Below are 72,089 nucleotides of genomic sequence, written 5' to 3' on the forward strand. Positions count from 1 at the left end.
GTTCTTTTTAAGTTTTGAGCATCTTCAGAGATATCTCTACTTTAGATTGCTGTTATAGGAAACTTTCTCAAAACAAATCAACTCTTCAAATAAATCTCGAATCACACCATAGAACTTCAGTAGCATATCGAACTTTCGAACTCCACTTTGTAATCAGAATATGAAATTACTCTAGAGTCTCTTCTTTTCAGGGATCAACCGGGCTAAACGCAAGAATATGGTGTGCGACAAAGAGAAAACCGAGGGGAGAAAAGAAGAAGAAAATTACTATCTTAATCCCGAGGCTAAAAGCAAGAATACGGTATGGACATAATTAGCTTAATCCCGAGGATTTTTCAGATGATCTTCAGTTGTTCCGCAATGACTGTCTTGGTCTCTGCGCAAGATGTTGACAAATACGTGGCTTTCAGGTTACCATCATAGCCTCTTCTTCTGTTTTCTTAAACAAGAAAATTACTTCAATTGAATGATATGTCTGATTGAATAGAGTCTGCATGCCTTTGTGAATTCTTAGTATACCAATCTTTATTTCAGTTCAATCCTACATATTGTTTGGTTATAAGACATGAGCTGTATTGTTAGTATTTCCAATTTCCATGATTCAATTCAAGCAAATAACTGTTATGTCCTATGAGATTATTGTGAATCCACAAAGTAATTTTCACTTGCAATATCAGCTATATTTACAATCTCTTCTTTCAATTTGTACAATCTCAAAAATTAGTGAGCATATAGCTTTTCATATGTGCCGAAATCCAATAGCTATAATTTTAGTGTGTTCATGTTTGCATTATGTAACCATGAAATTCAATGTGACAGCTTTTTGATGGTAATAATGAGCTTATTGACCCCCTGGAGTCTTATGTTGGCGATTGCACAAGTGTATGATCTTGCTGGATTCCAGCTTCTTCAACCTAGAATAATCAAGATAGGCATCATTATTGGAGACGCGGTGAGAAACTGAATTCTGTAAAATGGAAAAACTAATTGCACTAAGAATCGTTTACTTACTAAACTAATTGCAGGTTCTCTCTTTTCTCGCTCTAGCAGCCGCCTCCTCAGCTGCGGCCGTGATCAGCTTCTTACCAGACTTGAAGGGATCCAGCAGATATCAGCTCGCAGCCACATTGGCGTTTTTCACCTGGATCATGACGGCTTCTTCAGCTCTCCTAAACTTCTGGCTATATCACTCAGTTTGAATCATTCCTTGAAGCATGGTTGGGGAACAAACTTAAAACCAGAAAATAAAAAAAGATATCTTGAAGCATATCTTGAAACTCAATTTGAATCATATGTTGAAGCATGTTTAAAAATTTCTTGTCAGATGGTATGAGTCACCTCATGCGGTGATAACCATTGCTTAACTCATGTGCTGTGCTGTGACAGATGACATGAATTACCTCGAACAGTAATTATTATCTCTTGTCTCACAGGTTGTAGAGTTATCAGATGGTATGAATTACTTTAAAGGGGCAACAGTCATCTCTATCTCATATTTTGCACAGTTAATCAGATAATAGGAGCTGAAAAACAGTAATTGTCTCTTCACTAGGTAGTATGCATGAACACCCAGTACTGGAACTACCTCTTACCCACGATGTACTTCCACGGTTGCAATCATCTCTGAACAGATGGTATGAACTGCCACGCAGTAACCAACTCTTTTCCGACGATATGAACAACCTCGCACAGTTGAGCCGGCACGACCGCAGTTCATCGCGTCATGCACCACAAAAACAGCAATTAAGTTCACGCATACCAGCCGTGAGCCGTACCTCAAATCTTAAACACACACACATGATTGTGGAGTCAAGAGCAAACTACTGTGTAACTAAAATTATTCCACCAAACGTATCATGCTTATGAGCGCGCGTATGTGTAACTGAAAGTTTAGAAGCGGTGTACAAGTAGAGCAAGGTATCATTAAAGTACCAGAAAGAATAGAAGTGGTGTACAAGTAGTGCAAGGTATCAAATGGAGCAAGTGTACACAGTACTTAAATGTTGTAGCTGTACAACTGGTTAAACCAAAATACAAGGAGAGTTAAGCAGAAAAACTACTACAGCTAAGCAAAGCAAGAACACATTTGTACGAAAATGCTGATGAGTGTAAAGATCTTGATGGGGAGCTCAAGAGATTGAGAAAAGATGCTAAAGAAATGAACCAGAGAGATCTTACAGAATAATTTTCATAAAAAGAACTTCACATGTTATATATTTTTATTGCTTCTGCAGTCCTATATTTCGATACACAGCTACCATGGACATCTTATATGATCTTGTACAATAACTTTAAAGTTGAAAGGAACTATACAGGCACTTACTCCAACAAAAGTCATTGCAGATAATATCATTTTGCACCTATTACCACTAGTACAAACAACAGTTCCCAAGCAGACATTAAAACATCTTGCTACCACTATAGCTCACAACAACTCAAGTACATATATACTTCGATCAAACAACAGTAATTTGGATTAAACAGACTTCTCCCGTTGCACATAGCTAATTAATCAGCCAGACTTCTCGACAGACATCATAAATAAATTTCAGGATCCGCCAAAAGCAATTTAGAAGCCGTATTACCACAGTTACAAATGTAGATAACCGACGTATAGGCTAAATAGAAATGCTGTGTCAAGTCAACACTACACATAAAAATGAAACGCAGTATGGATATACGTACTGGCAGCAAGGCATTAGTATTATCCTACTATAATACTGTTATACCGTTCAAGCACATCACAGGCTAACCAAACGAAACCAACAACACCTCATGCTACAGCATTACATGAATTAAATGAGTAATACCAGACTACCGGTTATATTAGCACATAATTCCCAACTACACTAGTCCTTACAACAACCACCAAAAAATTGTCACACACATCAACCACTAAAGATCGCTAGTATACAGAAATCTACAATGTACTCTTTTACCATCAGTTTCGCAGTAAAAATAAAATTAGGCGAGAGTCTGTGTGACATGAATCTCAAACAAACTACTTTAAAAAGGAGCACGACATGGTAGAGAGGTTTCCACATGTTCAAGGCCATCTTATAGGGGGCACACAAAAATGCATTTATGCTTCACAACACCAACTAGAAATATACAATTTTCCATTGGGAAGTTTCCTATGGTAACCCAAAACCACAAATGAATTAAGCTAGATCCCAACCATCGCTTTACATGGTTAGCTGGCTATAACATAAAGCTAAGTCTTAATAATTAATTCCAAAAGAATCACTACATACAATCTACAGAGTGGAAAAAGAATAATTGAGAGAACCAAACCTGGTGTCAAGAAATTAGTTAAAACAATCCATATGAATGATAAGTTCATCCTCCCATTGTTGAAGAAGACCTGACAATGGAATCCAAAACTAGCATAAGAAATCAAAGGCCAAAAATCTAGTTCTCTTTTCAATTTTACTAATACCTAGAATAATTTGGATTGAATCAAAGATTGATACGACATCCAAGACACAAAAGTGGCACTAACTATCAAGCCAACAGTATACTTGAAAGTCTTTTAGCTTACCTTTCAAAACAGTTAATCAAACCAAGGTATATTTTTTAAGGACATTTAAAACAGTCCCCTATTAATACCCACACCATTACTAAGATATATAAAGACAACAATAAGAGATTTTACCCATTTTACTTTTCTTTCAGGCTTTTCATTAAACACTTAAGATGCAGAAACTTGTGCTGGAGAAGATCACCTTGTTTTGTAGATTTGGATCCATAGCTTTCTTGACCTGACCTGTCATGCACAATCCCAGATACTCACTGATTCAATTAGGCATCCATACCCATCATGCATCGACATAAAAACAACGGCAGTAATCCTTACATATCCTCACTGTTTTCTTCGCAGTTAAACCCTTGTCTCCATTTAAATGCGAACCCATCTAACCATACCTTAACCTCACTTTGAATCAAACAGAATTTCATTTTCCTTCTCTCTTATTTCACTGAAATTTATCTAGGAAGCAAACTCTTCTTCGAGTTCTTCCGTCAATTCTATGTTTAGTAAATAAGATTCCCAACCCTTGGTACGACGAGCCAATTGTCTAATTCAGTGTTGAAAACAGAAAAATCTTTTGGCAGAGAATTGAGAGCTTCAAATATCAGTAGTGGAGTTTCCTCTTCTTCTTTTTTGCGAACTAGAATTTTTTTTGTTGGTCGATGTTGACGAGCAACAGAGTTTTCGATGCGCTACAGAATTTTTATTTTGCTAGACTTTTTATTCTCATGTTGCGTACTTATTTTTCTTGCACCCCTCCGTTGAGATCTTCGCTCTGCCCCTAGTTCTTGTATGTCATTTGGTGCAATATCTCCAGATACAACACAATATGTTATTCAAAGCCAGCATGCGCCAAAGAGTAAGGAATTTTCCTTAACATGGCTATATGAACGAACACTTCCATGAGCTTCTCTTACGAAGCTCCCGCTTTTTAGTTCTCTCAAATTGTGTGCATGGACTGTTGGTCATATATAACGAATATATATGTAAGTTGAACAAATCAAATACGGAAGCGGGTTATTAGTTCGTACCTTGTAATCGCTCCAAATGAGGATGACGTCGAACCAACGGATCACTTGCGTTTCACGTTCTTGAACCTCCAAACTCGGCGGTGAGTAGGTGCCACAAAAATGAGCACAAATTATATTTCCACAAACTAAATACCGTATAGAACTTCTACTTCTTCTCCAAAGGACACAAAGGAATTTTAGGTGTTCTTCAACTAATGTTTGAATACTAGAAGACTTTGCTAGCTAACTTGAATGCTCACTTAGAACTATCTAGATAAACTCACTACTACTTCTAATTGTTGTTTCAACAAATGAAACTAGAAGCCTATTTATACTCAAACTTTAAGCATCCTCTCTTGGAAAGTGTCAAGGAAGAACCAACCAATTGGAGCAAGTACTAACAATTGTTAGCATGGAGATAAACACATGGAGTAAGTGATTAAACACTTGTTATCATCATGCAAACACATGGTGGCAAGAAACAAGACACATGTTTCACCATGGCTTGGTTAGTTGGAGAAGGATTTTTCCTTTGATAAAGTCAAGCATATGAATTTACTCATCCACCCAAGATGGACTTTGGGCATGCACATACACAATGGGTGCCCATATTTCCAACATCTCCCACTCACACATAGTGTGTGTAACGCCAGCATGCTTCCCAATCCAAGTCCTAAGAAAAAAATGTTCATAGTAAATAGTTTGTGTGACCGCCGAAATACCTTCGTTTTGGGAGCTCCATACTAGAACCTCATTACGAGTCAGCATGGAGACATCAACCCTTCACAAAGAATGTCCGTATCTCATTACCTCAGATAATTTGACTACACCTGACACAATACTCTTAATCCCTCTTGCAAGCAGTATTGCACCCATGTACATTTTATCAATTGTACTCATGATTTTCGACAGATGAAAAACGCTGGCCAGCTATGAGTCACAATTCATGGTGTATCATCGAATTTTCTTCCAATAAATTCATATCGTTCCAATTCAATTTAACAACTTTCCTAAACATGTATCATCATACGAGAAGTTGCATCGTATTAGAAAACATGCTAAAGTAGCATCATTAAGTATCCTCTTCATGACATAAACTCAAGTCAAAGGGGTAAATGAATTGGATATTAATCCAGTGGCTCACACAACAATGAAGCAGGGAATCATTCATCGCTCTCACAATCGGTCGACTTAGCACATACATCACAAAAATGTAAGCTATGGCGTTTCTCCCACTGAAATGGGCATGTCCAGCATAAAAAGCATACGCCATACAGATCTTAGTCTAGTCGCCATTTAAGCGCCTAACTTGACTTTCTGTTCCAACAGTCATTCACATAGCAAGTGTTCATAAAATCACCTCTGGCTGTATATCAGGCTTCATTAAATGGCGGTTACATTTAATGATCGATCTCTTTGTAAGATCTCATCTTAAACATATTAAGGCGACTTCTAGTTGTATAGAAAAGTTTGTCATTAAAAGCACGTGGTTTTCCGAAAAACATATATTCCGGAAAACGTCTCTTCTTCGTCTCATCTTGCTCGCTATTCTAAGCGCCAAGGCGAATCACCTGCGTGAATAGGCCGATTCTTGCCTGCTGACAACTTTAATATCCATGTACACATCAAAAGTATATGATTTCTATAAAAACATATTCATTTAAGAAAGCATTAATACTTATAATAATAATGTCATTATCACATGTTCTACATATCAAATCCTGTTTAATCCCATGTTCTCTATGTGAGATTGAAAAGCAATTTTCGGAATGGGCATAGTCAAAGGGTCAGCCAACATTCTATTTGTGGAGATATGTCTAAGAACAACTTTTCTTCGTGCAACCATATCGCGTATAAAGTGGAATCTCCTACCAATTTGTTTGGTTTTTCCATTGTATTTAGGAACTTTCACATATGCTAGAGATGATGTGCTATCACTGTGAAGCAACACCGCTTCTTTTGCGTGTTCCGAGACACCGAGTCTCTTAAGAAATCTCCTCAACCAGACAGCTTCTTGGACGGCTGCCGCAAGTGCAACATACTCTGATTCCATTGTAGATAGAGCAATACACTTTTGTTTCTGACTACACCAAGTGATTGCACCACCTCCAAGTTTAAAAACGTATCCTGAAGTGGATTTAAACTCATCTCTATCGTTGCTCCAATCGGCATCGCCAAATCCTCTGAGTCTAATGTCTTCACCATGGTAACAAATAGGGAGATTAGCAGTCCCTTTAAGATAACGAAATATCCTTTTAACTGCTTTCCAATGATCTGGTCCAAGGTTACTTTGGTAACGACTTACCATCCCTATTGCAAAACTGATGTCGGGTCTAGTACACAACATAGCGTACATAAGACTCCAAACCGCAGATGCATATGGTACATTTGACATGTATTTCTTTTCTTCTTCATTCTTAGGGCATTGGTCGTTACTTAGGACACATGCTTTGTCCATAGGAGTGTCAATGGGTTTGCAATCATGCATTCGAAAGCGCTCAAGTATCTTTTTTATATAACTCTCTTGAGACAAACTAAGAGTCTTTCTTGAGCGGTCTCGCGTGATCTGAACACCTAATACATAATTAGCTTCACCCATGTCCGTCATTTCAAAATTAGAGGACATACACTTCTTAGTGGCGACAATTCCTTCTAGATCATTACCCGCTAATAGAATGTCATCGACATATAAGGCTAGGATAAGAATGCTTTCCTGTGATCGTTTTATGTACACACAATGGTCTTCCTCAATCATTTCATGACCAGCAGAGGTGATAGATTGATGGAAACGCATATACCATTGTCTAGACGATTGTTTAAGGCCATAAATGGAACGTCTGAGACGGAAAACTTTGCGCTCTTGTCCTTTGACCTCAAAACACGTTGGTTGAGACATGTAAATCTCTTCGTCTAGTTCCCTGTTAAGGAATGCAGTTTTAACATCCATCTGGAACAATTCTAAATCCAAATATGCAACAATAGCAAGGACGAGGCGAATTGAGGCAAACCTTACCACAGGAGAGAAGGCTTCCTCATAGTCAATACACTCTTGTTGAGTATATACTTTTTCCACTAGAAGAGCTTTGTATTTTTCGATTGAACCATCCGCCTTGCGTTTAATTTTAAAGACCCATTTGTTTCCAATGGCCTTTCGCTCAGGTGGAAGATCAACCAACTCCAAAACGTCATTCTTATCCATTGATTTAATTTCCTCTTGCATTGCAAAAATCCATTTATTGCAATCAACTGAAGAGATGGCTTCCCTAAAAGAAGTAGGCTCATCTTCAATACTTGCAGCATACATTAATATTCCCCCTTCAATCTCAAAGTGACGACGGGGTACTTTTCCACGCTCACTTCTGTGTGGTTCCAAAACTCGTGTCTCTAGCGGTTCACTCCCACTAAGATGTAGACCACTCCCACTATCTTCAGCGATTATAGGTTGAGACACTAATTCTCTACCTTCGCTCGAAGATGGTAAGATATCTTCACTTTCTTCTATTTCAAAGAGTTCCAAGTTTTTGTTAATGTCACTGATTCGAGGAATATCATTTTCAATGAAAACAATATCTCTGGACTTTATCTCAGTCATCCCTCCACTTAGATGTTCACCATACATCACATATCCTTTTGAGAAATCAGAATATCTTATAAAGACAAGCTTTCTTTCTCTAGGACCTAGCTTTCCATAAACATGAGAAGCGTTGTAAACATAACCAGCTGAACCCCATGGGCGCAAATTACCTAAATTAGGTTTTTCGCCTTTCCAAAATTCATATGGCGTTGAAGAAACCAATTGAGTTGGGACACGGTTCAAAATGTAGGCCGCAGTCATAATAGCATCCCCCCAAAAAGATATTGGGAGGTTGGCTTGCGCCATCTGATAGGATCCGGAGATACCTATTTATATACACCGCAATTGCACGATGTTTAACTAGTAGAACAATGGCAAGTACAGGTCGTTACCACGTGGAGCGGTGGAAATACGTAATCAATATCTCTAATGGACTAACAAATAAAGATGTTTTTGGATTTTTGAAAGAAAAAGACAATGAGAAGAATAAACTCAAGTAACAAAACGAATCAAATGGGAGAGTGGGTAACCAGGGTTTAATGTATCCACCACTATTTCTATTCAAATACTGAAATGAAACATAATTCATGAATTATTTATTGTTCGTTTTATTGACATCACCTATTATATATATTAGAGTCGCAAATATCACTGGGACGCCCTAAGCATGGCACATCAAAAGACTAAACCAAAGCATGCACCATCAAATTGCATTAGTGAGAAATTTATACGAAACTAAATACAGGTTCCCAAATAATACCTGGCTATTCTAAGCATACCCCATCAAAGGGTTTAACCCAAGCATGAAATATCAAATAAGTAGACAAATATATTTTCGATCCTAACAATTATGCACAAAGGTTATACGAAACCGGTGAAGCAACAACTCATATTATCATTAAATCAATATATAAAATCATGGAATTATTTATTCAATTCAAAATGGTCTATTGCTATATAATCCAATCAATCAAAAATTGCCTAATACCCATGTAGTTTCAACCATAAAAACCCTAGTTACAAAATAATTAGCAAGCCATCGCTTTCTCAAAATCCATAAATAAGTATATTAGATATTCACTAGCTAATCGAAATGGAATTGGAAAAACGGAAGAACGCAAACCCTTCTCCGTCTCTCCTTCACGGCTCTGTAGACGCCTCCCTTCTATTCGTCTCCCAAAACCGGCCTCAGAACCCCCCCCCCCTTTTTCTTCTTCACAATACAAAAAATATATACCAAATAAAGGTGTATCGTCATTCTCTTAATTAGCCTTAATTGAAACTTGCATGGTGGTCATCAATGTGATCTCCGCATATATATATTCTTCTTCATTTTGCTTGCATGCATATTTGGTAGACTTAAAAAGAATCTCACTGGTGGGAAAGCAAAATCTTTTTAATTCATTTTTCTCCCTCCAACAAGATATTCACATGGATCCATTTATTTGTTCCAATATTCCACTACCTAACAGGCTTTCCTTTCCAACTTCCCAAAACTATGCATATATGCAACGACACATGGCATAGTAACCCCTATAATGTTTTCTGTTTGGATGAAAATCACACGACTATTCTTCTAGGCCCCACAAAACGATGATTCAGGGGAAAGCATGTGTGCGTGCTTGACCTCCTTGTTTTCAATTAGACCGTCCCCCTTGTGTATCATCCCTTCTCTGTCTGGCTTTGGTGTCTCGAGTAACCTTGCTGGATTTTTTTTTATGGCAAGCACTGCTTTAGCTTCACATTTCGCCATTTATTCTTGGATGATTGGATTTACTTCTACTTTCTACAAAAGCATTAAAATAGTATATTAGAAACAATATCGAATCCTAGCTAATATAAATATGGGTACAAAATGTAGCACATACGTGCTTATCACCATCATTGATCTAACCATATCTAATAATGTCCTATTCCTTCTCTCTGCAACACCATTTTGTTTGCGGAGTATTTGGAATAGTAAGCTGTCTAGTTATTCCCTTAGTCTCACAAAATTCCTTGAACATATCAGATAAATATTCGCGTCCACGGTCAGTACGGAGAGTCTTCAAACTCTTCCCAGTTTGATTCTCAACTTGTGCAACAAAGCGCTTGAAACAATCCAAGGCTTCGTAGCGGTGAGCAATCAATTATACATAACCAAATCGCGTATAATCATCAATAAATGTGAGAAAATAAGAATAACCATGTCTAGCTTTGACATTCATAGGTCCACAAATATCAGAATGTACCAGCTCAAGAGGTTGAGCAGCACGTTTGGCCTTACCAAAAGGTTTTCTACAAGATTTTCCTTCTAGACAAGGTTCACATATGGGTAAGGAAACTTTGGCGAGTGAGCCAAGATGGCCTTATCAAGCTAACCGAGTCATCCGATCTTGCCCGATATGTCCTAGTCTAGCATGCCAAGTCACACAATCAATAACACTACTACTACTAGCATCAGACACTAAAGTCTCAGAAGAAATAGAATTAAACAAGTCTAATTTAAATAAATTATTACATAAATAACCATGTCCAAACAAAGTACCATAAAAGAAGATGTCCAACCTACCGTCTTCTATTTTAAAAGAGTACCCTAAACTAAGAAGTGAAATAACTGAAAGTAGATTATGATGAATTCCAGGTACGTATAACACATCATGAAGTGTTAAAATGCGTCCAGAGCGCATAGAGAGATGGTACGTTCCAATTACCATAGCATCCTCACATGTGACATTGCCCATATAGACTCTATATGTACCACGTGAAATACGTCGATAATCTACGAACCCCGCTTGATCTCGAGCTACATGTTTTGTTGCTCCCGTATCTACAATCCATTCAGGGAGATAGTGAGCAATCATTATATGTGAACACACAGATGTGTAAACAGGGTTAAATGAACAAAGTACCTTTTTCGGCTCAGTTCACTCACGGCCAAAATGTCCTTTGTTTCCATAGTTATAGCATTTCATCTTAGATTTGTCTCTTTTACCAGCACGCTTGCCACGAAGGCGCTTAGCTGGTTTTTCTGCCTTTCCAACATCTCTTTGGATATTGTTATTTCCCTTCCCTTGTGGTTTGCGCTCACCTTGAGCATACAAGGTAGCCACACGTGTCTCTTCTTGGCGCTCAGCTTCAAGCTCAACGTGTCGAGAGATGTCAGAAAAATTCTTGATGCTTTCATTATGAGTAAGAATTTGCTTCATATGCACCCAAGAATCAGACAATGACCTTATCACAACTAAAACTTGTTGTTCATCACTTAGAACATTCCCAACAGATTTCAACTCACGAATCATTGACAACATCCTTCTTAGATGTTCTGTCATTGAATGCTTGGGATCCTTTCGGTAGACCTCAAATTTCAGCACTAAGCCGCGAAGTCTAGTGGTGGACGTACCACCAAAGTCAAATTTTAGTTGGTCCCACATTTGCTTGGCAGTAGGAAAATCCTCATATTCTCCAATAAGATCATTGTGCATGCTACTCAACATAGTGTGGCGTGCACTACGATCTTTCTTAACCCAAGTTTCATAGGCTTCAAGTTCCGATACTTGTTGCCTCCTTCATCCAACAAGTATCGGTTTTTCTATGCCACACATCATAGTTCTTCCCATCAAGTTTGTCACCCTTATTGAGATCAGCAATCACATTGTTTCTAGCCATTTCTACACGTTTGTTGCACAAAGTTGGACATTATTATTATGTGTACACTCACTATATTGTCTCAAAATCTAATTGATAAAATCATATCTACACACAAATTCGAGATCGAAAATTTCGCTAGGCTCATAATCATCACCCAAATATGCATTTTAATATAACCTCTATCAATTAATTTGGACTAATAAATATTGGTAAAGCACATAACTTAAGCCAATAAAACCACTTAAAATCAACCAACATATGATGATTAGTTATCTATCAACAGAGATAAATAAGCTACAAAGTACATCATGTGGAAAACGGACGCGAAATCAGGAGTTTCTTGCTGCTAATTTTCAAAATATCTCGCTCACGAATTATTTTCAACTAACGAAAATAAAGCAAAAATATACACTGTTTCGGAAACATATATTATTGAAATTATTTTCAACTAATGAAAATAAATCAAGTAAATTCTTTTTCAACTAATGAAAAATAAAATAAAAATATGCCCCATTTCAGAAGGAAAAAAAAATCCACTTTTAGATTTTTCTAAAATTCTGAAAATACACAGAGTAATATATATTTTCGCAAACACATACACTAAGTATTTTTGTTGAGCAAGACACTAATGATATTAAATTAAACAACATGATTCAACAAATTAATCATATTTAAAAAAAAAATAATATCATGCATGTTGTATTTATATGAAATTAATTAAATCAACCACAAAGGTGATGATTCCACGTAATTAATTTAAGGTCGTAGTCCTTTCGGGCAGAGGCCGTTTAGTCTATGATCCAATGGATGGTCGGTGTGAGGCCAGAAATTGGAACACATTGAACCACAAAGGTGATGGCTTCATATAATTAATTTTAGGTCATAGTCCTTTCAGGGAATGGCCGTTTAGTCCATGGTTCAAAAAATAACGAAAACGCATAAAAGGCTCTGATGCCAATGTTGGTCATATATAACGAATATATATGTAAGTTGAACAAATCAAATGTGGAAGCGGGTTATTAGTTCGTACCTTGTAATCGCTCTAAATGAGGATGACGTCGAACCAACAGATCACTTGCGTTTCACGTTCTTGAACCTCCAAACTCGGCGGTGAGTAGGTGCCACAAAAATGAGCACAAACTATATTTCCACAAACTAAATACCGTATAGAACTTATACTTCTTCTCCAAAGGACACAAAGGAATTTTAGGTGTTCTTCAACTAATGTTTGAATACTAGAAGACTTTGCTAGCTAACTTGAATGCTCACTTAGAACTATCTAAATAAATCTCCATACTTGGTTTATCTCTTGCTAAACTCACTACTACTTCTAATTGTTGTTTTAACAAATGAAACTAGAAGCCTATTTATACTTAAACTTCAAGCATCCTCTCTTGGCAAGTGTCAAGGAAGAACCAAACACTTGGAGCAAGTACTAACACTTGTTAGCATGGAGATAAACACATAGAGTAAGTGATTAAACACTTGTTATCATCATACAAACACATGGTGGCAAGAAACAAGACACATATTTCACCATGACTTGGTTAGTTGGAGAAGGATTTTTCCTTTGATAAAGTCAAGCATATGACTTTACTCATCCATCCAAGATGGACTTTGGGCATGCACATACACAATGGGTGCCCATATTTCCAAGATGGACAATCGGTATTTTCCCCCACAAACTTTAGACTAAAATACACACGCAGAAGACCCAACAACGCATCAAGAGAGGAAATTAACTATTCCATATATTTCCCATGACAAGTGAAGTATATGGTGTAAAATGTAAATCATTAAAACGATCTTTTTGGCATAAACCTTTGGCATGATCTTTTTTTTTATCGGAAAAGAGAAATACTATTAGAAAAAAGAAGAATGTACAGAGGTACTAGTTGTAGCAATTACAAAGAAGAAAAAAAAGCAATCAATAAAAAACAGTTTCCCAGTTGATCACTGTATGAGAGAAATTAGTATGTGCTCTTTTCCCCGCTGCAGCTGTCCAAAAAAGGGCTAGGACTTTGGCATTGTCACACAGTTCCGAATCAGTCTTGATTCTATATTTAGCATTGAATGTACGATTGTTTCAATGTTTCTACGACTTTCATGATCCGAATAGCAAAATATTTAGTCATAATCCGGATAGCAAAATAATTTTTGTTACCAAGACGACCATATTTTGCTATCGTTTTGGTGTGGATCTTACGGATGGATTTTGAATCAGCAAAGTGTCTTTACAAATACAAACTTTAAAAGGATGGAAAAGAGCAATCAACAAAAGTTGAATGAAAACAGGATCAACGAACCCAGTGCGTAGCCCAAATACTGTCTCGTCCACTTTCTAGGTATGCCTTAGTGTTTGGGTCGCAAGTTTGTCCAAATTAGTGTTTGGGTTGTTGATCCGCTAGTCAACAAGGTCAACTAGCGGTTTTGGTCAAACTGTTAGTTACAGTAACCATCTACGGTTAAGCCTCTCTTGAGCATTTCTCCGAACACTCAGCAAGCAAGTCAATTCTTCCCTCATACTAATCATATCCATTCTTTCCTGATAATCATAAATTATAAACACATCTAAACATTATATATCATGACTCATGAGTTCTGGAATGTGAGCAACAAATCTTCTCCATATAAAGACAACATCGACATGTAAGCTCATCGAGAAAAACGTCCATAGTATTCTCATCAAATATTGGTATTCTCAGTTTGTGTTAAAAGCCAGACACAAAGATGCCTGCTAGTGCTAATTAAGTTAACTAAATTAATACAGTTTATCAAATGCCTTCAAAACAAATTGAAATAAACTACTTATTGGCCATGCCTCCTTTGATGATTCCAGCAGAAGAATCATGGTATTTAACTGCTGTCTTCTGACATTAAACCAGTCTGATTAAAGACCTGTAAGCCATCCAACTGCTTGAGCACAAACGAAACAACAACTTTGGGCGTAATTGAGAAAATGACATGAAACTTGTGGGAGCTAAAGAGTACCGATGATGTACTACCTGCACCAAAAGGATTTGAGTGGCCATCGCTATCATCGATCAACTCCTAGTGAAAGAACTCTGATCCGCTTAATTGGAAATTGGGTGAATATAAAGACTTCAACTGACGTGAAATTCTTAACTGTATGACCAGAAAACGTGGTTGACTAACGAGTCAACGACCCAAACACTAATTTGGACAAACTTAGGACCCAAACACTAAGGCATACCAAAATCTAGGACCCAAACACTAATTAACTTCTTTTTTTTTGATACGCGAAAGCCGGACCCAGGTCCTTACCCGAACCCAGCCAGTTGGACTGGCCCCATTGCCAAACCCAACACCGTTCAACCCACTAATCTATTACAAACCTTTATGACGGCGGGGATTGAACCCAAGTACTTTTTTATTGTCCCGAGACATTGAAAGGCAATCTAGGGGTACCGTTACCTATGACGAGCAAAAAAAATAAAGAGAGAATTTTCCCCTGACATAAAAGTCAAAGAAAGTTTAACATGGATACAATTAATATTACGGCTAACAAACAGGCACGGGTTAAGCCCTAGTAAGTGTACATAAGTTAGTTTAATTTAAGCAAATACTTTTTAAAAAAAAACGTTTACCTAGCCAATAAAGTGTGAAAGTTTTACTCGATGTTCAATTTACTGTTGATACAACTATTGATTCTTTACCAACCTTTTTTTTTCCTGATGTTCAAAACTAATATATTTCGTCTTCAGTTCATCCGAACGAGAAAGTCATGTGTAACTCTAGTAATATTTGAACCCGTGATGTTCGAATTTGATATATTTCATCTTCAGTTCATCCGAACGAGAAACTCATGTCTAACTCTAGTAATCTTTGGACCTGTGATATTCAAAACTGATATATTTCATTTTCAGTTAATCCGAACGAGAAACCCAGGTGTAACTCTAGTAATCTTTGAACTTGTGATATTAGAAACTGATATATTTCGTTTTCAGTTCATCTAAACGAGAAACTCAGATGTAACTCTAGTAATCTTTGAACCTGTGATGTTCAAAACTGATATATTTCGTCTTCAGTTCATCCGAACGAGAAACTCAGGTCTAACTCTAGTAATCTTTGAACCTGTGATGTTCGAAACTGATATATTTCGTCTTCAGTTTATCTGAATGAGAAACCCACGTCTAACTCTAGTAATCTTTGAACTTGTGATATTCAGAACTGATATATTTCGTCTTCAGTTTATCCGTACGAGAAACCCAGGTGTAACTCCAGTAATCTTTGAACCTGTGTTGTTCGAAACTTATATATTTCGTTTTCAGTTCATCCGAACGAGAAACCCAGGTGTAACTCTAGGAATCTTTGAACCTGTGATATTCAAAACTGATATATTTCGTCTCCGGTTCATCCGAACGAGAAACCCAGGTGTAACTCTAGTAATATTTGAACCTGTGATGTTCGAATTTGATATATTTCATCTTCAGTTCATCCGAACGACAAACTAAGGTCTAACTCTAGTAATCTCTGAACCTGTGATATTCAAAACTGATATATTTCGCTTCAGTTAATCCGAACGAGAAACCTAGGTGTAAATCTAGTAATCTTTGAACCTGTGATGTTCGAAACTGATATATGTCGTTTTCAGTTCATCTAAACGAGAAATTCAGGTGTAACTCTAGTAATATTTGAACTTGTGATGTTCAAAACTGATATATTTCGTCTTCAGTTCATCCGAACGAGAAACTCAGGTATAACTCTAGTAATATTTGAACCTGTGATGTTCGAAACTGATATATTTCGTCTCCGGTTTATCCGAACGAGAAACCTACGTCTAACTCTAGTAATCTTTGAACTTGTGATATTCAGAACTGATATATTTCGTCTTCAGTTTATCCGAACGAGAAACCCAGGTGTAACTCTAGTATCTTTGAACCTGTGATGTTAGAAACTTATATATTTCGTTTTCAGTTCATCCAAACAAGAAACCCAGGTGTAACTCTAGTAATCTTTGAACCTGTGATATTCAAAACTGATATATTTCGTCTTCAGTTAATCTGAACGAGAAACCCAGGTGTAACTCTAGTAATCTTTGAACCCGTGATGTACGAATTTGATATATTTCGTCTTCAGTTCATCCGAACGAGAAACTCAGGTCTCACTCTAGTAATCTTTGTACCTTGGATGTTCAAACCTGATAAATTTTATCTTCTGTTCACCCGAATGAGAAACTTAGGTCTAAGTCTAGTAATCTTTGAACCTTAGATGTTCGAATCTGATATATTTCGTCTCCAGTTCATCCGAACGAGAAACTAAGGTCTAACTCTCGTAATCTGATATATTTCGTCTTTAGTTCATCCGAACGAGAAACTTAGGTCTAACTCTAGCAATCTTTGAACCTGTGATGTTCGAATATAATATATTTCGTTTTTAGTTCATCCGAACGAGAAACTCAGGTCAAACTATAAAAATCTTTGAACCTGTGATGTTCGTAATATTTCGTCTTCAGTTCATCCAAACGAGAAACTCAGATCTAACTCTAGCAATCTTTGAACCCGTGGTGTTCAAATATGATATATTTCGTTTTCAGTTCACTCGAACGAGAAACTCAGGACTAACTCTAGCAATCTTTGAACCTGTGAGTTCGGCAATACCCCTTTTTGTTGTTGGATCTTCCTTATTGTTGTTTGGTTTAGGAGTTGTGCACTCCTTTTGTTGTGTTTGCTTATCTCTGTTTAGGATTTAACCTTCCATCTCGTCCCTTTAGGATAGGGATGTCACTGGGTCTGGGTCCTCTCGGGTGTCACTAGACCCGGACCCAGACCCGTATATATTCGGGTCCAATCGGGTAATTACCCGCCGGATCCTAAGTTGTTAATGGGTCCAATTTTAGGACCGAAAACCGTACCCAAATCTAACAGGTCCATTTACGGTTCCGAGTAATGGGTACCCATTGACAACCCTAGTTTCACGTTTCCTACCTTTTATATATATATATATATATATTTTCCTTTTTGGATAAATGAAATTAACCTTTACCTTAAAAAAAAAAAGGAAAAAAGAAAGAAAAAGGATAAAAAAAAATGTAGTAGTGAATTTGTTGTAAGTTTGAGCTTCCAGGCTAACCCACTCATCTTGAGGGGGCGTATGGTAATGGAAGTAGCACTCCGGCTCCAAAACATGAGCGCCATAGAAAGCATGCCCCTTAATGGGGTTTTTAAGGTCACACAAACCGAACTTTAAACCCACAACGAGTATATAAAGAAGAAACCCTAACCTAATTCTCTTCATTCTCACTTTTCTTCTTCCTCAGCGGCCGCACCAAAGAAGCGAAAATATTGTCTCTCTCTTCAATCTCCCTTCTTCCTCTTCCTTTCTGGTTTGTTTCAGCGATAATCTTCCTTTAGTATGCTGTTGCAGTGATGATTTCACTACTAATTTGATTTTGATTTTTGATTTACGTTTTTACAGCGTTTCCACAAGTCATTTATGATCAAGAAGAAGCTAGAAGATGAGACAAAACTGACCTATCCCTAATTGGATCCGTATGAGAACTGATAACATCATCAGGTTTGTGTTTCTTTCATCTTTTTCTTCAGATCTCTTCTTCTGTGAATCTGTTCTTCTTCTATAGCTCTGTTATTCTTCTTCAGATGATTGGTATTTTTCTGATTTGTTTGTTTATTTTTGTAGGTAAAATGCTAAGCGCAGGCACTGGCGCAGAACCAAGCTAGGATTTTAAGGTAGAAGCAGTTCTATACTTGGCCTCGTGTGGTGGGGTTATAGATGATGTTTTATTTTACTTTAAGATTCAGGTTTTTTTTTTTTTGATGGAAGATGGATTAAATTATTGTACTTGGGGTTCTTTTTTTTTAGGATTAAGTTTACTTTATTTTGAATCTGTGTTCCATAAAAAGATGGATTTTTAGTTGCAAATTTATGTTTTGGTACATGGGGTTTATCTTTAATCTAAGACTTTGAGATGTTATTTCTAAAATTTTCCTTTATTATGCATTTAAAATGCCATTTTATATAATGTATGCTCAGTATCTTAGTTTTATATCTTGCAAGTGGTTTTCTAGGCTTGTGAACTTATTTTTTCAGATTTGTAAATTGTCTTATATGTTTAAGGTGCAGTATGGTTTTGGTCGGGAGTAGGGCTTGTGATACAAGGTAATTTTTGATATATTTATGGGGATTACTGTACAAGCAATCCAAGAACGAATGGTTGTGTACAGGTATAATATGAACTACTCAGGTATAATACATATAGTAAGGTTGACTTGGGTGTTTGAGTTGATACCAAAAGCACTATCTAATTTGTTGCAGATGACACAAGTAATATACCTGGCCAAATGCCACTGCGCAACCTGATCCCGCAGCTGTGGATGACATATCAATTTTCAGTATATTCAATGGCGTAGGCATGGAGTTGCTGCTAAGTGCAGGTATATCTGTTATGTTTCTATCATTCTAATTTTTTTGTTTTTTTTTTGGTAATCCGTACTGCACTTTATATTATTGTTCTAAGTTTATTGTCTTATTGTTCAGGTGGAAGTGGAAGTCCTGGTTCAACCGATATAGAGGTATCAAAATCTCTATTCACACATGGTTGAATTGCTTAAGTTCAAATGTTGTGTTGTTATTGTTTTGAATTCACTTTTTGTTTATTTTTGCAGGTGGATTCAAGGTGAGCATAGAACTGGCAATGGACGTAGCTATGGACCTCCATCCAAATGAAAACCAACGAGTTTGATCAAGGATTGTAATTGATGAAGTTTGGGGATTATCTGCTAAGGCTTTTATAGATTCACTGTAGTAAGTTTTGGGTCCTTACAGTGAAGTTACAGTTGTTCTTCCAAATGAAGTCAAATAATTCTTTGTTTTTATTCTGTTTTCCCTGAATTGTAAATTGTGCATCTAAAAGAACAAATTGCAATTATGTTTCAGGTTTAAATTTATTGTATGGCAAGCCTGTAAGTCCAGTCCAGATCCATGATGGCAGGCCTGTAAACTGAGATTCCAGGTCCATGACAATGACCTGGGCTGTCAAAAAAAATTTATTTGTAGTTTGAAGTTTTTTCACGGTTTTAACTGTAATAACAATAGTGAGTAAAAGCAACACGTGTCTTCATCCCAGAGTTGTTGCAAATAAGCGTAACAATTTAACCGTTACAGTAGTCGTAACCGGAGAACAGCACGTGTCACACGTTTATTTTTTTGCTAATATTGAGTAACAATTATAATTGTTAGAATAACTGTGGCAAGTTTAACACGTGTCACATCCATAAAATTAGTTCAATTGTGACAATTACTCGCAATCTGCTCAGGGGCATGCCCATGACCTAACCTATCAGGTCGAACACAACTGGTGGGTCCCCCACCGCCGAAACCCCCTTCCTCAGCGGCAAACATTTATGAAAATACCCAACAATTTTGAAGTCCAAAAGAGGTGAGTATGTTGATCGTGGATCTCGAGGTAGACATGATTTTCCATCAAAAGAGGTGGGAACTCTTGTAACCTATCATAATGCACACATAGATAGTAAAAAGAACTCTTGTAACGATTTTTAATGATTTTGTGATCAAACCATTTTCTTATCTAATACTATTAATTAAGTTCGTGTATACATTATGATATGGTCAATCTCCTAGTGTTGATGTTTTATTTGTGTGAGATCATTATTGTTTTTAAGATTAATATGTCGAAGATCTTTAAATATCACCTTGATACTAGAATGTTTTATCTTAACAATAATTATAATATTATTCTCAGGATGAGTTTGCAAAACGTAAAGTTAAGGTTTTGCAATTGTCTACCTAATGTGATGGCGTTATTTTAATTGTTTGGCAATGACCATTGTGAATGCCAAAACGGTTTTGTCCACGATCATAGTTTTGTTAATTTCTTAAAAATTATTTTGCTTAAACATATTAAAACAAAAATTTCTGGAAGGTGATTCGATTTCACATATTTAAGAAAACACTAAAGGATATGATATGAATTCGATCATACATTATGAGTCTGAGTTGCTCAAGCCATAATGAGTTTCTAACATTATTTTCTTCATTTCTTGGGTGCCAATTTTGGCCGCATAGAGGTGGTTGTACATTGTGTACTCTCATAGTTACGAAGTAAATGTCCACTGCAGTTAAAAACTGAGTGCTACTGAAATCTCAATGCAGGTAATAATGTTTCTTCAGGTGTGCTTACTTAGATAAGCAGTTTTATTTTTCTGGTTTTAAGTTTGTTCAACAACCATGCTTCAACTTGTGTCTTTGGTTGCTTCGAAGTAGTTGTCCCTGGGGTTGTGCTTTCTTTTGAATTGTAAAATGTTATAACTTGAGTGTAGCTCAAATACAATGTAATTCGGATTTTCAAGTGTCAAGTTTCTTATTTAGCTTAATTAGATATTCAAGTTTAAGTACAAGTCCTTGCAAATTGTTTTCAAACAAGAATAGATGACAGTTTGTGATCTAATCAGGTATGACACTTTTATTTATAAAAAAGGTGAAAATCGGTGATTACACTGAATGGAATAACCAGAAGTTTAGAAGAGCTGAAGTAGCCGTGGCAATCCATGTGAAAAACGCCCACATCGCTGCAAGTCTGTAGCTGCTGGATCCCTTCAAGAGTGGCAGATAGTTTATGATGGCTTCAGTTGAGTAGTCTGCTGCAAGGGAGAGAAATGAGATGATCAAAAAGTACTTTTGTTGGCCATTTTTATTATTCCTGGCGGAAGAAGTCGGTTTCCGGCAAGATCTGAGTATCCTTGCACAAATTCCAAGGTCAAACTCCAAGGCAGTATCAATCTCATTATTATCAATAAAAAGTTGTTGCCGTGAAACTAACGGTTACATAAATCAAACATGAATGTAAATAATATAAAGTTAGCAATATTAGATACATGAATCTCAGTAATTGACTTAGTAAAAAGTTGTTACTGTGAATCTGGCGGATACATAAAGCAAACATGAATACAATAAAGTCAGAATTTTTAATACATTGATAACAATAAAAGTAAATTCGTGATTCCAATTAATAAAATCATAAAATAAAAAAAATATTATTCAAATGTAATTACAAAACGTATGCAAAGTTTTACACTTTGAAAGGCAAAAATTATCACATATATCACAAACTTTTATATATTTTTTTATATATAATATATCACATTAACAACAACTGAAAAACTGAGAATAGATGGTAATTGTTTATTTTCTGTAAAAAATGCCTAAATTGCAATTGCAAGAAGTGATAGTTCCCTGTTCATTCCTTTCATTTCATTGTAGTGAGTGGGTTTGACAATTTAGTTATTTGTACCATGTCGAGTTCAACAATCATGGTTCAAAGCCCTTATTTTTAATCATTACCAATTCTGCAGTTTAATACAGTTTCAATGTATACTGATTTTGGTGTTCTTCTGTTTCAATTTTAGGTATGATTTAACAAGTAATGAGGATATACCACCTATGGACTAACAAAATTTTTATCTGACATCATGCAGGAGAAGAGCCCTATAAAGTGTGCTACTCGAATCTCCTTTATTTTTCCCACTAATCAAGCATGTATATGCTCCTTCATATCCTCCACCTTCACAACCACCGACAATTATTCAACCTACAACAACTTAGATCCTTCTTCCCATTACAAGCTTCGCTTTAAAGCAACACAACATCACTGACCTAATGATATACAAGTGCATCAACTCGAACCTTCACTACTAGTCAATTAGCATCACTTGTATACTACCACCAGCGCTTTCACACAGCAGCTCCTTGTCGCAAACAACAGGCACCAGTCCACTCTCTATACCATCATCACCAGTTCACCATCACCACAAAATAAAGGAGTTTGTTACTATCATGTGTACCACCAGTAGAAAGTTGTTTCATAGTTGTAGATGGTGAAATTTACACAAAGGGAAAATTTTCATTTCAAAATTAGGGACAAAATGGTAATTTCAAAACTAAAATGAAAGATAATTGGGCGTGAAATGGAAAAGAAGCCCTAGAGACAAGTTTGATCCTCGTTTCCAAAAGACAAGCTCATCCCCAAATGACGATACTCAAATCTCGCGGGAAACGCTAATCCCTCGGTCTTTAAGGCAGTAATAGCCACCGTTTCTAGCATACTTCCCGGTGGACACTGTCGGTCGTGATGTCATTATATTTAGCATGCTTCCTCGGTGCATATTGATGCTCACGTAGGTTCTGTAGAGAAAAAAAAATCGCAGACGGACTTATGAACCAGAACAATCATAGTTTCAGCATGTTTCACGAAACGAAGCTTCCCATGATGCTGTGATACTTAGTATACGTCCCAAGAAAACACTATTGGTCATGTAGGCTATGAAAATGCGTAAAAACTTCCACGACTGACGTATGACCTATAACAGAGACATTTATATCTCCCGTAATCACGACTTGCCCCTATTTTAGAGCAACAACTGATTCCTAGTACATCATAGGAGATAAACTAATCACGTCTACCTAAGGACTCACGAGATACACTTATTATTATGCATCCATATGAGATACACTGATTATTATGCATCTAGGATCTTTCGATAAATTCCTAGTATATCTCCACGAGATACACTTATCATGTCGTCACAACCATACAAGGTATTGCCTATTAGGCATACAAGCCTCCCTCTTTGTCTCAAGCATGTCCAATCTGACTCTGAAGAGGCTCAATCTCATGATCTAAAACTAAACCGGACTCAAGCTGATCTAAGCAATACCAGGTCGTCTGAAGAGTCTTGTACAAGCAAAGGGCTTCGGGAACAAAACTCACCTAGGGGACAAGATTACTTTTCAGCATCTCAAATACACTCACTGCTAGTAAAATGAACTGAATCGTGCATGTTTACCCAATAAAGTGGATAACTCCCTTTGAGATCCTCATGCTCAGCAAAGAGACCCATGGGAAATAACTAAACGTGACTTGTCTGACTTTACATGAAAAGGGCGATACCAATCTCAACTCCTCTCATACTCTACACGCAATCTCTGAGGCATTCCTTTCCTTTTCACGCGCCTCATCCTAGTCATGCTTACAAATCAAGAAAATATTTATGTATCTTGGCCAACTTAGATATAAATAATATTTATGAAATGAAGAGGGTGCGACGTACACCACAATCTTTTCTATATCAACATATATGACACAAACACACCTTGCACGATCTAATATAGACAGAGATTGTCAAGAAGATAACAATCACAAGGTCTAAACTTCGTATATATAATAGGTGTCGAAACTGAACCTAACTATAGGGATCAAATCCAAGTGTTTTTATTAACATACAAGTGCAATTACTTTATTATAACTAAAATAATAATTATAATGCGGAAAGTAAAGTAAAAGCATGATACAAGATTTTGTTAACAAGGAAACCGCAAATGCAGAAAAACCTCGGGACCTTGTCCATTTTTGAATAATCTCAAAATTAAAGCCGCCACACAAAGACTACAATTAACTCAATTTGTTTAGTTGAGATCAAGTTAACTAACTCCATGCTACCTAGTTCCTTTAGTATCCATGCGCCTACTGCCAATCTGGTCAATGCACGTGAATTCTAAGATAGAGTTAACTATCTTAAGTCACTTTATTCGCTGTAAAGACTTCAAGCACTCAACTCCTTTGGATCGTATTCCGAAAGAGTAAAGGGTTAATATGTATTCAGCAACCACTCTAAATCTCAAAAGGTAAATCATAGATATATGTTGAGTTAAATCAAAGGCTCCTTCGTCTAAGTAATATAAACTCCTTTATTCAGTTTAAATCAAGATAATATCTAGGGTCATAACCTATCAGATTCGGATCTTAAAGAGAACCATCACCAAATCATATATTTTCGGTATATACGACTAGCTATAAGATGGTTATCAAAGATAAAAAAATCTAAGTCAGATCCCATCGATCAAGTATGTGCACGAAGTAAATCACAAAGATTAGAAACCAATAAGAAATCTTTTTGTCTTCAAATCTTCAATGTCTTTTTGAGATTCAGGTTATGAGCTTGTGTAATAGATTATTTTAGGAGCTTTTGTTTTTCAATATATAGAGTCAATTTTCAATTTTATTTTATGCAGTTATGTATGTTCTTTAATTTCAAATTTGTTTCGATTTTATTTTGATAATTTGTCGGCTGTATTATAAGAAATCGAATATTTGTTTTCTCTTTTAGCTCAGTAATCAAAAAATAAAGATTCTAATGCATTTTCACCATTCGGTGTCTTATTATTCAGATTTAATTTAAATGGCTTCAATAAGTTTTCTAATATATTGCCCTTTTCGAGTAAAATATCATTTTTATCAAGCTGGAGGACCACCGGGTGTGAATGCTAATGCTTGCATTAGTGCTGGCCATCGAAAACCCACCAAATTTCATACAAAAATCAATCACACGCATGTGCCATACTCCGTCATCTCCATTTTTAGATATACCTTCGATTTTCCAAGAACTTCTTCAGTTTCTTCCTCATACGCATTAGCAGACTTGTCTTCAGCCATCAATGTAGGCCCACTCCTACACTGATTTGATGTGTTTCCTGGTTTCTTACAGTTATAACACTTACTTTCAGTTGGGTATATGCATAAGGGTTTTTAGGTTTTGAACTAGTGGTTTGAGGATTACTAGGTTGGGGTAGAGGTGGTGAAGTCTTTGTGGCATGTAAGGTTTGGGAAGAAGATGGTTGAGTGGAGTGGGAGTAGGAGAAGCACGGGGCTTGAATGGATAAGGTTGTTGCCGGGTAAAAATTTTTGAAATGTATGTTGTCAAGGGTTAGAGAATGAGAATTTTGGTTATGGTTGTAGAGAAAGCATAAAAGATTCTATCTTTATAATATTATTAATGACAACATTAAGAGAGGTGTGTTGTTGAGTAGCTAACCTTTCTTAAGTACCCCAAACTAGATCATTGATGAAACATCTTATTCTTAATCAACCGTCTCATTCAGCTGATTCCGAGACAAACATATTCCTATCCCAAGCGTCCCATCCTGAATTTTCTTAAATACGAGAAAATTCAGTCACGTATTCCTATACCAAGTGGTTACCTTGGCGGGAACTTTGAAATCAGATGAACAAAGTTTGCATGTAGTTAGGAGGAAAAAATACATAATATCTTCTTCAACAGTTGTTTCATGGATGGACAGGGATTGAACTTTTTGTAGTCCTTGGTTGGCTCGTTCTGGTTGAAGATGATCCCACCATGAGGAGGCTGGTCACGGAAGCTTGAAAGATACAAGTTTTACTTGTTGATCCTCTGGTATCTGCATATACGCAAGGAAAAGATTAACCGTACACAACCAATCTACGAAATATTCAATGAGTAAGAGTCCATCAAACAGGTTTAGATTCGCCCTGAGATGATAATTAAGTTGGCGGATTTCGCGTGTTTCTTTGATTGCGTTGTGGTGGAGGATAAAAATATGGTTGATAATCTTCAACATCATTTGTTTGTTGTTTTTGAGAAGTTTTGTGCAAGTACAGAAGAGTAGAATACGAGTTAAAATCTTCAGAAAAATCAAATTGTGGGAATGTATAAGTTGGACAGGTAGTATATGTTGAAGTAGTGAACATTAGATGGTAATATATTTATTTAAGAAAGTATTATGGTTATCAGAAGGTTGGGAAGTGGTTTGGGGGGCTGAAAGATGAGTGATGGTGTTGAGGGGATTGGAAGTATGGTGGTGGATGGTTTCAGGTTGGGTCTTAGGTAATTCTCCAATTATCTTATTTCCTTTTCTCCCAATGAACTTAGTAGAAAATCAATCTACGAAATCCTCAAATCGTTTATCAGTCTTTGTATTCAAATCATGCTTTAGGTTGATTGAAAACGATTTCACATTAGTTTCTAGGTCTTTCTTCAAAACGTTCTTCAATTCTTCAATCTTTATCACCCATGTTAGTGGAGGCTCTCAATCGAGACTCTGGTATCACTTAACGTAGCGGAAGCATATAACTTGGATCAAAGATCCAATAGGTAATGAAAACAAGTATGAAATCAATAGTTTCACAAAAGCAGTAGCAAAACTAGAGAACCATAATAACGAAATAAAATATCTTTGATAACTCAAATATAACGTCGGATGCATAGAATTCTACAATACTAGGACTGCTTATATAGGCTTCACTATTTCCTAAACTAGTAAAACTAGAAAAACGGAAATCAAACTAAACTAGGAAACCAATAAAAAGTAGAATATGAAAAATCCTAAATTAAGAAGCAAACTAGAAAAAAGAATGAGATCATGTCAAACATGGGCGACTTGTGTAGCTAGATGTCCTACATCATATAGATGCATATAGACTGAAATTGTATATGGGTGTTTCATACAATTGTATTTGTGACTTTCTTGATTTTTAATGATCTTTCTCCTCGAAAAAGAAAAATATACAAAAAAGGTTGTCACTTCTCTAATGCTGGTTGTGTGTGGGAAATCCTGCAAATCACATGTACAATAGCTTAAAATCCTAGAGAAGGAAACGACTTACATCCAAGAGGTGTTTTTCTTGAAATAGGGGTCAAACTACTAACATTTGGGACATCAACAAACTGGCTTCCCAACCTCCAACCACTGCCTCCACTGGCCAATCCCTAACAACTGGTTCATACCCTAATAGACAGGACCACCACCAACTGGAATTTCCAGGTCCTCAGCTCCATACTTTGACAGTCAGAAACACCGGGAATCAGCTTTATCCATCTTCCACTTCCAAATACACCAGATCAATACAATATCGGTTGTACAGGTCGATATTACAGGTTTTTATCGGATATCGGAAAATACCTATACGATATAAGAAATATAGACGATACAAAGACGAAATGATATTATCGGTTGTACAGGCCGGTACGGACCGATACATCGGTTTTACTTGTACACCGATAATATCGGTTTCGTGAATAAATTTTTCATCAACATACATCTAGTCTTTACAGACAAGTACAATGTCAATTGGAGAAGGTAAAAAGCCCTAATATATATTTATAATATAAAACCAATGACTATATGGTAAGATATAAGATGGAAACCATATTTCGATTGCAAGGCAGAGAAATATAAAAAATATATATGAAGGATCATAAAAAAGATTTACCGGCATAGTGGAACAACAATCATAACATTGGCTAATAAACCACCTTGTATTTTGGAAATTTGAGATATGGTTATGATTCTTATTATTTTTTACTATGGTTTTATAATTATTTGACATTCTATATTAAATGATGTATCGCCTGTAAAAACAGATATTATCACTTGTATAGATGTATAGGACCCGACCGATACGATACCGATACGCTATATTAACTACCTTGGATCAATACCATTAAGACCTCAGACAGAGCTTCCCAATGATCAACAAATTAAATTATGTTGGGCTTGAAGGGGTTTCCACAACACCAGGTGATTCATCAATATAGATATCGAAACAAGCCAGCTGATGCTTTAGCAACTAAATCTGCATCAGATTCAAGACAGTTTGTTAGAATTTCATCTCCAAAATCGTTGTAACTAAATGAGTAATTTAATGTTTGGGTCGTAAGTTTTAGTATGGTTCAGTATTTGGGTCCTAAGTTTGTCCAGTTTAGTGTTTGGGTCGTTGACCCGTTAGTCAACTAGGTTTTACGGTCAAACATTTAAAATAGTAAATGTCCGTTACGGTCTGTTATAGTCTTGAGGTTAACTTGTCATTCGTTTACCAAACCCTACGACTTCTACCGCATCTCACTCCTTCCTTTCTTCTTTCTCAACTGAAACGACATCAGTTTACTTTGCAACAGCTTATTCAGTACTCTTCAATCTATGCCTTCATGTACCAATCTTCAGTACTCTCTACAAAGATTTCTACTTTTATCTCAAATAATTGTTAAGAGTTTAATCTTGGGTTAATTTACACTTGTGGCGGTAGTGAGTGTTTATTAATTTAACAATCTAATGATTGTTAGGCTTTGTTGATAATCGACAGTAGTTAGTGGTGTTTACTGTTTACCAATCTAACAATCTATTGATTGTTTCTGCGTTGGATGCATAGCAGCAAAACAGTTTGGTGATTAAAGATCACTTGATCGTTTTCTGCACCCAAAATCTCATCTTCAAGAAACCTTTGCTTTTGGTGATCAGTTTTAAACTTTGAATAAAAAAAATTCATAAGGAGCGCAACGTATATAGCTTTGTGAACGGTGTACTCCATGAATGTTGATGTTGGATGGAAGAATGATCCTCTTATGGTTGTATGTAGCAGCATACTTTTGGTTTAGAAACTTCATGAACTTGTGAAGTATAAATTGAAAGAATCTTAATCGGGAATTATAGATTTACATGGATTTTTGAGTTGCACTGAAGTTGTTCGCTGAAATGCCCAAGAACTTTCGATTCAGATTTAAACAGATTTTAGGCGATGGCAAACGTGTAATAATGAACGGTAACTCACCTAACTGTTTGACTACAATACGTAGTTGACTAACGGGTCAACGACCCAAACACTAAAGTTGACAAAAATAGGACCCAAACACTAAACCATACCAAAACTTACAACCCAAACACTAAATAACTCTAACTAAATCATTACTATGATATAAACTATACCTAATGCTGAAAACAAAATTACTCCTAATATTATCATACTATGAGGGAAAATTAAGTATTTTCTTTCATGCCTAGAAAAGAGACTTTGTCATTACTGCATATAAGTAACAATCAGAATTACAGATCACTATCATTATTGCATACAAACTTATATTAACATGTACGAAGTAGAAGTTCAATATTGTTACCGTAACGTCTTGAAGAGCCGAAATCGAGCTAAAGGACTAGGTTAAAATAGGTTCGTGAAGGATTAGTTGGACGCTCTATAATTAAGGGGTGAATGTCCATATTCAGCTGGAGGATTAACTGGTTGCTAGATAACCAATATAATGACCCAGAGAAGCTCTGGTTTCTCCGGAGGTCCTGTACTAATTACATTTGATCTGACTTTCACCTGTGCCCTTCTTTCTACTTGGCTTCTCTTGGTCACCTGCCATATATATCCTAGAACACATGAAGGAAATGATGACCTTAGTATCCAAAGATATCAAACATTAAATGTACATCCAGAAAACTGAAGATGGAATTATCAAACTTATATATGTAAATTAGTATCTGAGATGGGTCGAGAGTCATCGATCATTTTGTCAAATAACTCCACGGCATGGTGACCATATGCCAATATAAGGGAATAAAGAACGATTATTTGTAATATTTCGAAGGAGCGCCATTCAAATTATTTAATAAAAGCATCAAGTAGTACTCAAAGATATAAATCTACGGGAGTTGGTTGCATTCTGCCTGAAAGCTTCCCTAAAATGTCTCTCCATTGGTTTCGTTAGGTTGAAATTGTTATACCAAGGAAACTTGAAGACAGCAAATTTTATATCTAGTTCAAGTTCTGAGAAATCCATTCATTCATGCAATAATTACGCATAACAAAATATCACGATAGAATGAAGCATTAGGATCATGTACTTCAAAATCTTTGATATATCCTCGACAACATATAGTCTTCAATAAACCATAAAATTCAAATTTTAAAAAAATGTTCTTGTCACACTTGAAAAGGGACCTGGGCGGAAAAAGAACAATGCGATGCATGATAGGAATTTAAAGTATCAACAAATACTAACCAAACTGCCCAAGAGAAGTAAAAAATCAACTGAACAAAGAATCTTGATTCGAAATTGATAACAGTTCTTTGAAGCTTACCAAAACAAAGATTTTCTCACATTGAGTAACCACAGAGATATATAGATTTAAGCTGCTTACTTCAAACTGGCTAACCAATTATGTGTCTACACTTTGGATCAGCAAATTAGGTCTTATGTATCAAGTCAGGTCAGGTCAGTGGCGGACCTAGAGTTTCAGTTCACTGGGGTCAAAGTGTCGACGGAGATGCTACATTGTTTAGCATGGTCTCGCCTGACTCCATGTCATCTAGTCCTTCTGGTTGGGCTCCACCATTCCCTCCTTGGCTCGTGCGAGCAGATCGTCGCATCACCATTACCTTCCCTTCAGTATATGCAATAATACTTAATTTGTCTATTCTTTCAGAAAAGTGGGACCCTAGATTTGCAGGTCATGTGCAATTACTAAGTCATAGTTCATACTGGACAATTTAGTATACATGAAGACTTTGCAATAAATTTTGGAGACATGTGAAGATGTCAAAACATTCCCCACTTGCACAAGGCATTAATGATGAAATAAAGGTTTATCAGTTCCCCTTTTTTCGAGAAACATACCTCCTTCCTTACGTCATACCTTTTATAGGGAAGAGAGAAAATTATGACGATTTGAGCATATCTTCCCATTTTAGGAAATATTTCTCATCATCTTTTAACTTGGATCTTGTACAAACTTTTGAGTTTGATGAGTGATTATGCACTCATTAACCCTTCTTCTTGACTTAGAGTTAGGTTTCTAAGAAGAAATTTGTAGGTTATTTTGAGTTCCTTTAAGGATGAAGAACAAATAGTTATTTTCAACTTTCACATGAAGATATTTTCTTCCATGAAATCTACTGATTAGCATTCCTCTTTCTTACTCTTTCATGGAGGAGATCGTTTGAGTGCCGAAGTATCAAAAACTCCAGTTTCACTCCTGTCTTCAACTCTCCTGAGTACCTTGAGAAAGATATTGGAAGCTGCTGCTAGACGAAAAATCTAATAGAAAACTAGCGAAAAACTGTAGATCTGTTGATTTTGAGGTTCTTCTAGACTTCACAGATCGTGTAGACCATATTTGAGTCCGAGCTCTACTCATGCATCTTAACAGAAATCTACTCAGTAGTATGAAAAACTACTTCTCTCATGGAGATTATGAAATCGATATAGAGGTGTTACTAGGGAGGTAAAATAAATCTTCATACCACCCTGTTTCTAGTGCCAAAATGTAGTTGCAACTTTTCTGATGGCTACACCCAACTAAAATTTAAGATTAAAAATTACTAAAACATACAAGATTCAAGATGAACAAGATGTAAAGAGCATGAAAAGGAAAGATTAACACAAGCATATAACGTGGTTCGGCCATGAAGACCTACGTCCAGGAAAAAAAGATGTTTTCTTTATTGATTATAAGGTCTTACCCTTGAAAGAGCTACAAATCTCACTTTGACTCTCTTCTAGATCTCTCTCAGGAATTCTCTGTAGAAAGACCATCTAATAATACATAACTTTTCCATCTCCTTTTACATGGACCGGTATTTATCGGGAAATTAGACTCGTGGAGGCCTGGTCGTCCGAAATGGTGGAGCTATCGTACATCGCCTTCGCTGCTTGAGCAAGAAACATAACATCTCCAATTTCTCCAATTGAAATTTTGACGGAAGAGAGTGAGGATACTGCAGAGGTTGCTAAAGCTGTCACAATTTTCCAGACTGGGGACATTAGCGTGGATTGCACCTAACATCACCAAGACTAAATTTTTATGGCCTACGATTGATTCACGCAGCATCCTTATAGGTTCAACATCCTTCTTGAAATAATATTCAGGAAGTTATCACTTTCTAAGTCCATTCAATTAAATATAAGTCGGACGACGACGTCATGATTACACTATAACACTCTACTTTAGCTCATTATTGGCTAATTGGAGACACCTAATTTGGTTAATGGCAACAAGTTAAATACATATTACCAGCAGACAACAAACACATTCTTTAATTCAGATGATCGTAACTAGACCATAATGTAAGGAGAAGTTATCATGCATCTAAGACGAAAATCACAGTATATATACTAAACAAAAAGAACCACCATCCAGTACCAACTCTCGTCTTCCCGGTACAAGACTGAGAGCCAGATTCCCCAATCGTAGCCATGCGACTATCTGAAGAAAATTATAACAAAAGAGATTAATATTTAACGAACCTTGTCAAGTTGGTGCAGCAGTAATATTTAACTCTTGACGATCTTTGAGTTGATGGTACATTGCTTTCCACGGTTACATACCCCGCTTCATTTTCAGCCATGGTCACTTCACGTTTTCTGATGATATTCGATTTGCTCCAGTCGCTTAGTCTGAATTTTTTCTTTGTTGCTTCCACTGTTGCATTCCTCGGTTCATTTCCAACCGCTTTCTTAATTAGTATGACCTTTTTTCTTTGTTGCTGTCACGGTTGCAATCCCCGCTTCATTTCCATCCCATGTCACTTCTAGGTAGCTGTTGGCTTAACTGCAATCTGCTTTTCTAGTGTTTCGCATTTAAATGTCAACACAGTAATGATTTCATCCTTCTGTTAGAGTTTATTCTCCATATCAGAGATGATTTAATGCTTATTGGGGAGTTGAGTCTCCAAATATTCTTTAAAAATACATAAGTCTTTCTCTTCCCACAGGAAAAGTATCCCAGGTAAAATCTACAACTTGAAACTATGTAATTTCCAGATTATTTATATGTAATTCACTCATTATAACACTAGAAGTTTTGTTTTTTCTTGTTACCGTCCACACCTCATTTTCTGAAAGACTCTTGAACTTGTGCTCGAGTTTGCTAGATGCCCTTGTAGGTTACATCTGGTGAACCTTGGAAAGGTACCGATGCCACCTTCACATTCCAGTTCTGGAAGGTGTTCAAACACCAAATGCTGCAACAACAAGATGAATATGGAAATTTGCAAAGGAAGATTATCGAATATCTACAATTAAGATGTGAGGGAGAAAATTAGCGAAAAAAGAAACAAACAACAAGATGAACATCTATAAATTGGCGAAATTCATTGGTAGATGCATTGTGCAACCTTTGCCGCTGAGGAGGAAAACTTGTTGCCAAAAACATTTTCCATTAGATTTTGATGTTCCAAATCGGGCCACGAGACCCTAATTATCACTTCCACATAATGCACACATCTCAAAACCTTGAACGGTAGGTAATTTCCACTACATATAAGAGTAAACACTTTAAAGAGGAAGAACAACACGAAAAGCTGCACAAACTCTTCTTTTTTACATTTTTTTGAAGAACAGATTTATTATCCCGCCTCAATCTGAGATTTCATGAGATTTATAATGTCCTTTTCCGACATAGATGGGAAATATCTTGTGTACAGTTCCGTATTTAGGATACCAGGGTCCTCTGCTTAAAAAATTCATAAAATCCTCTACACTCAATTTGATTCTCTTCATGCTATACATGATCACAAAAATACTGGGACGAGACTTCACAGTCTTGCCAGAATTTTAAATGTTTCTTGTCTCGCATGACTAGAGACAATACACTGTAAAAAAAAATATATGCAATTAATATATAGACAGATTTATAAATTTCTTTTTTTTCTAACTGTTTTGCTAATCCAATTTTTGGTCTCGGATTTTTTGATTTGAGCGCAGTCATACTGCTATTACTAAGCTTTTGTGTGTACAAAGTGAAACAATTAACTTTTTAATTACAAATGTCAAACAGTGCGAGTGAAAAAAATGAACAGATTGTGCATGCTGAGGAAGAGGGTGTGGTTATGACCTTTGTTCCAGAGAAAAATAAAAAACCGTCAGCCTATAGATCAGGATTATCACCAGCACTTGCTTTGTCTCAAAAAGTAGGAAAAGTAATTAAATAGGCGCATGAAGAAAAATTGAAGATTTTTGTCTTCTGGGATTTCTACAGGGCTCTAAGAGATGAAAAAGTACTTAATCAGGAATGTTCAAAGTCTAATATTGCTATGCCTATAAAATATTTTGTCTCTAGTCATGTAGGACAGGAAATATTTAAATTAGCTGGTAAGAATGTGAAGTCTTGTCCCAACATTTTTCCAATCATGTATATCATGAAGAGAATCTGGATGGGCGCAGAGAATATTTATGAATTTTTTTCAGCAAAGGACCCTAGTCTCTTAAATATGGAACTCCACACACGATACTTCTCACCTAAGTCGGACAAGGACATCATAAAGCTTATGAAATCTCAGATTGAGGCGGGAATAAATTCTGCTTTCAAGAATAAGGTAAAGAAGAAGAGTTTTTCAGCTCTTTGTGTTGTTTGTGCTCTATAAAGTGTTTATTCCTATCTGCAGTGGAAATTACCTCCCATTCAAGATTTTGAGATGGGTGCAGTCTAATGGAAAGTGTTTCTGACAACAAGTTTTCTCCTTCAACTGCAAATGGTTGCACATTGCATCTATTGGAGAATTTCGCTAATTAATTTGTAGCTGTGGTTTGTTGATTTTTCTGTTAATTTTATCCCTCACCTATTGATTTTACACATTCGCTAATTGTAGACGTTCGCTAACTTCTCTTTGCAAATCGACATATTCACCTTGTTGTTGCAGTATTTGGTGTTTGAACGCCTTCCATATTTGGAGTGTAAAGGTGGCATCGGTGCCTTTCCAAGGTTCACTAGATGGAACCTAAAAGGGGGCATCTAGCAAACTCGAGCACAAGTTCAAGATTCTTTCTGAAATGAGGTAGAATGGAAAAACAACACTTCTTGTGTTATCATGGGTTGATTTACATATAAAGAATCTGGAAATTATATAGTTGCAGGTTGTAGATTTTAACTAGGATACTTTGCCCGTGGAGGAGAAAGCGTTCTGTATTCTTATAGAAGGTTTTGAGATTCAACTCCGCAACAAGGATCAAATCATCTCCGCTTTGGAGAAATAAATTCCAACAGAAGAATGAAACCATTACTCCGTTGACAGTTAAAAGCGAAACACTATTAAAGAAGATTGCAGCTCAGCCAACGGCTGCCGTGGAAGTGACAAGGGATAATGAACAACAAACGTTAGATGAATCTAGCAATACTTAAAAAATTACTCAACTGAATTGAACACACAATTTGACACACGCGGGCAGCGACACCTTCTCAGCAAATGGTCCTAAGTACAATAGGCCGCGGTTACTCCTCAATAATGAGTGATGCTATACCCTATCAACAAAGATATTTCCAGGATAGAACTGTTCGATATAGAATGCATAAGCACAATACAATCTACCCAGCTTTAAACTTAACATCAAGGATTAAGAAGAGAAATAAACACACAAATGCACAACAAAGCAACAAGAGGGAAAAATAGCTAGGGACAATATCCTGCTCTGGTACATTTTGAGGTGAAGAAATTCTTTTTCTTTTATAGGATGTGAAAATGGATTTAATATAAATTACTTTTGGTAACTTCCCCATTAAGCATAAACCATTTAAGAAATTAAAATCATGTTTTAATTTAATAAACTTAAAATCTTCTTTTAATTAATCCATTTAGAAATTAAAACTTGCTTAACTAAAGACTTTAGAAGTTAAAAACTTGTTTTAATTTTAGCCCGTTTAGAAATTAAAACTTATTTTAATTTTGGTTGGCTCATGCATGTGAATTAATACAAGAACTAGACATGTCAAGTATCTCATTCCCTCCCATATTCGTATTTCATTCATTCGTAGAAAAATGAGCAAGTGCCCTTAGAATTTTAGGTCATACGATCAATTCTAACCAAGAATAAAAACCTAAAACACATTGAAAAGACTCATTTTCACCAATAAAAATATACAAGAGGAATAGGTTGGGAGCCCAACCCCTGGCCAACTGGGCTAATGCCAGTTGGTTACCTTCTGCATATTTGATGTCATGCATACACGGTCACTGCACCATCACCCTGGTGTCTCCACTATACTTGCCATATATTCCAATAAAATTGTAGTCCAAATCCCGAAGCCAAATTCAAAAATTTGATTAATTTAAGTAGTAATAGTAATTAAAACAAGCCAATCAAACAGTCATAGATAAAAACACATACAAACAAAAGAGAGACAAAAACCTTAATCTCTGTTTGCTTGACGATTTTTATCATGTAATTCCTAATATCTATGAACGCATAACTTCCTCGTGAGCTTGTGTTAAATCCAATCAGTCAATTCGGATTCAACTGCTAGTGCTGCAAAGCTGATCATAACCATGCTTATCACTATAATGATGGTCTTCACCAGAATCCTTATAGTTAAGTTCAAAATACTGCCTTTCCACATTCCTTATCTTCATGAGACGTTCCATATCAGCCGTTCGGTAAAACAGAAAAAGATCGTATTCTCTGCCCATCGGCTTCAGTTAAATGCTATAACGTGTTACCGCATAATGTCATTTAGTTGTTTCACAAGGGTAGTTTGGTAACATGGCTGGACGGTCAAAGTTTGCCAAAGTGAGGATGCCGCAGAATTGTTCATAGCCGACTCCACAGATCGAGGAATGCTTAGTTCTAAATACTTTAGATGCGTCATGCTTTTAACTTAAAAATATTATTTTACGAAATCTATTTTTGGCAAGAATTAGAGTCACAACTTCTTTTGTTTGAGCTATATTGTCTACAGTTAATGACTGAACCATAACAATATGAAAAGTAGTGGAATCCCACGTCTCAGCGTCTCTTCATCTTGTGACAAATTGTGTATATATATTTTTCCTTATTTTCTTTATTAAGTCTTAAAACAAATTCTCAACAAATCTGAGTGAACGAATCATCTTACTACAACATCATTGAAAAATACCATCATTTAGCATTTTCCATATTGAACCTTTTCAACACTCGTTCAATATACTCAGCCTGACTAAGCATAGGTACACCCTTAGCTCCGTCTCTTATGATCCTCATACCAAGAATCTGCTTTGCTTCACCAAGATCTTTCACAGCAAACTCACTTGCTAATTGTTTCTTCAAATTCTCAACTTCTTCTAGAGATGTTCCGGCAACCAACATATCATCCACATACAGTAGTAATATGATGTAATTAGAACCATTTCTTTTGAAGTAACAACAACGGTCTTCATTACACCGTGAGTAACCACTTCTATGCATGAAGTTATCAAACTTCTTGTACCACTGTCTCGGGGCTTGTTTTAAACCATACAAACTCTTCTTATCTTGCACACCATCTCTTCCTTGCCTTTTACTATGAATCCTTCTGACTGCTTTATGTAAATTTCTTCATATAGGTCACCATGAAGAAAAGCTGTCTTTACATCCAACTGTTCAAGGTAAAGATCTTCAGAAGCCACTAGACTTAAAAATACTCGAATAGTAGTCATCTTCACAACTGGAGAAAATATCTCGTTGTAATCAACACCAGGTTTTTGCTGGAAACCTTTCACAACCAACCTCGCCTTGTAGCGAATTTCTCCATTTGCTTCAGATTTCATCCGATGAACCCACTTGTTATGCAACGCCTTCTTACCTCTTGGTAATTTTACTAACACCCAAGTGCCATTCTCATCAAGTGAATTTATCTCATCCTCTATAGAAAGTTTCCACTTGCCTAAATCATCAGCCTCTAGTGATTCCTTAATATCTTCAGATTCGCATCCATCCGTAAGAAATAGATAATTCAAAGCATACCTTGGGTTTGGTTTAGGAGTTATTGACGATCTTCGTACTTCTTGTGAAACTGTAGAAATAACTCCCACTGCAGTAGAAGTCTCTTCAACTTGTACTTCTCTGCCATCAGCAACATCATGCTCTTCTTGTTCCACACTTCTTCCAGATACATCATCAATATCGATATACAACTCCTTATCGACGTTGCTTGACCTGACATCTTCAACTTGTGTTGTATTCCTGTCCTTGTACAACTCATTCTCATTAAAAGTGACATATCTACTTCTAATAACTTTGTGACCCTCATAGTACCAAAGTTTATACCCAAAAGCGTCAATTCCATAACCGAGGAATATACACTTCTTTGCTGGAGCACCTATATTAGACCTCTCACCGGGACTAAGATGAACATAACCAACACAACCAAAAACTTTCAAATAGGAAAGATTTAGCTTTTTGCCAGTCCAAACCTCCTATGATATCTCCATATCTAATGGACTACTAGGTGTCCTTTTAATTAGACAAGCAGCCGTCTCTGTTGCATGTCCCCAGAAGGTCTCGGGCAAACCAGACTGCAACCTCATGCACCTTGCACGTGCATTCAACGTCCAATTCATACGTTCTGCTACTCCATTCTCCAGTGGTTTCCTTGGAACTGTCCTCTCCAAACGAATTTCATTTGTAGCACATAACTGTAAGAATTCTGTCTTGTCATACTCGCCACCGTTGTCTGACCTTAGACACTTCAACTTCAGACCAGTTTCTGTTTCAACCAAAGCTTTTCACTTCTTAAACACTTCATACACCTCGAACTTATTCTTCATAAAGTAAAGCCACACCTTCCTTGAGTGATCATCAATAAAGGTGACATAATACTGGAACCCGCTGTGAGATGCAACATCAATTGGTCCCCATACATCCGTGTGAACCAAATCAAGTTTTGCACTTCTCAAGTCTCTTCCTCCTCTGCTGAAACTAACCCGTTTTTGTTTTCCAAGAACACAGTCTTCACAAAAACTCATATCAACAGATTTCACCTTAGGTAGATATCCTCCCGAACATAGAATCTTCATGTTCTTCTCATTCATGTGCCCTAATCTTCTATGCCATAAGTTAGTGTCTTCGCCACTACTAGCCACTGCTAAAGTAGTTGCATCTGAAGTCCGGTATAGAGTATTCACTCTAACTCCTCGAGCTAACACTATATCCCCTTTCTTTACTTTCCAATTGTGTTTCGTTAACACAACTTCACAGTCATCATCACAAACTTGGCCCACAGACACCAAGTTTTTCTTCAAATTTGGAACGTGTCGTACATCCTTCAATTTCCATGTCTAACCGTTGACTTTCAAGATCACATCACCCAAACCAATGATGTCGCATGCTTCACCGTCACCTAAGAATACCTGGCCATAGTATCCTTCTTTATAAGAAATCATAATACTCTTATCACCCGTTGCATGGAAAGAAGCTCCCGAGTCTATAATCCAAGACTCATCTTGCTTGTCCTCAGAGAGTAGTAGAAAAACTTCCGTAATCACCTTCTTGTTATCAACAAGGACCTTCACCAGTTCCGCAGATGCAACTACGTTGACCTCTTCTTGATTACCTTTCTTTCCACCATTATTAGCACCTTTGTTTTTCGGAAAATCGCGCTTAAAGTGTCATACTTTCTTACGCGCCCAACACTCAACAACACCTCTAGGTCGAGATTGAGATCTCCCCCTAGACTTCCCTCTAGACTTCCATCTGGATTTGTTGTTGTTGTTGTTCCTATTTGAACTCCTGCCTCTATCTTCATCATGCATACTTAAGGCCGAGCTTGAAGAACTATAAACATAACCTTGTTTTATTCTTCTCTCCTCTTCAGCGATCAACCTTTGCTGCACATCATCAAGCTTCAACTTCTCGCTCCCTGCAGAATTTCTAATGGTTGTCATTGCAGTCTCCCAACTCTTTGGTAATGACGACAACAACCGTAAAGCTTGAACTTCATCATCAAAAGTAATACTAACTTTTGTAAGCTGAGAAATAATTTATTTAAACTTCCCAAGATGTGCTGAAATCGCTTCGCCTTCTTGCATCTTCAGATTAAATAATTGTTCACACAACATAATCTTCTCCGAGGCTGATGACTTTTGATACAACTTTTCAAGTTTATCCATAAGATTCTTCGTACTAGTTTCCTCTTGTACGTTATTGTAGACTTCCTCCGTTAGGCATCTACGGATCACGGCTACACACTTGCGATCAAGAGTACTCCATTCATCGTCTTTGCGTGCTCCCTTTTTCGCAACTCCACCTAATGGATCAGCAAGGTCTTTCTCATATAGGTAGTCTTCCATCTGAGACTTCCAAAACGCAAAGTTCTTCCCATTAAAAACTTTAACCCTAGCTACCGTACTTTCGTTATTATCACCCATAACTCCCACTCCAATCGTATTATGATAAACCCTAAAGCTCTAACCGGGCTCTCATACCAGTTGTCAGGATTTTCTTAGGGAATAATCACTGACAACCGCGGAATAATGGATCTTGAGATATTATGATGCATAATAAGTAAACCAAGCACAAGCAACCATAATAATACGAGAAAGATAAATCAACTCACAAGACACAAGATTTATAGTGGTTCGACCAATACATACAACTTGTATATATTGTCTACGTCCACTTTGAGCCGCACCAACTCAAATCCACTATGAAGAAAAACGATTACAACGTCGTGTGAATCCCAGAAAACCTTTGGTTACACCACAACAATTACCCGAGACGATAACCTTGTCTCTTATTCCTCACCAATATGCTCTCACAAAGAAATCCTAGCTTTAGACCTAAAAGCTGTACAAGAAATCTCTCACCGATCTCTTAATCGTTTTCTACACAATACACAAATTCTACAAGGCCTAACTACCTATTTATATAGGTTACAAACTTGGCCACCAAGAATTCTAACCGGTTTAGGAAACCCCGTCCCTAAATAACCACGGATAATTTTAGGAAATAATTAATTAGTCCTCAATAACTAATATATAGCTGTCATCAGGATATAAACAAGTCTCAAACATCACATTTTCATCATTGGATTCATTAAGAGATACTAAAAATGGAGGGGAAAAACCTTTAAAATATCAGTTCAGGCTTTGTGCATCTGCCTCGATTTCTCATGCTTTATCTTCCTTTTCAACATCATTTCTGTCGGATTTCTTTTTTCCTATTTTTCTTTTCTACATTGGTGCGGCATTAGCCGATGGATTGTGACAACCTAACTCTGTAGCCTCGAGACTACTCAACCGTTCTTCAAGCTACTCAAGAATATTCTAATCAGAAAAGAGCCCAAAATACGCAATTTGGAATTAAAAAAATAAATTTCTAAATCTCTTACCTTGGCACGACTCTCCAGACCCATGGAGTTATCTTGAGCGTCTCCAAAAGCATCATGTCTAGTGACCAATGAAATCTTAGATGCCAGAGATCTAGCCATCCTTCCCTTGTTTTTAGGGGAAGCTTTTGTTGGAGTACGTGGCTCGATAAACACCACATATGTATAGTTAGGATAGTCCCACATGGAATAAGAGGAGTACATGTGGCGCTTAATAAGCTTGGGCATCTCCTTACATAGCACCGAGGCCTTTTAGATTAAAACCCCACACCTGCTGCAACAGGTGGTCAAGTGGGGACAGTATCAGTGCTATGTGGTCGGGCCCAGAAGTAGGGTCCGGCGGTCCGTGAAGCCTAACAACTGGTATCAGAGCCAGGTTGGGGCTACTGTCCGAACGGAGAAGTGGTTGCGTATGTCACCCGGTTGGGGCTAAAAGAAATGAACTCAACTTTCATATCCCTCATTCCTAAAATTGACAACCCAACCACCCCCTCTCACTTTAGACCCATATCTCTATGCAACACAAAGTTATATCCACACTTCTGGCTCAAAGGCTAAAACTTCCTCTTCCCAAACTCATTTCCCTTTCCATGGAATACAAATATTTGACCTTTGTTGGCTCAACAATAGTTAACCGAAATTAGCGATATCAACACTTTCATCTCAACCATATTAATCTTAACCATAACTAGTTCAAATGACTCAAATGAAACTGGTTTTAGATTTGTTCAATTGTTTATATTCTTATAGAAGTATACAAGACACAGTTGAAGCAAAATCGATTTTGATTCACTCCAATCAATTCATGAACGTTATAGCCACGATTTTCAAAAGATTCATTCCTTAATATATAAATAAATTAGTTCATGATCAAACATATTTTAGAACATAACCTACTCAAGTATGCAAACGGGTACGCATACCTAAGTAGCCGGACTTTGGCTGTGTTCGCCAGTATGCAATGGGTACATATACTGTCCTTCACATCCGAACTTAGTTGAATATACGTACGAGTACGCATACTAAAGTTCCAGGAATTCAACTGACTTCGCCAGTACGCATACATGTATGCATACTATAGCTCCCGGACCTCACCTGACCAACCAGTACGCATACGGGTATGCATACTAGATTTCCGGTCTTGGACTACACATATGCAAGTACGCATACTATGTTTATATCCAATCATGGCTAATCGTTCTAAACTCCCATTTTAAACATTGAAACATTTCTGGAAAACGACAATAGCTGCCTCACACAAACTATGAGGTTCAAAGTAATTTTCAAGTAATCGAATTATCAATACGAAACATTCCGAGTCTACATCAAATGACTGTCTCATACAAATAAGGTAAGATGTTGCAACGCGATTTTTCACATGATCATCGTTTGACTTTCATCAAGAATATAAGATGAACTTGGTTAAAGCGAAAGCTTACCAACAGATATTTCGAGAAACATGTAAGCGAGCTAAACTCAGTTCGAAATATCAAATGTGTATAATAGAAGTCTATATAGCTATACGAATTTTGTCAGAAATAAGAGATGGAGTGTATAGACTTTTAAGTGATAGATGAGTTTAAGTCTCGACATACCTTTTGTTGATGAAGTTCCACAAGCTCCCCTTAGTAGTTCTTCGTCTTCAATCAATGAACACCGTGAAGTCTAATGCTCAACTACATTTTCTATCCTAATCCGAGACTTAGCTATAAGTAGACTAGAAATCAAGACTTATACTTTTGACAACTAAACTTAGCAAACAAGCTTGAGATAGTAACGCTTGCGAGTTCGACCGAGAAGTGCTCTAATACCAATCTACAATTATTTTTTGATACACTTCAGTCATTTCATGTTCCGACTGATGAGGAGATTTGTAATATTAACTATCAGACAATGGAGGAGCACCATGGTGCTAGTTTTAGCCCAGATGACCACCTTTTGTTTCTCTGAGTTTGTTGCTCTTTTGAGCACTCTCTATATTTTATTATTTAAAAAAATAAAAAAATAAATACGAGACATCATGACAAAAGTATGGAAATGGAGAGCAGAAAGGTGTGAGAATGAAAGCTATCAATGAAATTCCACTTCAAAGACCATTAAACAACCTTCAAAAAGTGGAAAATATGATGAGAATGAGTATTTTATTTGGTGTGACCAAGGGATCTAAGGAAAATGAATCCAAGATAATACTCAGTGAGATTGTGGAGAACATGGCAAACCAAAAGCTGGAAAAGAACTAGAATGTACAACAGTGCCGTCCCTGAGGCAAGGGAGTCGAATCCTTTCTTTGGGGCAGCACGCCCAGGGGAAGGAAATATATTTTTTTCATTAGGGTTGTTTTATGTTACATCAGAAAACTAAAGGTCTAAACGATAATTAGAGATACAAAATAGGACGCATTTATTAAAGACTAAGGGGCATAATATAGAGAAGGAGTTATAAGAGGGGTTAATAATAAATATCAGAGGGGTTAATACTAAATATCTAACCAGTACATACGTGGGTTTGTATATCTCTGTGGAGGCGAATCAATTGAATATCTGGCACTTTCTTCATTTGATGATTCATCCATATCTGAATTATTATCCGCATCTACAGAACGAGGTTACGGAATTACTCCAGATGGAAAATGCCCACTTCGAAATTTATCTGTTGGGGGTCACCGGAAACATATACCTCCTCTACCTCCATTTCTGGTCAGTGGATCCACCCATGGTCTCTGTCCAGTCGTCGTTTAGGTAAATTGAATTTCCTTTGTACCAGTAGTCCCTAATTTTCATGTAAACCACCATGACACTGAGTAAAATTTTTTGGATATTTTCAAGATTGTTTGCCGCTATTCAGGGGGTCCGGGGGCGTAGCCCCTCCCGGCTGTGTTCAACCTTGAATTTGAACAGACATGTCTCTTCCCATGAGTCGCCATTGATGGTTTTGGAAGCGTCTGTTGGTGATGAAAAGGCATCACTAAAAGGCATGAATATCCCTATAAATAGTGATGGCATTCTCCCATTCTCCATCATTCAATTCAACCTGTTTTCTCTCCATTAAAAGCATCATCAGAAATCTCTCTCTCGTGTGTTCTTTGTTGGGTCAAGGGGTGCAAACCTTGAATCCAATTTCTCTGTTGTAGGGCTTTCATTGTATCCTGAAGGCATTATTTCGCATACCTATTGCAATCGCCAAATGATATTGGGAGGGTAGAAATAATCGTCTAAAAAAAATCTATTCGAGCCATGAAAGTCAGGAGTACAACAATTTATTTTCTGTTTATTCTATCCTCTATTTTGAACCCATTTTCCAACAATTTTAGATGATTAATTTTCTGACAATGGAGGGTGAATATTCAAATTCGAATGTAACTGCTCAATCTATGCAAGTGATGAACCAAACCCTAACTCGATTGGAAAGTTTTGATGGTGATAATTTTACTCGTTGGCAAGAGACTGTGAAGTTTTTCCTGATCACCATCAAGTTGTGATACATACTTGAAGACGGTTTGGAAGAAATTCCTGCACCATCAGAAAAAGACACTGATGATTTAAGGGCCAAAAGGAAGAAGCGTCGGGAAGATGATTTTATGTGTCGTGGTCATATCTTGAATGCCCTGCGGACTAGTGCCTATAATGCCCATCGAAGTATTGCGACTGCAAAGGAATTGTGGAAACATCATTCTTCGATGGGTATTATAGGCAAGCAACACATAATTTCTTGTATCATATGACTCGTGGTGGAAACAAATATTATGTCACTTTTATTGATGATTATACTAGGTATGCTTATACTTACTTGATGAAATCTAAGGATGATGTCTTTGATATGTTTAAATATACAAAGCAGAAGTAGAGACACAGTTAGGACAGAAAATTAAGATTTTACGTTCTGATCGTGGTGGTGAGTATTTTCCTAATGAATTTAAATTCTTTTATCAAGAGCATGGTTTAATTCATCAATTTACTGCACCTTATACACCTCAACAAAATGGTATGGCTGAGAGGAAAAATAGAACTTTGGTTGAGATGGTTAATGCTATGCTTATTAGTTCTAATTTGCCTAATTCTTTATGGGGTGAAGCAATGTTGTGTGCATGTTATATTTTGAATAGATTCCTTTGAAAAGGAAGAATGTTTATCCTTATGAATTGTGGTTTAATAGGAAACCAAATTTGAAAAGACTTAAAGTTTAGGGTTGTTAGCATATGTTAGGAAGCCTGATCCTAAAAGACCTAAGTTAGGAAATAGGGCGTATAAATGTGCTTTTGTAGGTTATTCACTTAACAGTATTACTTACAGATTTTTAATCCTTGACACTTTTGAAATTATAGAATCTGTAGATGTGGCATTTTTTGAGAACTTGAATAAGAATAGTTCTCAAATACAACCCATAGAAAACCCATTGTGACCTAGTCTAGAATCAGTAGAGACTAATAACAATGATGAACATTCTGCTCCTACTCGAAGCATAGAAGATACTTCTGAAACGGTAGATGATATCGAACCTGAAAGAAGTAAGAGACCAAGAAAAGTGGCAAGCTTTGGTCCAGATTGGGTACAATATCTTGTAGAAGGTAGTAAGAATGAAATTCTTAGTGTTACTAAATATGTTATGCATATTGATGACGACCCTAAAACTTACGCTGAGGCTATGGGTTCCAGATATGCTGACTTCTGGAAAGAGTCTATCAATGATGAAAAGAATTCACTGTTGACCAACGGTACTTGGATATATTGCGATTTACCTCCAGCGTAAGCCCATTGGATGTAAATGGATATTTAAAAGAAAGATGAATGCCGATGGTTCCATTGATAATTTAAGGCCAGATTAGTTGTTAAGGGTTATAAGCAAAAACATGGAATTGATTATTTTGATACATATGCTCTTGTTGCTCGCATCGCATCTATTCGTTGTTTGATAACACTTTCTTCTGATCATAAGTTAATTATTCATCAAAGATGTCAAATTGCTTTTCTAAATGGTGATTTAGAAGAAGAGATATATATGGAACAACCTGAAGGTTTCATATTGCCAGGCCAAGAAAAGAAGGTTTGCAAGTTGGTTAAATCTCTTTATGGTTTGAAGCAGGCTCCCATGCAATGGCATGAGAAGTTTGATAAAGTAGCTTTGTCATTTGGTTTTGTGAATGATGCTGACAAATCTATAGTAAGCAAGATAGTTCTGGATGTGTAATTCTTTGCTTATATGTGATGATATGCTTATCTTTGGATCTGATATCTGTTGTTGGAAGAAACAAAGAAGTTTTTTAGTTCTAACTTTGATATGAAGGATTTAGGAGAGGCTGATGTAATCTTGGGAATTAAGATCCTAAGAAAGGGGAATGAGTTGGCCTTAACCCAATATCATTATATTGAGAAATTTCTCAAGAAGTATGGTCACTTTGATGACAATCCAGCACCTACTCCTTTAGACCATACTATCAAGTTAATGAAGAACACTAGTCGTACTCATGCACAACTTGAATATTCCAGTGTTATTGGAAGTCTTATGTATGCTATGCATTGCACAAGACCGGACATAGCCCAAGCTGTGGGAGTGTTATGTCGTTTCTCAAGTAATCTAGGAGTTGAACACTGGAAGGCAGTTTCAAGAGTTATGGCTTACTTGAAAGGAACAATTGATTTTGGTTTGCATTACCAAGGCTATCCCGCTGTATTGGAAGGGTACATCGATGTTAACTGGAACAATGTAGAATCCAAGTCCAAATCGACGTCTGGATGGATTTTTACATTAGGGGGAGCTGTTGTGTCTTGGAGTTCCAAGAAACAGACCTGTATTTCTGATTCAACAATGTTGTCAGAATTGATAGCCTTAACTGATGCATGTATGGAGGAAGAATGGCTTAGAAATCTACTTATGGATATTCCATTTTGGAAGAATCCATCTCCAGGAATCTTGATTAATTGTGATAATCAAGCTACAATCTATAATGTCTCTAATAAGACTTATAATGGAAAGTCTAGACATGAAAGTCTCAGACATCAAATGGTTAGGCAACTATTCAAGAGGGGAGTAGTTACGGTTAACTTTATTGAATCAAATAAGAATTTGGCATACCCATTTACGAAAAGTCTACCAACTTCAATAGTTTCAATAAAACGTAAAGAAATGGGACTAAGGTCTGTGAAGGAAGGTTGATCTCCCATAGCAGAAACCCAACCTATGTTTTGAAAAAGATAAACAAGGTTCAATGTGGTACCAACAAGTTATGGATAGAGATTATGGAGCACTAATATATAAACTTCCCGTTTCTAATTAGTGCTGGTTTCTGCAAGAAAACTTGATGGATATAATTCCTTAATGAGTCTATAATTAATTACAGGTGTATCGTAGAAACACCTTAGAGACTTACCTATATGAGTATGGAAATCGGGTCGTTTCCTAAGAGAAGAAGACCGTTCTCTAAAGAAGACTCATGAATCCAGGATATAAGCGCATGGCTATTAACGCGCTAGGCTACAGAACACATGATTTTATGAAATCAATATGTGTGGAGATTCCGGTTTTATCACAAGGGGTACTTGGTTCAAGACTAGTTTCACCATAGGACCTCAATAAGGTTTTGAATTTCTTGCACTAAGTGAAGGTTCAAATCCAAAAGATACCTATCATTTATGTGTTGATTTCAACGATGATGCTTAGTCTCAATTTAGCTTGAACTACGTTGGCTTGATCCCACTCGGGTACGTAGGCAGTCACTTGTGTGATGCAGCCACTCTGATTTAAAAGTTTTTTTTTACTTTGTTTTTTTATGTTGTTTCAATTTTGAAAATAGGGGGAGAATGTTGGATATTTTCAAGATTGTTTGCCGATATCCAGGAGGGTTCCGGGGGGGCGTAGCCCCTCCCGGCTGTGTTCGACCTTGAATTTGAACAGACGCGTCTCTTCCATGAGTACCCATTGATGGCTTTTGGAAGCGTTTGTTGGTGATGAAAAGGCCTCATTAACAGGCATGAATATCCCTATAAATAGTGATGGCATTCTCCCATTCTCCATCATTCAATTCAACATGTTTTCTCTCCATCTAAAGCATTATCAGAAATCTCTCTCTCGTGTGTTCTTGGTTGGGTCAAGGGGTGCAAACCTTGAATCCAATTTCTCTGTTGTAGGGATTTCATTGTATCCTGAAGGAATTATTTCGCATACCTGTTGCAATCTCCAATTGATATTGGGAGGGTAGAAATAATCGTCTAAAAGAAATCTATTCGGGCCTTGAAAGTCAGGAGTACAACAATTTCTTTTCTGTTTATTCCATCCTCTATTTTGAACCCATTTTCCAACAAAACTACAGAACAAGAACAAGATTCAATAAAATTTCTGATTTTTTTTTGTTACCTCTCTTTCCCATCTAACCGCATTCTTATCCAGTCCTTCAGTAAACATTGTTTTTTAGGGTTTTCTCCCAGACACTGAAGAAATCTTGATTGTAATCGTAAGATGCAAGTGTTGAAAATGATATGCTCATGGAAACGTTTGGCCAGTATGTATATTTATGCACAAACATATATGATGCTAGTACAATTTATAGACCATCTTATGCTCTTAATTACCTTTCTTTGTATGTTGGGTTGCACAGACGCGGACGCGTGGACGCGGACACGACACGGACACGAACAATATAAAATTCTCAAAAAATTAGGACGCGGACATGTATATACGTATTTTATTTATATATACAATCATGTATTCATACAACGAAGTCAAATGTTTCGATCCTAAAAACTAGAAAATGATGCTACACGTGTATAAATTTCAAAGGAAAAGAAGATATCGTTTGTTAATATACGCCGAAGGTCAAACAATTAATCACTATTAAACACATGACACCATCAAAATGCATTCTTAGAACAACACATACCCAACTAAAGATATACATGATGTCATTTGCAATAACAAAGCCCTAATAAAAACTTAAATAATTGATCTAAATGATTGTCTTTCTTCGTTTAGTTAATAATAGTAAAAATAAAGGAAGAAGTTTAACTGAAAATGGAAAAAAATGCGTCAAATTCGAATTATTGGTGCGTCCAAACCAGACGCGAAAATTGATGTATCGGACACGCGTCGTGTCAGCGTCCCGTGTCCGATACAAGTCCGACGTGAAAACGGCTCAAAAAAGTGTATCACACATTTCAACAATTGTACATGTATTTTTAGGTTTACCAAACTTGATGAAATGCCATAGTTTATCGGAGTTCTTCAATATGTCATAGTTTGATAGTACAACATTTTCAATCTTTCCCATTGTTTGTTCAGGTTGACAGGCAGGGGCGTAGCCAGCCCATGGCAAGGGTAGGCAGTTGCCTACCCTGCCGGGCTGGCTTCCAAGCCCATTTTTCCAAAATTTTTTAGAATAAAAACTAGAAGTCCAAAGACTAATTTTGCCTTTCTGCCTACCCCTAAATTTTTTTGCGTTCCCTTAGATGTAAAAGTCACCAACCTATTATTAACTAACTAGCTTTTCGCTCAATAAATGTTGTTTCCTGCTGTTACTAGCTGTGCATTGTATAAACGCCAATATATGATTTATTGAAGATTATATGTTGTTGAGGATATATCAAATATTTCAAAGTACATTATCCTACTGCTTCATATGCTCGTGCTTTATCTTTTTATGCTTGTTAAGTTACTATCCTTGCATGAATGAACAGATTTCTCAGCACTGGAACTAGATATAAAAATTTGCTGCAGGAAGAGCAATTGGACATGATTTTTTTTTTGAGCTTTTGTGGACCTCTCGATGAGATCAACTGGCCTGGTGTCTTCAAGTTTCCTTGGTATAACAATTTCAAGCTAACGAGGCCAATGGTGAGACATTTTAGGGAAGCTTAATTTCAGGCAGTATGTAAAAAACTCACATATCTCCTTCGAGATATTTTTACTAATCGTCCTTTATGCCCTTATAGGTATGGTCACCATGCTGTGGACTTATTTGACAAAATGACGACTCTTTGACCCATCCCAGGTACTAATTTACATTGTATATATGTTTGATAATGCCATCTTCCCTTTTCTGGTTGTAGATTTAGTGTTTGATATCTTTGGATACTAAGGTCATTATTTATTTCATGTGCTCTAGGATATACTGTATATGGCAGGTGACCAAGAGAAGCCAAGTAGAAAGAAGGGCACAGGTGAAAGTCAGATCAAATGTAATTTGTACAGGACATCCGCTAAGTTAAGAAGCTTCACAACCAAACGTAGAGAGCACAGCTTGTCTGGGTCATTATATTGGTTATCTAGCTACCAGTTAATCCGGCATCTGAATATTGACATTCACCCCATAAACTAATCCTTCACGAACCTCTTCTAACTTCCCCGTTTAGCTCAATTCTGGCACTTCAAGACGTTATGGTAACAATATTAAACTTTTGCTCCGTACATGTTGATATAAGTTCGTACACAATAATGACTGCGATCTGTAATTCTGATTGCTCCTTATATGCAGTAATGACAAGGTCTCTTTTCTAAGCTTGAAAGAAAATACGTTATTTCCATCGTAATATGTTCTCTCTGTTTCTTCTTGCTAAATCAATCAACATAACTTTGTTAGTAACTAGTTATACTGTTATTATGATGCTGTCTGCTCAGTTCACTTGTAAACTATGATAGTATTAGGAGTAATTTTGTTTTCAGCATTAGGTATAGTTTATATAATTGTTATGATTAAGTTACAATGATTTAGGAACTGAAATTCTAACAAACTGTCTTGAGTCTGATGAGGATTGCTAACGCATCAGCTGGCTTGTTGCCATCTCTATATTGCTGAATCACCTGGTCCTGTGGAAACCCCTTCAAGCCCGACATAATTTTGTTGATCATTTGGATGGTGGTGATTGTCATAGATAAGTTGGCCAAGATAAATAAATATTTTCCTAATTTGTGACAATGAGGTCGTGAAAATACAAGGAAAGTACAAGGAATGCCTCAGGGATTGCTGTAGACACCTTAATTTTGTACCGTCACCAAAATATGCCGCGAGATCTAATCGGAAATGGTCTAGATGGGAAGCACAACCTGAGTCTAACAGCATGATATCTTTACAATTAATAGAAGCCCATTGTACCTGTACCGGTAAAGTTAAACTTGGGCACTTAAAAATCAGCCAAGCCCAAGTTAAATGTTTAAGTCCACCCAACTTTCCAAGCCGTACACAATTAAATCTAATTAAAGCAATCCTATTCCAATAAAAATATACGATTAAATCTAATTAAAACTCCTTCAAATTCGGTCCCGGAAATATTAAGAGAACTTTCCCGCCAAGTTTGAGAATTCAAGCGAAGAGGATGATCTCCCCTTATCTAATTCCAGTATGCCAATAGGAGTTGCCCAGGGTTTCCCCTTATCAACTGGGTGCCCCTTAACCATTTGGGGGATTGTGAATAACATATTCATGGGGTGTAAATAGCCAAAGTTGGGTGTCTTTATACTTTCCTCCGGGTACCATTATCAAATCCGTTAGGTGCCTTTAGCGTAAATCTAGGGTGCCTTTCTCAGGAGGTTCAAATGCCACTTTTCGAGCAGTTTCTCCGTAAAAGCAAATTTCTCCAAAAACACCTACAAAGACATAAAATGCGTTATTAGTACAAAATTGAGAACTATCTGTATATATATAATCAAGATTAAAATAGACACATAAATGCGTCTATCAAATACCCCCAAACTTATTATTAGCTAGTCCCGAGCAAATCTGATAAAAATCCTAACTCGTTGTCGTAGCCATCGTGATTGCACTTAGCTGTGCAACAAGCCTTTAAACCCCTAGGTGGCCCTAGTGGTAGAGTTATAGTCTCGGGAGGATTTACAGAGATATACCCACAAAACCTTTACTCCGGACCTTATCTTATCTATGCAGAACCTTGGAGCGGCACTAAAGAGTCTCCTTGGTTGGCATACTCTCATTGATTATAGGAGGAAGTACCCTGATGCGAATGACTAAGCTCTACTCAGATAATCGCGCTATGGAAACCAATATCTGGAGTCAACGAACCAAAATCACATGCGAATAGATTAAGAAGATGGATATATATGGAGATAAAGTTCACTAAGGTGAACAATGTTTCCATATCTTTCTAAAGGCCACTGCCAGGATGAACCTATCCTCATGGACTGAGATACTGGTCTGAACTAATATCAACACAACTGACATATATAAGGGAACCAATGGTCGACAATCCTAATTTTAGATCAACTCAACTGGCATATAAAATCATTGAACATTAAAAAACATTTTTTTTAGCAACATGATTATCCAGGCGCATGCTTCGTGTCAGCAGATTACATGATAATTCCCGTGGATCCTGCATTCACGCTTGTTTAGGAGACGGAGACAGGGAGAACACACACGTATTGCTATCCAAGTGTTAATTTACTATTATATATTTTTCTCATTATTCCGATTGGTCTAATTGGAGTGGTCTCTTCTTTTTAGTAACTCAATTACTCTACTTCATCCCAACGGTGGAAAAAATTCGATGGTATGCCCCACCAAATCACTTCGAGAAACTTATAAGTTTTCAAAAATATAAAATAAAAATAGAAAGTGATATGGTGACTCCGGGATACGGTGAAACTACCATGTTATTTCTAACACCAGAGCTCTGTGCTTTTAAACTCTATTTTTGGGTTCCTCAACTCCTACAACCAAGATACTTCCATCCACTTAGATTTGTTAGGGTTGTCCTTTGTTGAGAAAAATTCTATGCTTTGGAGTTTAAAAATGAAACTGAAAAGTTTCTCCCATACCCCCAAACTTAAATCTAACATTGTCCTCAATGTTTTAAAGTTGAAATTAAAATCATGAACGTTGAGAAAATATTACCACTTGAGCAAAAGAGTTAAGGAAAGATATTATTGTATTGCATGAGCATGGGTTACCTCCCAAGTAGTGTTAAGTTTAAAATCTTCATCCAGACATCAAATACCATAAAAATGGCTAATTACCTTTCAAATCATATATCAATAGTTGTGGCAATTGTGGATCAACAAAACCTAATAAAAATGCCACAATTATGAGACAACTGCACCGTATTAGAAAAATGAACATATAAAACACAACATGATCCAAAATTTCCTGCAGGACAACGGGGCTTCTCTGCGGTGCCCACTTGGGATTCATATGAGTGTATTGACAAACATATTCTTCTGAACTATCGTTTTCTAATTCCTGGATAGCCTCCTGGAAAATATCAGGAGGATCAGGTTGTGGAGTCGGAAGAGACTCAAGTAATACCTCGGGAAGGCTAGGATTGAGTCCTAAGTCAAGGAATTCTAATTGGGATATTTGACCATCATCACCCCCCAAACTTAGTGTAATCAGCATTTTCAGAAATACCTCTAACTATTACTTAAATTTTCAGATCCTTAAAGTAATACTCAACAGATTCTTCTAGTTCATTATCTCTAAATTTAGGGTCATCATTACTCTTTGTAAGACCTAGCACCATGGATTGAATTTGAGGAACCGTAGAGTCTTTATAATACTCGAGAGCTTCTTCTAGTCAACATTTTGGTCATCTAACTAACTCAAGAGAATTGTATCAACAAATTCATGAGAAAAAACAATAACCAAACGCTTGAAATCAGTAATGGCTATTGCTTTATATTTTAAAGTTGAAACTGCCCGGTACCTGATGCAACATGCTCACATAAGCAGTTAAACATTTGAAAGAACATGCGTGCATGCTTACATCATTCTAAACAATACAATCTGACCAACAAATGATGATAACAATAACAAGCATAGACAAAGTAGTTAAGGACTCATACACATGGCAATTAAGAATTCAAAGCTACAAGCTTATAACAATTTTACTAGGTGTCATTTTTAATATAGATTTCCAACAAGGATCATATATAACACCATGTTCAACCACCACAAAAGTCACCAACGTAATCGTAACCAAAACAAAACAAGAACACCACCACCCATAAAGTTATTATTAGGGTTGTTTAATGGTTGGTACGCAGAAAATAAGCCCCACATTGTTTTGGTACCTAACATTTTAAAAATTAAAGGAGGGTGCCTAGATCTGTCATTAACTGTCAGTTCAATATGTTGACCAAAGAAAATAGTAACTTATGTAACAACGATTAAGATTACCTTGTCCAGTTAGGGAACATGTCTTCAGCTGTACCCGTCACAAAAAAAAAAAACAATCACGATTATTCTAATATGACCCTTAAGACTCATTTATCATATATTTTGTCTAAATCAGTTATTATCGCCTGAAAATTAGATAGAGAAGAGCGTGTTAGGATTTGGAGACATGGGTAGGGGATTCGAGTGATTTCTATCCGATTTCTCTATTTTAATCTTAGGGTTTCGCTAGATCTACTATTGTTTGAGTTAGCTATCATTGTTTTTGGGATTCAAACACAAAATCAAGGCCAATTATGAAGACAATGAATTGTAAGTTGTTATGTATTGCTAACTGGTGTCCTCTTGGAGAGTAAAAATATGGACTATTTAATGTTTGGTACCCAATAAATGACCAACGTATTGGTTTGGTACCTAATATTTTAAAAACCAAGGGATGATACCTGGACTAGACGTTGACTGTCAGGTTCACGGGTTGACTTGACAGAGTGTTAAGTATATAATTAAAATTATATTATATATAAATATTACTCGACTTTAACAGCGTTAACTGACTGTTAGCACGTGATATTTTGATAAACTTGTGACCTTAAAATTCAATATCCAACGGGCATAAAGAATTCGTCATCAAGACATTTTATTTTTCCTTCTTTTTATCATGGATTTAATTGAGACCACCACCATTAGTTTTGATTCACAAAAAATATTTAAACAACAATTAACAGTTGAATTTTCCATCAAAAAAGAAAAATAGATGGTTTCTATGATTGTTATAAGATGAGAATTTTCAATCTCCATAAACTTCATTCTTCAACCTAAGTTCTGGTATTAGCATCACCACCATTATCAATCACCAATATTACCACCGTCCCATCTTTCAATCAATTTTCCTGACCTTAATCAATGGTATAGCCCTTCTCTAAATGCCCGCATACTCCAACTAAAAAAAAAACTAATATCTTCTAATCTTCTTCATAAATCAAAATATCGTTCGCCTAAAGGGAAAAAAAATAAATTAAACGTAGCGCCCCCTAAGCTAGCAGCTGACAAATCCAAGAGATTAACTAAATAAAGAGGCACTAAGAATCTAAAAATCAAACACCCAAGCATTCAATAAGAAATCTGCTACAGAACTTAACCCAAAAACTAGCCCCACTCTGATATATATATACAAAACTTCTCTCAAGTGATACATATTCAATAGCGAGTTGATTTACAAATGAATATAAACACAAAATAAACATAGCGGAAGCGATATAAATAACGTAATCAACTCCTTGAAGCTTTCGCTGCGCAACTCTGATCTGTCTCTGAAACTGTAAGTGGGAATGGGTGAGCACATCATCCCTAAAAAGGGTGCCCCGTAGGAATAACAACTGGATTTCAAGTAAACATTAATATGATTCGAAAACAATGCAGGTTATATCGAAAGTCGATAATACACGGAAAGACAATAAAACACAAAGTAGAAACTTCTTCATAGACATTCATAAATAACAATAAACATCCATGTATGAGATGTGTGTTGCCGCACATATGGGAAGAGCAATATTGATGCCAATTCCACACCGAGTAGGTAATACTGCATTGTATCGCTCTATCCATAGAATACTGTATATATAAAGGAAGAATAATGTTACGGTGTATCGCCCTAGCCGTGTAATATTGCGGTGTATCGCCCTAGCCATAGAATACTGATATTGGGTCGGCACACATCTCATAGATTGATTTGTAAAACGATAATGAATACAAGAGAGTTCGTTATCGATTCCCACCTCTTTTGATGACAAGCCTCGCGTACCTCGAGATTCATGATCCACTGGTTCATTCTTTGAATCGATCGTTGTTAATAACTAACTGTTAATCACACAAGCACTCTAAGAAATCATCCAAAGGTTCATATAAGACTCATATCACAATCTCATACAATTCTCTAGTTATATGCTGAGTCCAATATCTAATGGTTCTAGTTTTATTAATGATTCTATAACATGGTATTACGTGTTCTAGGCATAAATTAATATATACTTATCCAAATGGGGTCATATTTGGTATCATCGGAAAGCCCTCGAAAAACTCTACAACTTTGCAAAAGGAACCGAAAGCTAATTCGGACCATAAAGGGTCCAAAACGAAAAAATACTAAATCTGGTTCTAAACCTAACCCACTGGGCTAATCCGGCACGGCCCACTAATCCGGTCCACTACCCATTTACTGACCCATCGGGTCAACCCACGACCCGCCCCAATAACACGTTTCTATAACCCATGACCCGACTGACTCGGATGACTCACTGACTTGACTGAGTCAGTATCTGACTGGGTCATCTTCCTTGCAAAACTCTGAAAATATTCCAAGTGCTGAACCCAAAACTCAGTTCCTGTGGTCACTTTCTAAGGTCTCTATAAAACAACCTATAAATCCAAACTAGACATATTATGGTTCATTAGAAACATGGGATTATTTTCTACAACATTTGCGTACTGACCATTTTCTAAATCGTAATATAACCTATCGAACAACTCTCAAAATTATCAACCCTCGCGACTGAATACACATGGTATTTGCTGTGTCGACTATTTTTCTAACAGATATATCTCACTCGTTACTCAACGGAATTGAACAAACTTTATATGAAAATAATCAGTACCAGGCATACTACAAAAATCATTTATAGAGCTAAGTCCAATTCAATATATAAGGTACCTAGAAAATTCAATAGATTATATCCAGCGAAACAAATACCACATAAAATCATAATTATTAACTTGCTTATTTGGTTGATTCAAAGCTAGCAAAAGACTACCCAAACTTTATAAACATAGTAGGAATGGTTTAAGAACATTACCTTGGTTAAGTAATAACCCCATGATCACCATAGCAATCTTTCTTATTATCTTTCATTATCAAGAACTCCGTCATCATTAGTTAATCATCATCACCATTACTTCATCAAGCACACAACAAAACATCTCCGGCATAAACTCTCCCACCGATTCTTATCAAAATAATAGTTTTCCTTCCCTCACTCTTATTTAGTTTACACAACTCATCACCCTAATTCTCTATTGGATTCATTCTCACAATTTCCATCATTAAACTCTCCGTCTCTTTACATGACTTCTTGTCTCTCTGTCAGCCCCTCTTCTATAATCACTACTAACTAAATAGTTATCTCACCCAAAATCTTATTATCTCACTTACCAGCTCTCTGCCTTCCTCTCCTTATATCTCCCTGTCTTCTCTCCAACTCCCCACCTCCACCTTCATTCCCGTGAAGATGATAAGAAACCAAATTAATTTGTTTTAAATTCAATATTATTCTTTACACTTTAATTACACCATTAATATTACCACTTTGACCTAAATACTAAGGGGTGACCAATTACTAATAAGAGGTCCACTAAAAGTCAGGTCAAATTCCGGTGAACGGTCAACGACTGAGTCAACTCCGATTGAATTTTGTCAAACTTCAACATCCAAATTTTCGAGTGCGACATCTTCTTCCTCCGGTATCCGATTTGCGCGTTCTTTAGTCCATTTCGCATAACCTTTCAATATCTATCTAGCGGTACTAATTCGTGTTTAGATCATTGTTAGATTAATTTCTATTAATTAACATTCGTGTTAAACTAATCGAGTTATTATTGGCTAAACCGTCACTTTACAGGTCTAATAGCGTTGACGATCTTGAGGGTCTTTACATTAAAATCAGGAATTTAAACAGAGAAAGTGATGATGAAGTTGGAGGGAGAGATAAACATAATATGCTTCAATTTTTACTTCTTAAATAGTCTCGAAATTATCGCGAATTGATATTGTTTGTCTTTGTTTCCCCAGAATACATAATACCCAATTTGAATCACAAGTAGATACAAAGAAACTCCATGATTAATAAAATAAAAAACTGGCACAAAAATCCTTCGATCCTAATTCATGTCTACAGACCATAACCCTAACTCTCTCCATCTCATGTTCCAACGATGATTTATGTTAGGTATAAGATGAATGGGTATATCCATCACAACCATTTATTTGATTGACCCTCGCAAATTAAGACACGTATTATATCTCTAACTGGACGTTGGGAAAATATGGTAATAACTTGAATTACGTCACAGAATTATAACGTCGTTCTGTCAACAGGTTAACTTGACACTAAACTTCTAGTTTAGGTATCATCCCTTAATTTTCTAAATGTTGGTATCAAACTAATGTACTGGTCATTTGCATGGGTACCAAACATTAAATACCCCCCAAAATACCTAATAACTAATAATCTACTGATAAGATTGCCACAAATTGAGTTTGATAAATGATGGTGAAAATAGGTTTTTATGGTTAGGCAATAGTGGTACTGGTGATAGATTATGTTGACTGGTTTAGAGATGATGATTAGGCTGTTGATACCAGAGGTGTTAGTTTAAAGAACAATTTCCAGAGATATTCAAAGTTTTCATCTTGATTATCATAGGAACTGTACTACCATTTCACTGTTAATTGTGCAAATGAATTTGATGAATCAAAAGGGATGGTGGTGGTCTCTGTTGGAAACAATAACTCAAAAGTAAAATCAGAATAACTGATCTCAAATAGCTGAGTCATGGTCTAGGTTTCTTTCTTTAATGTGTTTCACGACTATGCTTTTTGATTGTGCTAGCAGTCAATTCTTGTCGAAAACCCTATGGGATAAAACAAATGATAACTCTCTTGTTCGATTTCTCTACATGATAAGAAATCGAACTAACAACTACTGTTTCCAACACTAGCCTATAACTCAAAATAGATGATAAATGTTATGTATTCATCTTCTCCAAAAACTGGTCTTTTATAACTCAAAAGAAATCAATGTGGTTTAATGAGAATAAATTTCGCAATAAGTGCCCGCTGAAAATCCTCGATAACAGTCATAAAACAGCAAAAATATAATCACCACAATTAATAGAATTAATTTGAGAATATTAAGTTGAAAAATAGTTTTGGAAACCAAGAGTTAAATATGCATAAAATTAATTTTTGAATCACCAGACCTTCCAAGACCTCTCCCAGGATAATGTAATGTAATATAATAGTACATACACCCAAGTCCATAGTGTGGGAGCCCAAAATAATACCATCACATTATTTCTCTAAGTTTGATATAATATTACAAAACTATGTTTTTAAATATATATCCCAACAATCTCAATCAAAATAATGGAAAAAACTGAAATGAAAAAGTGATATATTTTTATGATGTAATTTTATAATATTTCGGTAAATTGATCAATAACCAGATGAATTAGTTGTGATGGGTTAAATACTTTTTTCCAACATATCTGCTGACAATTAGTTAATTGAATAATTGAAATTATTTTTAATATTAATTATATAGGTAACGACCTGTCATGTCAACGGTTCGACTTGACCATAAGATTTTTGAATAAAGTTTATGGATATTGGATGAGCAGTCTGAAAGATTAATTATTTCTTAATTATTTATAATTCTTACATCATTTTGAGTCACTTTGGACTAAACTATAAGTATTTAGACAGAATTGTAAATCAGGTAGGCTATTTGTGTATATTCCATATTTCAATTAAATAAAGGACTAATTTGTACCTAGTTGAATCAGTCAGGACAAAGTAGTATATTTGGATGAGAATTTGGACTAAACCGTGTGTTTCCTGATTTCATACTAGTAAAACAATAAACACTAAAAAGATAACGGGAACATGCGTTGAATATACACCTAAGAACCCAGTGATTTATACTGCCAAAAAAAATAAAAATTGGTATAGGATTATTAATAGTATTGGATTAATGTTCTTGATAATCAGATGAATATCTTTCCAATTAATGCCAAGGGATTGTGTAAATATTTTGCTTATTGATTATGTTTATCAATGTTATAAATATGGGTCTCAAACTATTACAAATGTACATCTAGTACTCACCTCGACGAAGGAAAATAAAAATACATCATTTACTTTGTTTGTGATGGCTACTTCTGATTTCAAGCGTTCGAGTCTTGTTTTCCTTCTTCTTACGGCTCTATTTTTCCTTAGCCAAGGTACTTTTTAATGATCAAAATGAATTGGTTTGATTATTTTTTGAAAAATGATATTGTAATAGTATGATTCTTCTCATTATCGAAAGTAAGAAATGACCTTTGTATGTTTTTCCTCTTATATAGCTAGCAGAGACATATCAGACTTAGGAGAGGAAATTGCTTTAGGGAGCAGCAATATTTACTTTTCAGGATGTCGCCCAAGAACATGTGAAGGAATAGGAAAATGTTGGTGTTGCGTTTACGAAAAAGACATGTACCATGGATGTGCCAAGGAGAAGGATGGGTGTATATCTAGATGCCATAAACCACCACAAAGAGCTTAATCATTAACAATTAGCAATACTTATTTCTATCAAAGTTTAATGGTAGTAAAGTATCCTTACTCGTCATCTATATTAGCTAGCATGTAATACATCTCAATGTTATCAATAAAAGGGAAAATTTCCTTAAGAAGTTGTAATGATTTTCGAATAAACAAAGTATGTTATGATTTTTGCTAGCTATAAGAACAATACTCCTAGTGACAAAATTTAAAACAACCAACGTTAACACTTTTTCCTTTCTTCATTACTGTTTTTCTCAACAAGTTACCAATAGCTTTTTTCTTCCATTTTCTTCATCTCAGGGGCTTGTGAATTGACATTTCTAGATATTACTAAAGGGATATATAATGTCTTGATAAAAGAATATCTAGATATTTTTTTAAGGTTATAAATATCCAGGCTATTGAATAGAGATATTAAGAAAATCCCTAGAATCATATTTTATTTGATACATATTTTCATAAAATTTTTGGAATCCTATATGTTAATGGGTGTAAACTGTGAAATCAAATATTTGAGGAGATTTTGAATGACTTTTTAATTCAGGCTTCAATTAAATCCTCCAAACTAGGTGATATTATGAGAGGCTTCATTTCTAGATTTTTTTCGTTTTTGATTTTATTTACTAGTAAAATAAAATATCCTTTAAAATAATGAGGAAAAAAATAACTGATGTTTGTGACTTCCCAAAACATATAAAATTTTATTATCGTTTAATTTTGTATCTAAGAATTTACAATCATATCAATAAGAAAAATAAATGAGTTTTAGTCGTCTTTCTAATGATCAAAAAATCTTTTTTATTTTTTGATGGTATATTTATATGAAAGAAAAAAAATAACTTTAATTATGTTTCGATGGTAAAAAGTATCTGGTTTTTATTAGTTGATCAATATCATTGCTACAATTAATATGCGAAAACTTTCTGCAAATATATGAGATTTTTCTCTACAAGTCTTTCATGAAATTTACCAAGTGTCTCTCGATGTTTGTTTTCCTGAAATCCTTCTTTTCTTTCTTTCTTTCTTTCTTTCTAAAATATTTATTTCTCTCTTAAAGTTCACGAACTTACAAAAACTCTCTTCAATTCTCTCAAGGTACAAGTCTTTGAAAATTTCTACAAATCTTAATAGGCTAATCCATGGAAGATTTGCTTAGACTTCCAATGAAAATTCACAGTATATGTGGGACTAATTTAGGTTAGATAAAATGCAATTGATTATTTTAGTTGATTGTATTTTTCCTGTAAAATTTAATTTTAGTTTCTATGGATATGGTAAATTAGTTCATTTTTCTTTTATGCACACTCTTTCGGTGATTTGTTATAGCTTGAAGGGCATTTATTATTGTCATTTATCTTTTCTCTTCAAATGGCGGAATAGAAATTCAGACATCGTCTTCTCAAATCTCATTTGATTTTTATGTGAATATATCGTTGTTTTTTTTGTACTTATAATACTTGATGTCTGTGTTATTTTTTTCATGTTTTTCATCTCTAATATGTTAAATAAATGCTATGAAACTAATAAATTTACTCCTAAATTTTTCTAAATGGTCACCTGCCTACTTTAACATAAAATGCATCTATTTCCAACATATCATTTTTACGTGTACTTATTTATTTATTTATTGATGGGATGCCTGTCATAGGAGACAAGCCAAAGCAACAATTAGAAAAGAAAAAAGAGGAAAACTATAGACTAGCTAGAGTCTGCATTGATCAGAGAGGATGTGCAACAAAGTTCGCATCTTTGTTAAAAAATCTGTAGTTGTCGGTTGAGTTTTAGCAATTGTCATAATTTCAAGGATGAGCTGAGCCATCCTCCAAGGGATTCGATAAGTTAGATCGGTAAACGCCTGAACAATAGCTTAAGGTTCCCCTTCCAAGTCTTTTTTTTCTTTTTTTGATCAGTCAATAAGAAAATTATCAAAGAGGAACTTAAGAGGAGTACCTCAACCCAATGAGTACAACCGAACAAAAAGGGAAACCAAAAGGGTATTCCAAAACCAAAAACAAACAATAGCCACGAAAATTACGGATGCCTATATAAGGAATCACATAAATAAATCAACATATTTGGCGTAAGTCCTAACATCCTTGTGTTCCTTTCGGTCCAAAAGAAAGCTTGTAGTTTGACGTCTCTAATGAGGCTTGCCAAAGTTTTCTTTTTGTTATCTAAAGTTCTTGCATTTCTCTCTTTCCATATGCACTACCATATAGAAACCGGGATATTATTCCATATTATACTAAGCCTTTCATCTACCGAATTACACTTCCGAGCCTTCATAGATGTAACAACACTAGGATCATATGTCCACTGAAAGTGACATCCTTCAACAAAAGAATCCCATATTCTCCGAATTCCCAAACATTCATAGAACAAATGCAAGCTCGATTCATTATCTTTCTCACAAAAATGACATTCACTAGTGACATCCATACCTCTTCTTAAAAGTTTCTCCACCTTCATAATCCGATCATGAGAAAGAAGCCAAAGAAAGAAATTGATTTGGTACGGTTACTCACGGCTCTAAACAATATTGGTTGGATAATCCGGCTCACCTTGATCCCCTTCTTCTCGAATTCCATCCAAACCATATATTGACCATGTTCACTTCCAACCCATATTTGGGTATCCATCACACCTTGTTTGAATAGATATAGAAGAAATAAGGTTAGATATATCTAAGACTACATTTGAAATATTTTGAGAGTATGTTTGTCTAGACATAAATTTCCATCTTACGCCACCTTCCTTAACTTCATACATATTAGCCACCACTAACTCTTTTGTTTTTGAAGATCCACAACCCAAAGGAAACGCATCACACAATTTTCCATCACCAATCCAAACATCTTCCCAGAATTTAGTTTCATTTCCCCGCCAATTTTGAATCTTATATTTTTATTGAAATCTTCAAGCTCTTTGTAAATATTAACCATGACCTACCGCATTTTGAACCTTTGGGTTGTAGAGTTTCCCACCGGTGGACGTTTCACCACATTTCCCAACCATAGTCTTTCTCCACAAAGCATCTTTTTCTAATCCAAAACGCCGCCACCATTTTTTTAGCAAAGCCGAATTCACTTGCTTAGTCCTCCTAAAACCTACACCACCTTTCTCTGTTGACCATTGTCCACTTGACATTATGAACCCTTTTCTTGTTAGAATTGTCATCCCATAAGAAATCTCTCACAACTTTATCAATTTTCTTCGACACGGAGCAAGGAGCTAGAATAATATAGAGGTAATAAATTGGTAGGCTAGCCAAAACACCTTTGATGAGAGTTGACTTACCTCCTCTACAAAGAGTTTTTTCGTTCCAATAAGCAATTCTTTTAGCACAAGGTTGGAGAATTTTTTCCCATTTTTGTAAATCTCCTACTTGTCTCTCAAGGGAAGATCAAGATAAACACAAGGAAAAGTAGCATTCTTGCAACCCAACATGCTAGCAAAGTTTTCATTTCCCTCTTCAAGCGCGACCCCAAATAAACTAGTCTTCAAGAAATTTATCTTCAAACAGGAAGTCAACTATTCCCCTTGGAAGATAATCTGGGAAAAAAAATAATCTGGGAAAACCTCATTATAGAGAAAGTATTTTCTTCCAGCAGAAAACTATTCTCTTCTGCAATGTCTTGGGAAACATGAGACAAGGTCATTATTTCACTGCATAAGTGGTTACCTTGCAACTCTCTCATAGCGACATCACAAGTGTCCATAACATCGCTGTATTCAGCATCGACGTTAATCTTGATCATTCCAGCAGGTGAAGGTTACCACAGGGACACTATAGTTTGACTACCTATTTTATTAGACCTTATAGTCATCTCAATATTATTGTCTTCTTCATAGTAATAAAAGTTGATAAACCAGAATAATACATTTCGAATAATAGCTTCAATTTTTGTATTTTTCTTCTCATAAATAGGATTATTGCGGCCTTGCATATTACTCCCAGAGTCCCGGTATACAAGCACCCGTGCAGAATGCAATTAGAAGCCATCTTTACAAAGAAGATATCAATTGAGGCATCTCAATTAACATTACTACAGGTATTTTATTGTCATCAATAGTCGAAATTATAGAAAAACGTTTGTTTTACAGAGAATCTAAAACTCCATTGTGAACACATAAATCACGAGGGCTAATACGTGTTCACAAACAATGTTCGCACATTCTATAAACTCTTGAATTAAATGGAACATGCATAAAATAGATGATACTATCGGTTCATCGACTCAAAGCCCTCGGGCTCATCACTTCCTAGTCGAATAATATTAGGAAAATGATCGTATGAAGAGTAAGACTACCAATACGAACATAAATACGAATCGTAAGGGATATGCGATGAATATAAAAGTGATGAAATATAAATAAGATGGAGATTTACGTGGTTCGGCACTAAGGCCTACATCCACGGGGGTTGGTGTTTCACTATGTATTGAATGTTTACAAAGACGAATGAATTTTGAATATACATTAGTCTGCGGAAGCAGGGGATTTACTTACTCTTTTTATTTCTCTCTCTTATGTTCTCTTCTAAGGATTGTGGATTGGTCGACCCCTTTTCTCTTGGTGGAGAGGGGTATTTATAGGGTTGAAGCGTGGGTCCTACTTCTGAGAAGCCGTTGCAACCTTATCTTCTTGTGCTTTGTGTCCATCACGTAGAGGTCTTCGTCCTTTACAATTCCCCCTGCGTTCCATGCTTGATCACGAAGGGTTGTCCTCGTTCGTCCTATGGGTTGATTGACACGTACACTGCCCAGAGTGTTTAATGCGGGTAGTTGAGACGTTTGCTCGTGTCAGACAAGTGTCTTCTGCCCCTGTCACATCCGTGTCAGTCATATTTCTCCTCGCCGTTGATCTTGGCTCTTTCTGGGGATAAGAGAAAGTAGATCTTTGGGAGCTATTTGGTGCTCCGCAGTAACATCATACTTCGGTACACCTTAATTTTCTACCATCGAATTATCTGGACGAAGATCTGATGCTGATGGGACATGCTTCTTGGTTGTAAGCATGTCTCATCATGTTTTGATGACTTGATTCGCATGCCTTCCACGTGTTTCTTCATAAACACGTGGCTGATGGTTAAATATGTACACACATCCATAACAATGGTTCTTAAGTTTTCTATTAGATGTTAGACTTACCAGTGGAGTTTTCTTTGGGGTCATATGTATGTTATCAATCAAGATTTCATGTTCTTCTTTTGAAGATATGTTTGTGTCCTCAAGGCACCCTAACTTGGCGGTTTAAACAAGTTGCACAGTGGGGTTTTAATTAAGACCCACACAACTTGGGTCTATCATTAATTTGTTTCTACGGTAGGTTGCAATTATTCAGAAGGTAGGATGTATTTAGTCACGGCCCTTCAAAATGGCGTACCTGTGGAAAAAATAAGTTATGATTCTGAAAACAGCAAATAGAAGAAAGAAAGGGATATTAATACATATGTAGCCAAAGAAATCAGATAGGATGACTTACCAGTAAATAAGTGATGGGTACGGTCGCTTCCTTCAAATGAGACTTAAACGCATGCCTAGAACAGATGATTATTAGTCACGCTTACAGAGCGGCTTCATTGCTTACTTACCAATAAGATGCAAAATTTGTCGTACAAGGAGCATATGTAGCTCCAATTAATGTTTATGCTGATTCTTAGGTTTCTTTTCATAGATACAGGTTATAGATGTCCTAGAAGGATTCATTGATATACAGATGCAGCGCATTAGGTCTCTGAAGTTATACCAGTTTTTATATTACGATCAAGATTTTTTTTTTTTTTTTGCTTAATCACACATTTTATTAATTGAAAGGCAAAATCGTTACAAAGTTTGAGACCAAAAGAAAAACAAAATTACAAAGCCCAAATGACCAGGCCCAAGTTTTCCTTAACTAAGCAAATCTGTAATAAACAGTGCCAGGCATTTCTATGCGCTTTAAAAACAAAGGTCTTCCCTGTGCAGAACTCTCTCTCCTGCATTCAATTCTGCACCCTTTTCAGCCAAAGAATCTGCAGAAAAATTAATTTCACGATAGCAGTAAGGGTGCACAGGAACCGAGCCGGACCGATGGACCGCACCGGAACCGGTGGAACCGTACCTGATTTTGGACCGAATCGAGGAACGGGGTACAGGTACCGGTCCAAAAAATAGGAACCGGGGTCTTGGGGTACAGGTACACGGTACCAATTAGACAATGGGTACCAATTAGATTTTGGATTTATGGATTCAGCTTGGTGTTTTGAATGCATGTTGTTTGTGTTCTTTAGATTTTTTTTCCAGCAATGATTCATGTTTGAATTGTGTATATATTGTTTGTCAGTGACCAATCATTCATGGATGCATCAAGTCCAGCTAGGGATCGAAACATAATATGGCGTCATTTCACTAGGAGAAATGTTGCAGAAGCCACTTGCAATTACTGTGGAAGGATATATAGGGCTCACAACTGCATAAATGGAACAGCAGCATTGTGGAAGCACTTTAAGAGATTCCCTCATAGAGCTCGCATAATTAATGCTTAGCACTAGGCTTATAGCCTTAAACTTTGTTCTATCCAGGGACAAGCCAAAGCAGTGTAAGTAAACCAGGGGCAGGGCCAAGTCGTATGAAAGAGTTGATGTCAAGGAGTAAGAGGTTCAAAAGCAGCCCAAATGATGACATGGGAAAAACAGAGTTGGATAGATATTTCATTGACAAGTATGAAGAAGGTGAAGGAGAAGATGATGATGAGGAGTTTGACTTATTGGGTTGGTGGAAGACCAACGGTACAAAGTATAAGATACTTGGACATATGGCTAAGGACATATTAGCCATTCTTGTGTCTTCTGTTGCCTCTGAGTCTGCTTTTAGCACATGAAAGCGAGTCTTAAGTCCTTGTAGAAGCTCTTTAACTACAAGGACAGTTGAGGCATTGCTTTGCACACAAAGCTGGCTAAGGAAGCCAATACAACTTGATCTTCTATCTGATTACATACCAGATGATGATGTTGAACTTGAAGAAGGTAACATACAATTGTACAAACATATACATTGTTGATATACATATTACATTATTACTTTTGTTTGGCAGTAATAGATATAGACTAATAGTTACTAACTGCTATTATTTTTTTTTGCAGCGTTACTTGGTCCTATCAACACTGATGCCACCACAAGTGTTGCTGACATGGATTAGAAGATCAAGATTCAAGACTACTGCAGCACTAGCTACACTGCTAGTTGTTCTTTTTTCATATTTTCTCATTTTCAAGACTTAGTATGTGTGTCTGTGGCTACCGCCTACTGCTACTTGTTCTTTTTTCGGATTTTCAAGACTTTAGTGTGTGTGTTTGTCAGTTTGTGTGCTACTGCCTACTGCTACTTCTTTTTTCAGATTTTCAAGACTTTGTTTGTTTGGTTTGCTAGTAACATTTCTACTTATTAGTTGGTGCTTTGTTTTTTGATTGAGATATTACTTAATATATTGAAAAATAGGTACTTATGTTGTGAGAAAAAAAGACATATTTCTGTCTGAAAAAGTACCGACTGGTACCAGAACCGTACCTAGTACCGGACGTGTACCGAATGGTACCGGAACCGAGGTACAAGGTACATGTACCGGCCCAAAATTTTGGAACCGAGGCTAGAGAGGTACAGGTACTTGGTCACTTCAAGAACCAAGCCGAACCGTACCGTGTGCACCCTTAGATAGCAGTGTTCAAAAATTATATCTTCCATTTGCCTTGTAGCATTTCTCCATCTTGTTTTTATGAACCAAGGAACCGTTCCTGTGCTGAACTCATTGATAACCGACTTAGAATCACACCTGATGATTAATCTTGTAGCATTTAAGAGAATAGCCCATGTGAGTTATTCTCTTAAATGTGAGTTGAAGAGATTACGATCAAGATTCAAAGTCAAAAGTTATGCATTATCATGTGAGTTGTAAATACTGGCTAAAATTCCTCCAGCTCTTTCAGGGAAGGGAAATATTCAAGTTCATAGTGGTTCATCTACATATGTTAGATTGTGCTTATACTTTAACAAGCATCAGATTAAAACATGTCATAGAAAATGTTTGGAGATTAGACAAGTTAAGTATAGAAGAGTTACAGGACACTTGAACCAACGAAGAAATTCATTTAGCAACCTTAGAAATGCGAGACTCAACTTTCACAGATAAATATTAAAGCAGATGCACATTCAAGAGATGTCACCTTTAGTGTTTAATCAGAAATAAGTTTATTCATAGATTAATTATTATGCCTCAAGTTTCATTTCAGAATAAAAAACAACGTTACCGGATGAGCCACAGGACATGTTATGCCCAAATGAGCTAAATGACAATCGCATGAATCGAGAATAATTCTCAAAAAGCCTCGAGAATGCTATGCAGTGGGCCTATTAACTGGTCAAAGTTAAGTAACGAGGTAAAAGATTCTAAGTGAGCTCATTTATTAGTATCAAAATTAATATTTCACAAACAAAAAATAACTAATAGGCTTTAACTCACAAATGCATATAAGCATAGGGTCTTAGTAATTCAAACTCAGATGGGGATATAAGCAAAGTAAAGAATGCTAATCTTTCAAAATTCAAATAAGCCAGATGTTGTAGTTTAATATCAGGTCTTTCATTGTGGATCAGCCGTTTATCATCAACATCAAAGTTCAACTGAACATGCACATATCATGGAGCTAAGGTAGCAGTTGTTCTGGTCTAGAAACCGGTTTTCTAAGGAATGTTCTTCATTCTTTGAGCGTAAGAGGTACATGCATAGACAGATAATGGTCAAAGTGGTTATGGGACAAATGAAATCCTAAGCAGCTACATAATAGTTTCAAGAAATTGAGATTATTAATTACAAATATTCAGCAATCACAGATAACAGTCAAAGTTAATTCCTAAGTTGTCATTAACAGGTAAATATTATGCATCGGGCATGTTGGGCTTTTAAGATCGAACCTCGAGCATTCATAAACTAGATTCTGCTTGATTGAGTTTGCCATTCTCAACATATTTCATATGTTCAATTCAAATGCAGCAAGCTAAATCAGTTCTTGCAATAGTTTGCACCAGCTATTTAGAAAGTGTGCTAAAACAATAGGAGGTTTAAACAGCATGGGAAGTATATTCAATACTAAAATGCAACAGATTACATAGTAAAATAAACTTATTAGGCTCTCAATCAGGAAATCAAAGAGAAACTAAATCATTCAAGCACTTAGCAATCATGCGGAAAATTGAAAACCAGATAATTGTTCCCCACCTCATCATTCTCCACGACTAAAGCAGGATAAAAATATGAACACCTGCAGATAGTTTACAGATATTTTTTCTTTTTTTTCTTACCGCTTTTGAGTATAGAGTGAGCTTCACTGGTCAAGAATGGTGGGACCTTGAACTTTTCTTTAATGATTCTTTAATGCTGGAAGAACAAAACAGAATTTCAATGCAGAGGAATAGCAGCATTATATCTATGAAGATCAAGAGCAATTCGCTTGTTACCCTCCAACCACTTGGTCAGCCTAGAACAAGTTTTTTTCTTTTAATATATTTGTGAACATGTAAAATGTACTGGACATGCTGGTTATGATTGTCTGATCAACCGTCTTCTAGACCACATGCATAATGAGATTCTCCGAGTTTCACAAATCATGCACCACATTGATAACCCACGAGTGATGTCAACAAGCAACCAGTGCATGGTTTGTATTCCAGGGGTATATATCCTTGGTCTAAATTAAAATACCAGAAACCATCTCATGAAACTGCATGTGACAGACTTGACTACTGGAGGTCCATAATTTACCAATCTATTATCTCAGACAACATATACAGGGACGAATATTACTAAGTAGTTATACCTGTCCAGTTAACATTTCATACAAGAGTACCCTGACGCTCCACCAATCTGCATCTTTCTTGTGCCCCTTAGACTGCAAGATTCTTGAACCATGTATCCTGTTGTTCCACACATTAAATTTGATTGGCTCGATTCATCGATTTCTTTTGCCATTCCAAAGTCAGTTAGCAGAACCTGTATGACAGGATTAGGATTAAGAACAAGATGTACTAATTCTAAAAAGTATGTGAGCAAATACACAAAAGTAGAGCATTTTGAACAGATACTATGGACGCACCAAAAACACGATACAATGTATCTGAGCACGACCTTACATGCCCATTGCTGTCCCTAAGGATATTTTCAGGTTTAAAATTCCGGTGCACGATTCACATCTGGTGGAGATGTGAAACAGCTGACAATATCTAGGCAGTATAAACCCTTGGTTGATCCTTACTACCGAAGACATCCCTAAAGCCAGTATCAAAGATAATAGCTAGTGCTGCAAATGGTCAAACATAATAATATACCTTAAAATTCCCTGCCGATACAGATGAAAGAAGCGACACCATCCATTTATAAAATCCAGGATCAGGTACAGCTTAGACTTTATCTGTGATATATATTTAATCCTTCAGTCCAAAATCCAACAGATATGATACCTGTATAAAGTAGAATTTGATGTTGTTCAATGTTTTAGATAGACATTTCAAAATTGTAAGTTGAATTTCTTGTTTTCTGTATTTTCTATGACACTGAAATTGACCGAATGTATCAATCTTACCTGAGAACATGGATGTTCAACTTCAAACATCTTCAAAAGCAAACCCCAAAGCAAATATCCAGTAGCGTTACTCATACGGTCCTCATACTAAGATTTTGCAAGTTAACCTTCATCAGAATCAGTATCCAGTACCAAACAAACATACAACTCCTGTAAAATAAACAAACTTACTTCAGTATTCCATTCCAGAAACACAACCAATTAATGAAAATTTCAACTTACCTTACTTTTGTAAGGCGGATAGCATATGGCTGGACCAACTCTTTCTCTCGTTATTCTTCCACTTAGATCCTGAAATTGATCTAACAACAGCTCCTCTAAAGAATGACCCAAACTGCGATCAACAGAAAACAAAAATGCTCATCAAAATGCAAACAATTCAGAGATCAATGAAAAACAACTAAACAGGAGACATCCAATTCAGTCTGCTATCTGGTGTTAAAACACACTGCTTTACCAGCGAAACCACTGCATCACCTCTCCAATAACTCATCTTGAAATTGCATATAAAAAAGTAAATTCAAAATTTTACTATACCCCTCTACTA

The 72,089-nt window shown here is 36.2% G+C and overlaps 1 protein-coding gene, 2 long non-coding RNA genes and 1 pseudogene across 3 annotated transcripts; 3 read left to right on the forward strand and 1 right to left on the reverse strand.

Moving 5' to 3' along the window:
* Nucleotides 1–57: 57 nt before the first annotated feature.
* Nucleotides 58–1,575, forward strand: LOC113342702 (CASP-like protein 5C1). Its single transcript, XM_026587157.1, has 3 exons — nt 58–410; nt 820–952; nt 1,026–1,575. Exons 1-3 carry the CDS (start codon nt 304–306, stop codon nt 1,197–1,199), a joined length of 414 nt encoding a protein of 137 aa, XP_026442942.1. The 5' UTR covers nt 58–303; the 3' UTR covers nt 1,200–1,575.
* Nucleotides 734–4,192, reverse strand: LOC113342703. The gene is made up of 4 exons (XR_003356787.1): nt 3,726–4,192; nt 1,586–3,364; nt 1,012–1,141; nt 734–914 (listed from the first exon to the last, which is right to left on the reverse strand). It is a non-coding gene; the product is annotated as an uncharacterized LOC113342703 (long non-coding RNA).
* Nucleotides 4,193–18,199: 14,007 nt separating this feature from the next.
* Nucleotides 18,200–19,849, forward strand: LOC113342709 (annotated as a pseudogene).
* Nucleotides 19,850–60,480: 40,631 nt separating this feature from the next.
* Nucleotides 60,481–61,097, forward strand: LOC113342647. The gene is made up of 2 exons (XR_003356773.1): nt 60,481–60,605; nt 60,729–61,097. It is a non-coding gene; the product is annotated as an uncharacterized LOC113342647 (long non-coding RNA).
* Nucleotides 61,098–72,089: the final 10,992 nt, after the last annotated feature.

The sequence above is a fragment of the Papaver somniferum genome, unplaced genomic scaffold (assembly GCF_003573695.1).
Source record: "Papaver somniferum cultivar HN1 unplaced genomic scaffold, ASM357369v1 unplaced-scaffold_46, whole genome shotgun sequence".
In the NCBI taxonomy this organism is placed as follows: domain Eukaryota; kingdom Viridiplantae; phylum Streptophyta; class Magnoliopsida; order Ranunculales; family Papaveraceae; genus Papaver; species Papaver somniferum.

Coding starts and splice junctions, on each gene's coding strand:
- LOC113342702 (XM_026587157.1), top strand. CDS start 304: ATGGACATAATTAGCTTAATCCCGAGGATTTTTCAGATGATCTTCAGT. Junction 411..819: donor GACAAATACGTGGCTTTCAG/GTTACCATCATA, acceptor TCAATGTGACAG/CTTTTTGATGGTAATAATGA. Junction 953..1,025: donor GCATCATTATTGGAGACGCG/GTGAGAAACTGA, acceptor AACTAATTGCAG/GTTCTCTCTTTTCTCGCTCT.